Here is a 72,089-nt window from a genome sequence, read left to right as displayed (position 1 = left end):
GTGGTGCAGAGCACTCCATGCCTCTTTCCTGGCTTCATCCTCCAGCCAAGTGTTGGCCCTGTTATTGCTGAGGTACCTGAAAATTCTACCCACACTGCAACTAATCACATTCCAAAACAAAAGGACTGACTTTTAAGCCCTTTCCTCCACAAAAGGAAGCGTATCTTCTCTGAAATAGTTCTTTAGGGTCTACTCTAAGTTACTGGTTACTAAAGGAGAAACTATACTGAAAAATGACTTATTTGTTGGCCCTGCAGTTAGAAAATAGGGATTATTATTCCCATTTGTCATGGAAAGTCTTTCTTTATGACTCCTCTGTACATGGTCCCCCACCCCGCCCCCTTTCAATATACTTTATATTATGGAACATTTCAACAGTACAAAACAGAGAAAATAGTGTAATGGACAATTGCCAAGCCTCAACAATTATTAACATGTGGAAATCCTGTTTCCCTCCACCTAACTGGATTATTTTGAAATTAGTCCCAGATTTCATATCATTTCATCGATACATATTTTAGTATTGTGTCTCTAAAAGATAAGGACTCTTAAAAAAAAAACATAACCATAATGTCATTATCATACCTTAAAAAGTCTTAATATTATCAAATAGTCAGTGTTCAAACATTCCAAATTTCTCATTATTTATTAAGTTTTTTAAAATTAGTATTTTATGGTCCATACATTGCAGTTAATATATCTTCTTCATCTTTTTTAACTTACAGGGTACCCTGCCTTTTTTTCTTTTTCCTTTTATTTGTTGGAGAAACTGGATTATCTGTTCTGTAGTTTCCCACATTCTGCATTTTCCTGACTGCATCCCTGTGGCATCATTCAACATGTTTCCCCAAGCCCTGTATTTTCTGAAAGGTATTGGTTAGATCTTGATTAGTTCAGGTTCCATTTTTTGACAAGGATACTTCATAGCTGGTGCTGTGAACCTCCTACTGCATCACATCAGCATCACATGATGTCTGATTTTCTCCTCTTCTGTGATGCTAGGATTGATTAGTGAATTCAGGCATTTCCAGCCTGATCCATTCATTTAAAAGTACCCCATAAGCTTTTCCCCGATAGTTTTTAATAGCCATTGATGGGACCTCCCTGGTGGCGCAGTGGTTAAGACTCTGTGCTCCCAATGCAGGGGGCCTGGGTTCGATCCCTGGTCAGGGAACTAGATCCCACATGCATGCCACAACTAAGGAGCCCACGAGCTGCAATTAAGGAGCATGCCTGCTGCAACTAAGACCTGGTGCAACTAACTAACTAAATAAATAAATCTACATTTAAAAAAATAGCCATTGATGATCATTGTTTAGATCTATTATTTCATTAGGGATTAGAAAAGTATGGTATCCTAATTCTGCAATTCTTCCTTCATCTGCAAGCTGGAAAGCTTCTGAAACAAGAACTTTTCCTTAACAACAATTCAGCTATCCTGAGATACAGTTCATATAGAAAAGACAAGACAAATGCTCAATCCTTTCCCTTTTTAAACCAGTTTTTAGAGTGATGAGTTGGTTCCCTAGCAACCTGTAAAGGTGACCTATGAGGAGGTTTTTTTTTCTGGTATAATTATAAACTCATGGATTTTAATATATTTGATGAATTTCAATCCATTGGAGATGCTCAAATTATTCCATCTTTGAACATTGAGAGTCTCTTTACATTGGCTCCTGACTTGAGTCTTTGGTACATAACACAGTCATCTCTGAAAGCTTCCTTGCTTTCTAGTATGACAAAATGCTCATTTTTTGCCCTAGCTCTGGAATCAGTGATTATCCACAGAAGCCCTGGTTCCCTTTAGTGACCACAATTGAATTGAGGGACCACATTCTGGGTGCCAGGGGTATTTCTTGCTCCTGGCATTGCCATGTGAGTAGGCCTTTTCAGTGGCCAGAGCCAGACTGGCCCCACTTCTGCTTCATCTCCTCCTACTGCCCTCATTGACTTCACTCCGAGCACGCTCTCGTCCTTGCTCACTGTGCCACTAAAAGGAAGAGAGCAGGCAACTCCTGCTGAGGGTCACGTCATTGCCCTTGCTGTTCCCCATGCCTGTCATGCACTCCTCCAAACACCGCTGCTCACTCCTTGTATCCTTCAGGCCTTTATTCAAATGTTGCCTGCTCAGTGAGACCATCCTGAACACCTCATCCAACACAGAACACAGATCCCCTGCCCTCTCCAATATTCTTCACCCCTCTCCCCTGCTTGAGCTTTCTCCCAGCACAATACTATGTAACTTACTTGTTGCTATTTTGTCTGCCATCCATTTACTCACTAGAATGTACAGTCCAAAAGGGCAGAGACTTTTGTCTGTTTTGTTCAGAGCTGTATCCCTGGCATCTAGAACAGGGTCTGGCACAGAGTACCTGCTTATTAAATAGCTGTTGAAGAAGTGAATTGCAGGACTTCCTTGGTGGCGCAGTGGATAAAGAATCTGCCTGCCAATGCAGAAGGCACAGGTTCAAGCCCTGGTCCGGGAAGATCCCACATGCAACAGAGCAACTAAGCCCATGTGCCACAACTACTGAGCCCGTGTGCCACAACTAAGACCCAGTGTAACCAAATTAATTAACTAATTAATTTTAAAAAGAAAGAAAGAAATGAATTGCAGGACATCCCTGGTGGCACAGTGGTTAAAAATTCACCTACCGATTTAGGGGACACGAGTTCTATCCTTGGTCCGGGAAGATCCCACATGCCAAGGAGCAACTAAGCCCTAGTGCCACAACTACTGACCCTGTGCTTTAGAGCCTGCAAGCCACAACTACTGAGCCCACGTGCCACAACTACTGAAGCCTGCGTGCCTGGAGCCCGTGCTCCACAACAAGAGAAGCCACCACTTGCCACAACTAGAGAAAGCCTGCACGCAGCCATGAAAACCCAACGCAGCCAAAATAAATAAATAATAAATAAATAAATTTCTTAAAAAAATTTTTTTAAAAAACTGAAATTAATTGCAAGGAAATAAGGCTATTGTGACTGATCTTAGCCCATCCAGTCTTTCAGTTATTAGACACTTTTGGCAAACATTTGTAGCCTCCAAAAATGAGAGGTCTGTGGGGAATGTAAGCTCACCCTGCCCCATTATTTCACCAAGTCTGGAAACGGGACTAAATTCAGTCACACCCACAATTGTTAGCCTCATGGGCCATTGTAAGGACTGTGGTTTTTAAGCTGAGTAAGACAGGAGGTGTGAAAGACAGGAGTCAAGGACAACTCTCCAGGGTTGTGTTATTTGTCTGGGGGGTTTGGGGCCAAAACCAAAACTTTTAGAGTGGTGTTGCCATTTACCAAAATGGGGAAGAAAATGAGAGAAGCAGGTTTTGAGGGACAAATCCTGTTGGTTTTGACAGACCAGTGAGATACTGGAGCTGTCAATTGGGCAATTAGAAGGGTTTCCAGTTCAGAGGCGAGGTCCTGCCTGGGTAGATAAATTTGGGAGTCATCAGTGCAGAGATGGCACTTAAACCCTTGAGACAACAAGAGAGGAGATAGAATGGAGACAAAGTTTCAGGATTGATCCTTGGGTACTTTAAGGTCCGGGGGAAGAGGAGGAACCAGCAAAGGAGGCTGAGAAAGATTGTCCTGGAAGGCGGCCAGAAATTGTGGAGAACGTATTGTTCTGAAACTGTTCCAAGGAGGACGGAGTGAGCAACTGCCTCAAATGCTGCTGATGGGTCAAGTAAAATGACCACTGGATTAAAGATAGTAACTGGGGCTTCCCTGGTGGCGCAGTGGTTAAGAATCCGCCTGCCAACGTAGGGGACACAGGTTTGATCCCTGCTCCGGGAAGATCCTACATGCTGTGAAGCAACTAAGCCCGTGCACCACAACTACTGAGCCTGCACTCCAGAGCCCACGAGCCACAACTACTGAAGCCAGCGCACTTAGAGCCCATGCTCTGCAACACTAGAAGCCACAATGAGAAGACCGTGCACCGCAACGAAGAGTAGCCCCTGCTTGTTGCAACTAAAGAAAGCCCGCGCACAGCAACGACGACCCAACACAGCCAAAAAAATAAAAAATAAAAAAATAAAGATAGTAACTAATCATCCCTAGGGGATAAATCAAAACCAGCACACAAATACATACCCCACTCCCCACGCTGATTTATCTTAAAGTAAATCATAAACAATATGACAAGGTTTTTCCAGGTACATTTTATGGGATGGAGGGCAACAATATGGCCCAATCTTACCTAGACCGGAGTGGGGAGCACGCACCCTGGTGTTTCTGATCTTCAGGGTAACACTCAGGCCATCTCAGACATTGGAAAACCAGAGCATCCCTTTAGGCAGGGTTAGAGAGTGTCTTTCGTTCCTGGGAAACACCACTCCAGGGGAGATGCCCCCCTCACCTGGGTGTTAAGGGGAAGTAGGGCAGCTTCAGAGCGGACAGGTGAGGTCGAATGAGCTGCATTAAAAGTGGAGGCGTGGCAGTACCTGCGGGGGGTGGGGTGGGGGTGGGGAGGGGGCCCTAGCCACCCTACCTGGAATCTGCCTGCACCTAATATCCACTTCTCCCCACTTTCCCATCCTATTTCACGTCAGAACTAGCAGCCTTCCTATCAGCCTTTACCAGGGAGCCCTCCGCCTCACATCTTCATTCCACCCTACTTTTCCCCAACCTTTGACTGCCTCAGCCTCTCCACAGGGAACACAAAGGTCAATACCTTAAAGGAAATTCATGATAATTGAAAACAATGATGGGGACTTCCCTGGTGGTCCAGTGGTTAAGATGTTGAGCTTCCACAGCAGGGGGCGTGGGTTTAACCCCTGATGGGGGTGGGGAACTAAGGTCCCACAAGCCCTGCACAGCCAAAAAAATAGAAAATAAAAATAAATAAAATTGAAAACCATGATCACTTTGATACAGGATAAGATTGAGACAAATCTCTCCTTTAGTGGAACACATTTAATTCCCCACCTGGCCCTTTCCCTTGAGCATAAGTACCTATAGCCTCCAAAACTATAAGGAGGTAGGGAAGGGGGATGAGGGGACCCTGACACTTAGCCTAATGTTTCATGTCAAATACAAGGAGAGCATATTCCTTCACCAGAGCTATCTCCTTGAGCCTCTTATAATCAAAAAATTGATTATATGGTTTCTAATCAAACATTTTTGCCCTTAAGGTATCACCCACAAATCTACTGCAAGACAGCGCAATATATGAAGTCAGGTTTGGGAAGAGTCCCTGACCTCAGTTTCCTAGTCTGAAACCAAGCAGGACCCTGTTGGGCTCCCAGGTACAAATCCTATCTGTGCCTGAGTTCCGAAGGGCAGGTTCAAACAGTTGCTAATCAGGGAAGGGAGGGGATGCAGAAACAAGGGAGGAACAGTCAAGAAACAATAGTGCAGCCTTGGGGCAGAGTCCTGGTTCCTCCTCAAGGAACTTATATAACAATATCTTTGAGTTCACCTGCAGGAACTAAGGCCCCATCCCGGTGGAGGATGGTAACTTGGTGCTGAGCACAATTCCTGGAGCACAGCCCTGTTGCCTCACCACTAGCCAAGCATTAGAAAATCAAACAGGGACTTCCCTGGTGGTCCAGTGTTTAAGAATCCACCTTCCAATGCAGGGAATGCGGGTTTGATTACTGGTTGGGGAACTAAGATCCCACATGCTGCTGGGCAACTAAGCCCGCATGCTCTAGAGCCCGTGTTCAGCAACTACTGAGCCCATCTGCTCTAGAGCCTGTGCACCACAACTAGAGAGAAATCCATGTGCTGCAATGAAGATCCATCCCGTGTGCCACAACTGAGACCCAATGCAGCCAAATAAATAAATACAAAAAAAAGAAGAAGAAAGTCATACACCCTGCAGCTCTCACCCCAAACTCTGCCTATAAAAACTTTTCCCCCAAAACCATCAGGAGGTTCTGGGTTTTTGAGCATGAGCCACCTGTTCTCCTTGCTTGGCCCTGAAATAAACCTTTCTCTGCTCCAAACTCAGATGTTTTGGTTTATTTGGCCTCACTGTGCCCTGGGGACACAAACTTTGTTTGGTAACAAGTCGATCCATAAAATGCAATGATTTCCAGCCACAAAAACCTTTACACAAATCTACCTGAATGGATGTGGAGCCATCCCCTAGTCATATTAGGTGAAAAGCAGAGTATTTATTATGTTACCATTTGTGTAAAAGAAACAAAGAAAAAAAAAGAGGGCACAGAACTTTTCTGAATCTGTGACAGATTGGTATAAAGAGAGAAAGGAGACTTGTATTTCACTATATAGCTTTTTGTTGTTTTGCAATTATTAGAATGTACATAAATCATCTATTCAAAAACTAATTTAGGGCTTCCCTGGTGGTGCAGTGGTTGAGAGTCTGCCTGCCGATGCAGGGGACACGGGTTCGTGCCCCGGTCCGGGAAGATCCCACATGCTGCGGAGCGGCTGGGCCCGTGAGCCATGGCCGCTGAGCCTGCGCTCTGCAACGGGAGAGGCCACAACAGTGAGAGGCCCGCATACCGCAAAAAAAAAAAAAAAAAAAAAAACTAATTTAAAAAAGACTAAAAAAAGCACTTAGGAAATCAATACTATTCATGTGATTGATTGATCTTGGCCTTCCAAGGCGGACTTGTAGTTAAGAATTGAAGAAGGGAGTGCTTTTAGAGGGATACATTGATCTCCTAGGGAAAGGTTTTAAAGCTGGGGGCAGGCTTGGGATAAGGAGAGTGGAAAAGGTGTCAACACACACCCAGAGACAATTGCACTTGAAAGAACTTGTGAAGTACTTAAGCTCTAAGCCATTTTGTGATCTAAGCCTGGCCACAATGCTTGCCCTTGAACAGGTCTCAGTAATTAACGATCTTAAGGGAGGGGATGAACAAACAAGAAAATAATAGTGCAGGCTTGGGGCAGGGTCCTGGTTCTTCAAGGAATATACATAACAATAAATCTTTAAGTTCTAAAAGAATTAAGGCCCCCACTCAGGTGGAGGATGGAATGATGTTGACCCTTCCGAATCAGTCAACTAAAGCTTGGACTCTGTCAACCTTTGCCCCAATTCTATGCTGAATTCTCCTCTGCTCAAGCTCCCTCGTGAATATGCATGTACCCTTAGCTTAAAACTTCTGCAATTTTGCGGTTGGGGAAGCAGTGTTGGGAAAGTGTTCTCCTTCCTCGCTGCGAGTAATAAATCCTTCCCTCTCCTGCTCTTTGGCTGTGTCTATTGGCTCAACACCCACCAAGAGGTAAACCCAGTTTTCCGATAACAAAAGGGCCTCAGTGACAATCTGAGAGGTAAGTGCTAAGCTGTGGATTGATCAAGGGAAAGAGAGAAGGGTGTAGATTTGCAGAAAAAAAAAAAAAGGTCTGTTACAGCAGTTAAAGCAGATTTCCCCCATCCCTGGAACTCTCCACCACATTGCTCTACTTTATCTTCTTAGCATTTGTCAGTGTTTTGTTTCCACGTTACAGCCAATCCCCCTCCTCTAGAGTGCGATCTGCTACAGAGCCCGACCTCTGCCTTGTTTCCTACTAGGTCTCCCGCGCCTAGAGGTCTTCTCTTCCTTCCTTTCCTGCTTCTTTTTTTCAGGGGTGGGGGGGTTAGTATATTGATTGGATTTTAAGATTATGGTAACCTCATACATGTTTTAGAGATTTTTAGGGTTTTTTTCCCCCTATGGCCTGAAATAAGAATACCTGATCCCTGGGAATCTTCGGGAGAATTGGTTCCAGGACCCACCATGGTTACTGAAATCCGTGGTTGCTCAAGTCTCACGTCAGTCGTTTGAAATCCGCGGTTCCGCAGCCGCAGATTCAAGCAACCTTGAATCATGTAACACAGTATGAATTTATTTTTAAAAATCCACCTGTAACTGCACCTCACACTTAGTTGCAGTTCAAACCTGTGTTGTTCAAGGGTTAACTGTAGTTTAAACAACGCATCAATTATCTTTTTGTTAAAGCAGTGCTACTCAAAACGTGATCTGCAGGCACGAAAATGCAAATCAACTTTGTCACTAAATGTACAGTTTATAGTTCAGCCTATTTTTTTGTGTGCCAGACAAAATGATATTATTTATGAAGCCATTGCAACAGTTCTAGAAGAGTTAATGAGGAAGGCGGTACTGGAATGGTCATAATGGATGTTCTCCACTATGCTATTTACAATATATAAAAGTTTAAGGGACTTCCCTGATGGTCCAGTGGTTAAGACTCTGTGCTTCCACTGCACGGGGCACAGATTCATTCCCTGGTTGCGGGAAAGTAGATCCCGCATGCCGAGCTGTGGGTTCCAAAAACAAATAAAATAAAATAACCAAGACATTCAAATTATTGACATGGAACTGATTTTTAAATTATGATACATCCAACCAATAGAATATAATTCAATTATTATAAATAATGTATATCTATAATTGATATGGGAGGTCTTTCACATTTTTAAGTGAAAAAAGCAGATTGCAAAATAGTTTGTGTAGTATTTAATTTGGGGGAGAATAACCCTGCCTCATTTCGGCTCATGTACATTTACATGTGAAAATTTCCTTAAAGTATATATCCCAAAATACTAATAGTGCTTAATTCTGAGTGGCTAGATGAAAGTTCTTCTTAAAAACTACCTTTACCCCACAACCTATAACAAGATCAATACAAAGTACAAAACTACTGTATACACCAATCTCATCAGCTTAGAATATAACAAGGCCTTAACACATTTAATATTCAAATGAATATGCCTATATTCATTTGAAAATATATATCCCAATATACGAAACGTTGATTTTGCTCCATAGGTTCTCTTCTCTGATATTTCCTGGGACCCCCAGGTTGACTTACTCAATTCAAAGGGGTCATTTCAGGACACCATTAATAAAATCAGTTGTTTGTTTTTAGCAAGACTTTCTTGACGAGTAGTATGTTGATGTATGTTCTGGCATAAGCTCCTTATCTCTTTGCAGGACAGTAACAGTTTCATCACTGGCTACTTGCAGTAACACTGCATCAAATGGTAGATAGAACCCAGATCTACTGGCCCACTGCTTTTTCAAAGGTTAGATTGAAATCACTCCTCTAATCTCTTCCGCGAGTTTTGATTGGTGTAGATTTTCTTACTTTTTTGGGGATCAATTTTGGTAAGTTAAATTTTACTAGGAAGCCATTGATTTTTCTCTATATTTTCAAATATATTGCTGGAGTGTTACACAGATTTTCTTATAGTTCTCTATATCTCTTCCATATCACTTTTGATTCCTAATTGAGCAGATGGAAGAGCAGGCAGTAAAAGAGATTGAGAAGAAAGGGTCAAAAAGATTAGGGTTGAACCAGGAGAGTTGAATATTATGCTAGGCACTGCAGGTACAAAGATATGCCAAAAAAACCCACCCCACAACAAAAAACAAAACAAAAGATATGCCAAGCCTCATGCTGCTTCATATGTTGTCTCTTTCCATTATTCTGAATTACTTCATTACTAATTGCTATTTGGAGAAATAGCTACTGCTCTGCTGCTTCTGCTTATGGAAAATCTAGATAGAGGCTTGTCCAAGGGTTTTTTACTTTTTTTATTTTTAAATAAAAAAATTTTTAAAGAAAGAACACAAACAAGGAACTTCCCTTTGCATTCAAAGACTGACCTTAAGATTTATAAAGTCAGTACTTATATATTACTCACTAGTATTAATAATATTAAAGTTTATTTACTTTACTTACTTTGGACTTAAAGAACAATTCATCAGTTAATCAAGATATTACAATTACTCATAAAATAAATTGGTTCAATTTATATTTGTAAACATCTCGTCTTTTTTTTTTTAAGAATACATCTATCATTTTATTACAAAACCATTTTTTTGGCATTAGTTGGTAATAGCAAGATACTGTGAGTGGGGCAGAGCAGCTCTATTGTAACAACTGCATTCCCTGCTTTTGGAATGGAAATGTAAGTTACTCATATCCTTTACATACAAGTTACTTGCAATTATTAATGCTGCAAATCCTGACACATACCATTTAGGGAGGAGTTGATGCTAAGGGGTTAGAGTAAATATTGAAAGGCTTCAAAAGTTCCTTTATGGGACGTTCTGTTTCTCCTCCCTCCCCCTAATTACTCTGCTTAAAAAGAATCAAATTACTTAAAACTAGTCTGAATAGCAGAAGCTTGTCAGTCTTTTACCCACTGTTTCCATAACATATTCCTTGGCAAGTCTAGCCTGAAGTGATCTCTCTCCCCCCACTGAACTTTCAGAACTATAATCCCTATAATTTGTCAGTTGTATATTGTACTGGGACATCTCTTTCTTTTTGACTTGTTCTCCTTTCTTTTTAAAAAAATTTATTTATTATTTATTTTTGGCTCCATTGGGTCTTCGTTGCTGCACGCAGGCTTTCTCTAGCTGTGGTGAGCAGGGGATACTCTTCCTTGTGGTGCGTGGGCTTCTCATTGCGGTGGCTTCTCTTGTTGCGGAGCATGGGCTCTAGGCGCACAGGCTCCAGTAGTTGTGGCACATGGGCTCAGTAGGTGTGGCTTGCAGGCTCTAGAGCGCAGGCTCAGTAGTTGTGGCACATGGGCTTAGTTGCTCCGTGCCATGTGGGATCTTCCCGGACCAGGGCTCGAACCCACGTCCCCTGCATTGGCAGGTGGATTCTTAACCACTGTGCCAGCAGGGAAGTCCCTGTTTTAAAACTTTTAAAATAACCTTTATTTTTTAGGCAGTTTTAGATTTATAGAAAAACTACAAACATAGTGCAGACTTCCCACATAACTCCCATCTGGTTTGCCCTGTGATTAACATCTCACATAATATAGCACATTTGTTACATTTAATGAACCAATATTGGTATATTATTATTAACTAATGTCTATACTTTATTCATATTTCCTTAGTTTTTGCTTAATGTCCTTTTTCTGTTCCAAGATTCTGTCTAGAATACCACATTACATTTAGTCATCATGTCTCCTTAGGCTCCTCTTGGCTGTAACAGTTCCTTGGACTTTCCTGATTTTTTATGACATTGGAAAGTACTGAGAAATACTGGTCAGGTATTTTGTAGAATGGCCCTCTAATGGGATTTGTCTGATTTTTTTCTTGTAATTAGACTGGGGTTATGTGTTTGGGGGAATAAGATCACAGATGCAAAATGCTATTTTTATCACATCATATCAAGGGTACATACTATCTACATGATTTTTGACTACTGATGTTGTCCTTGGTCATCTGGCTGAGGTGCTGTTTGTCAGGTGTCTCCACAATAAAGTTACTCTCCCTATCACCCCTCCTTTCCATACTGTACTCTTTGGAAGAAAGTCCCTATGCATAGCCCACACTTAGGAGTGGGGAGTTATGTTCTGCATTGTTTTTTGTTTTTGATGTGGACCATTTTAAACTCTTTATTGAATTTGTTACAATATTGCTTCTGTTTTATGTTTTTTTGTTTGGCCACGAGGCATGTGGGATCTTAGCTCCCTGACCAGGCGTTGAACCCACACCCCCTGCATTGGAAGGCGAAGTCTTAACCACTGGACCACGAGGGAAGTCCGTGTTCCACATTCTTGAGGGTGGAGCATCTACATAGATTTTTTGGATTTCTACATGGGAAGTTTGTCTCCTCTCCCCCATTTATTTACTCAATCACGTGTCCTTCTATTTTTTATCAGATAACATGAAAGCAGTGTCCAGTTATTGGCCACATGCTTCTAGCCCTCTGCTGGAAGGTAGGCATCCTCAGTGGTCTGCATCGTCCTGACCCACAGAGCCAGCCCTGCGGTTGGAACAAGTAGGAGTCCTACACAAACTTCAGCAAAGGGTATCCCAAGAAAAAGGACACTTCAAAGGAAAGTGAGTTTCCAATATCTAAACTGGAGACTGATGATGAGAAAAATTAGGATGGTGATTTGAATCCATGTAACCCAATAAGCTAAGTATTGTATCATCATCATCATCCTTATTTTAACTTGGCATTCAGGAGAATAAGTCCTTTACCCAAAATCCCCCAAGCCTCTGCCTCCAAATCTTGTGCTCTTTTGCAATCTGTCCAAATTATATCCACTAATCATTGATTTTTTGTTGTTTTTCCTCCTTGGCAACTGTTAGCAGAATTATCTATTGCTTCTGCTTTTGGTCTGTCACTGCCTCTTCATGTGCCTTCCTGCTCCCTTCCTGTACTGTGGGGAGTTTCCTCATGCTTGGAAAGTCTACCTCTGAAGTTCCTTTTCCTTTTTCCTGGACATCTATAACATCTAGAAGAGCTGTACTGCAATAGAAAATTTTGCTATTGTCACTAGGAAAACATTTATAGAGTAACATTAATTTTCAGGCCCTCATCTTAACCCATCTTCACCTTTTCATTGATAGTACCTCCTTTTTTTTTTTGTGCTACATGGCCCTCTCACTGTTATGGCCTCTCCCGTTGCAGAGCACAGGCTCCGGACGCGCAGGCTCAGCGGCCATGGCTCACGGGCCTAGCCACTCCGCGGCATGTGGGATCTTCCCGGACTGGGGCACGACCCCGTGTCCCCTGCATCGGCAGGCGGACTCTCAACCACTGCGCCACCAGGGAAGCCCGATAGTACCTCCTAAATCTCCCTCAAACTCTATTTCTCAGTACTCTGGAGCCTCTTCATCTCTTATAAGCCATCCTCCATGGGACCATTATTATATGACATATTCACCAGGGTATAAACAGGCACTCTTACAAATTTGTTAACTCAGTAATATTTATTCCATAAGACCTTTTATGTATAAATAGTTGTGCTAGATAACTATTAGATAAAAACTTCAGTGTACCATTTTTTCTTATTAAACTTGCATAAACAGGAGTCAAGACCTTTTGGAAAAAAAAATACTGAAGGTAGAATTTTAGGTAGCAAACAATGAATCAGAAAAGATTCTAGAGGGTAACAACCTTCCCAGTTTCCCTGAAATTATACTCATCTCTTACTGAGCATGCCTGGATGAAGGGCTCTGGATGCTACACCTTGATGTGTCCGTTGTGCTCCTGTTGAGACAGTAGCCTAAGGTCAAGACCTGCTCATTAATATAAAGTCAATTAGTTGTTTAGTTTATAAACATTAATATTCAGCATTATGTTCTTGAGTTCACTCAGGTACACCACTTTAGGTTCTCACCCTAATTCTGCTTTTCATCACTGAGTGATTTGAGGCAAGTTACTCAAGCTCTCTGATCCTCATAAGCCACAGCTGCAAAATTGAGGGCTTGCTCTAGATAACAATAGCTCAGATCTATCAAGTGCTTACCATATGCTAAATACTGACCTAAGTGCTTTTCGTGAATTATTTCATTTTATCCCTGTGAGGTAGGTACTATTATTTCTTCCATTTTACGGATGAGGAAACTGAGGCCCAGAGAAACTATAACTTGCTGAAGTTTCCTATGAAAAACACAGAATCTAAGTCAAGGCCAAGAGCTAATGCTCTTGGGAGGTACAATTCCAGGGCAACGAGAGTCGAGAGTCGGGGGAAAGAGAAGTGAGGCAGGGAAAGTCAGGAAGCAACTGCCAGGCGATGTGTTACCACACTGGCTACTACTTTACCATGAGCCATGAAGCAATTCAACTTGTCTTGCAGCAGGAGCAGCTGCTTGGCCTCGTGGAATGACCTCCACACTGGCTGCATGGAAAAACCACAACACAAAGGGTCCAGTGGAAGGACAAGAGGAGAGCGTTTGCTGTCAGCTCTCCCCTGTCTTTCTCCTACTGACTCAAATTTGCCCCATGGGGAGTCAATAACCCCACACTTCCGGGGTGTCACCTGGCCTCTTTAGCAGTCACTGGGGAAGCTAGATCCCAGCTTTGTGGGTTGGTACTTTATCAAAGCCTGGAAATGGTGGGAGAAACCATAACTCTAGTTACATAGCAGGTGGTAGACTTGTGGGCCATGTATGGCAGCTGAGGCAAAACAAGAGGCTGAAGAGACAAGTGAGGCCGGGAGATGCATCTGATATACACAAACAGTATGAGATGGAGAGATGATCTCAATCCAGACACTTTGACTGTAGGACTAGAGCACCAGAGATCAGTATGCTACAGATCTCTGAGAGGACTTAAGTGTATTCATTTTTATGTTCAGGTATACATAGGTCGAATGCTTGTCCTCTCAGTGTTCAAGGTTCAAGTCTTAGATGACAATATCCCTCCCTTTTTTTTTTTTTTTTTTTTGGCTGCACCATGCAGCAGGGACCAGGAATTGAACCCATGCCCCCTGCAGTGGAAGCACGAAGTCTTAACCACTGGACCCTCCAGGGAAGTCTCTCCTCTCTCTTATTTTTCAAACAAAATCATAAGCATTTCTCAAATCCTATTTGGGTAACAATTTTTCTCCTTCTGATTCAATTACTCCCTCCTCTAAATTGTTTTGTGCCTTGTATATATTTCTATTATTGCATATTTGGTATTTATTGGTACATACCAGCATCATACCAGGCTGTGTGTTTACTGAGGGCAGGAATCTGTTGTGTTTTCAGATCCTATAGCCCAGGTCTGCCTAGACAGGGCATTCAATAAATGCCTGTAGAACTAACTGATACACAGTTTTACACTTGAGCAGCCCTTATATTTAAGTTTTTAAATTTGGAACTGTTTCAGATTTACAGAAATATTCTAAAGATAGTACAAAGAGCTCCCACATGACCTGTGTCTAGTGTCCTTTATTATTAATATCTAACATTAATATGGTACTTTTGGGGCTTCCCAAATTTTATGAATTTCATTCATAAAAATGAATACACAGGTGGCGCAGTGGTTAAGAATCCACCTGCCAATGCAGGGGACATGGGTTCGAGCCCTGGTCCGAAGATCCCACATGGCATGGAGCAACTAAGCCCATGTGCCACAACTACTGAGCCCACACGCCACAACTACTGAGCCTGCACTCTAGAGCCTGCAAGCCACACCTACTGAGCCCATGTGCCATAACTACTGAAGCCTGTGTGCCTAGAGGCTGTGCTCCACAACAAGAGAAGCCATTGCCATGAAAAGCCCGTGTACCGCAACGAAGAGTAGCCCTCGCTCGCTACAACTAGAGAAAGCCCGTGCACAGCAACGAAGACCCAACGCAGCCAAAAATAAATAAATAAAAATTTTAACAAATGGTACTTTTGTCACAATTAATGAACAAATATTGATACATTATCATTAACTGAAGTCCATACTGCATTCCGATTTTTCTTTGTTTTTACCTCATGTCCTTTTTTCTGTTCCAAGATCTGACATTACATGTAGCTGTTATCTCTCTAAGCTTCTCTTGTCTGTGACGGTTTCTCATACTTTCTTTGTACCGAATGACCTTGACTGTAAAGGAGTGCTGGTCAGCTGTTTTGTAGGATGACCCTCAATTGTGATTTGCCTGATGTTTTTTTTCTGATTAGACAGGAGTTATGGGTTTCGGGGAAGAAGACTGAGAGATAAAGTGCCATTCTCATCACACCATATCAAGGGTACAGACTATCACTGTGATTTATCACTGTTGATGTTGACCTTGATCACCTGGCTAAGGTGGTTTGTCAGGTTTCTCCACTCTAAAGGTACTCATCCCCCCACCCCCTACCTTCTCACACTGTACTCCTTGGAAGAAAGTCAGATGTGCAGCTCACTTTGAAGGAGTGGGAGTTATGTTCCACCTCCTGGAGGGCTGGGTGTCTACATAAATTGTTTGGAATTCTTTTGCATGGGAGATGTGTCTATCCACTCCCATGTAATTATTTATTCAATCATCTATAAGTACGGACTCCTGGATATTTATTTTATACTTTGGGTTATAATCCAGTACTACTTTATTTTGTTGATCGAGTGTTCCAAATTTGGCCATTGGGAGCTCTTTTATTTGACTCCTTTGTCCCTTTCACATACCTCCATCATTATGCAATTTGTTTTATTCTGTTGTGTTTAACACGTTACTTTCTAGCCCTAAAAGATGCTCCAGGCTCATCTTATATGTCTCTTGCCCTAGTCCTAGAATCAGCCATTTCTCTGGGGACCCCTTGTTCCTTTCATTGAAGAATGGTACTGTAAACCAAGATCTGGGCACTCAATGTGCTCACTGCTACTGCAGTGTTGTTGCTTCCAGGCCCCCTCAGTTGACAGAGCAAGGAAACATGGGGATATCCTAACTGGGAATATTGTTTTAATCTTAAAAAGCACGTTTTAGGAAATCAGAACAATTTAGACTTCTGGCTGGCTCTTCACTCTCAGTCTCTTTTGATGTCTATCCCCTGCCAGTTCTTTTGTGCCAGTCCAGACCAGTTTGTCCTCCCTCCCTTCCTTGCCTGCCCCTGCTCTACTCCCTGCTGCAGTGAGCTAACCTCTGAAGGCTGCATTTCCTAGGCTCCCACGTCCGCTGGCTTCTGGCTGGGTTCTGCCAGAAGTGGGCGGAGGGCAGCACCTCCAGCAGTAAAGGTATCTCCTCTATGGATCCTGCTCCTGCTGGACAGGCCCATTGTGGTGCTTCTGTCTTCTAGGCCCTGCTGACATCACCTCTGTCCTTTGTCCCTCCTACCTAGAGGTGTCAGTGACTTCAGGCTGTGGTCTGTCTCCCCACCCTGCACTGGTGGGCATCTCAACTTCTCTTATCACACATGCAACCATTTCTCTGAATAAATCTTTCTGTTTAAAATACACAGTGCTGGGACTTCTCTGGCAGTCCAGTGGTTAAGACTTCCACTGCAGGGGGGCATGGGTTTGATCCCTGGTCAGGTAACTAAGATCTCACATGCTATGTGGCATCGCCAAAATAAAAATAAAATAAAATACACAGTGCTTTCTAATTCACTAGTTGGACCCTGAGACAGATACGTGTGTAGTTTTTTATAAAGTGGCTCCAAGGAATGGGAGTGGGGTTTGGGAGGGAGAATGAGTCCAAAGCTGTACTACGAAGCCAGTCACTGCTGTTGGCAGCTGGGACTTGAATCCACTGGGGATGCCGAGTTGCTAGGGAAAATGGACTTCAGAATTTTAAGGCTGTCTCCAACTGCTCAAAGGTTGCCTAAAGGTGGGTAACTCCTAGTACCTCCAAGTTTTCACACATATCTGAATGGCTCAGTAGGTCCCCACAGGCAAGGGTGGTGGCACAGAAGTCCCCACCTCCACCCCAACAGAAATCTAGAGATTCCATAGGCAGCTGAGGGGAGGGGCTGGTGGGATACATGTGCCTGTTTCCTGCAGGAATGACTAAACTTTAAAAAAAAAAGGGTGGGCCAGGAGGATGTGAGGCAGGCACAGAGGCATCTGATACACTGATACTTTTTTTTTTAACATCTTCATTGGAGTATAATTGCTTTACAGTGTTGTTAGTTTCTGCTGTATAACAAAGTGAATCAGCTATCTATACATAGATCCCTATATCCCCTCCCTCTTGCGTCTTCCTCCCACCTTGCCTATCCCACCCATCTAGGTGGTCACAAGCATCGAGCTGATCTCCTGTGCTGTGCAGCTGCTTCCCACTAGCTATCTATTTTACATTTGGTAGTGTATATAGGTCAATGCTACTCTCTTACTTCATCCCAGCTTACCCTTCCCCCTCCCCCTGTCCTCAAGTCCATTCTCTAAGTCTGGATCTTTTTTTTTGGTTGTTTTTTGTTTAATGTAAAACTTTATTTTTTTTTTTATTTAGCATCTTTATTGGACTATAATTACTTTACAGTGTTGTGTTAGTTTCTGCTGTATAACAAAGAGAATCAACTATATGTATACATATATCACCATATCTCCACCCTCTTGCATCTCCCTCCCACCTTCTCAATCCCACCCTTCTAGGTGGTCACAAAGCACCGAGATGATCTCCCTGTGCTATGCAGCTGCTTCCCACTAGCTATTTTACATTTGGTAGTGTATATATGTCACTTTGTCCCAGCTTTCCCTTCCCCCTCCCCATGTCCTCAAGTCCATTCTCTACGTCTGGATCTTTATTCCTGTCCTGCCCCTAGGTTCATCAGAACCATTTTTGTTTAGATTTCATATATATGAGTTAGCATATGGTATTTGTTTTTCTCTTTCTGACTTCCTTCGCTCTGTATGACAGACTCTAGGTCCATCGACCTCACTACAAACAACTCAATTTTGTTTCTTTTTATGGCTGAGTAATATTCCATTGTATATATGTGCTACATTTTCTTTATCCATTTATCTGTTGATGGACACTTAGGTTGCTTCCATGTCCTGGCTATTGTAAATAGTGCTGCAATGAACATTGTGGTACATGACTCGTTTTGAATTATGGTTTTCTCAGGGTATATGCCCAGGAGTGGGATTGCTGGGTTGTATGGTAGTTCTACATTTTAACAGCCAATGCTCCTCATGCTCTGCTCTAGGCCCTCTTTTGCTCTAATTCTTCACTCTTCCTGAACAATCTCACACACACTATCTACACAGATGTAGAAGGATCAGAGTTTGATTTGTGCTTTAAAAATAATCTATTAGAACCACTGACTTACTTTACTTTTACCACTGCAAAATTCCCTTTGCAGATAAGAAAGATATTTTCAGATACTTCCCCTGTCTAATTAAGAAAATGGACAGTTTTCTGTTGAACTTACACTGGTTGAATTAATTGTAACTAGATCAGTAAGGACTACTCGCAGGTATTTATGATGAAGCTGGTGAGAAAATTCAACTTTCTGAGAAAATCATAGTGGTGATAATTTTAAGTAAACAAGCACATTCTTTACCACAAGGATTTTAACAAGTGCAATTTTCTCTAACAAATATGCACAGTTTCAAGATTACAAGTCAACAGTCCTTGGAGGAGAACTATTAAAATTAAACTCTGACTATGACATGAATGCTATTTTAAATAATCAGAAACCCAACTACATCATGGTTAGCTACAGAATGAATATATATTTAACTTAAATATTATGATAAGTAGTATTTGAATATTCACTAATGTTCTCCCTGTCACTCTGAACAGCGTAATCACTTTGCACTCTCTAAGCAAGTGTGTTCATTTTTTTTTTTCACTCATAGATTCTCATTAAGGGTCAGTGAAACTTGTGGCATAAGATTCAAAATTGGGGAGAAGATTCTGGGAAGATGGTGGAGTAGGAATCACCAGGAACCTGTCTCCCCTCTTAGACAACAATTGCACTGGCAGAATCCATGTGATGTAACTCTGGAATCTACTGAAGGTTTGCAACTTCCAAGGGAAGGCTTGGACAGTAATTGTCATCAATTGCAATTAGTTTTGGTCAATTTAAGCTCTTAGCACAGTAGCAGCTACCCATCTCCCACTGCTCAGCACCTTTGAAGGCAGCTGTGCACATGTTCTTGGAGCAACTTATACACAGCTTGGGGGAGCCAAGGCGGGCAAAAAGCACCCTGATCTCCAAATACTGGGGATCTGTGCTCTGATCACTGATTGCTGCTTCTCATCACAGAGATGCAGGTAAAGAAATGGGCTGTCACTGTTGCTGACCTCTCCCCACTGTTGTAAGCTCCCCCTACCCAGCTGAAGTGATTTCTGGGGAGTTAAAGGACTGGCACCATTTCTCACCCCCCTTCAGTATTCTTTTTCCCTTTTGGGAGACAGACATTAAAGACTAGGACATTGAAAAGCAACTACATATACAGGGAAAATTAGAAAGTGACTCCACATGCTCAGGGAAAGGTTCAGGCTCACCAAAGACCTAAAAATACCTCAAGTTTACACCTCAAGCTGATTCTTGGCACTGAGACACCCTACAACAATAAAAAATAAGCAAAAATAGTAACACAAAACAGCTAACCCTAAGGAAATGTAAAAATATTATTTCCAGAGTTACCACATTAGTAGATTCAAATGTCTAGTTTACGGAAAAAAAAAAAAAAAGCACACGGCATACAAAGAAATAGGAAAGTATAACTCTTAAAACAACAACAGAAACGGTCCCTGAAAAAACTTTATGGCACTAATGGGCAGATCTCCTAGACAAAGACTTTAAACAGCTGTATTTAAGATGCTCAAGGAACTAAAGGAAGATGTGGAGGAAGTTAGAAGATGATTTGTGAACAAAATGGAAATATTAGTAAAGAGAAAACCTATAAAACAGAAATTATGGAGCTGAAAAGTACAATAACTGAAATGGGAAATTCACTAGAGGGATACAAAGATAGATTTGAGCAGGTGGAAGAAAGAATCAGTGAACCTGAAAATAAGACAAGGGAAATTATTGAGATGAAGAACAGAAAGAAAAATGATAGAAGAAAAATGAACAGCGCCTAAAGGACCTGTGGCTTACCATGAAGCACACCAACATACACATCCTGGAAGTCCCAGAAAGAGAAGAGACAGACAAAGGGGCAAAGAGGATATCTGAAGAAATAATGGCGGAAAACTTCCCAAATTTGATGAATGATGAATATAAGCATGGAAGAAGCTCAATGAACTCAAATTAAGATGAATTCAAAGAAACCAACACACATTATATTCAAACTTTCAAAAGACAGAGATAAAAATTTGAAAACAGTGAGAGGAGCAACTTGTCACATACAGGGATCTTCATTAAGATTATGAGCAGATTTCTCATCAGAAAATTTGGAGGCTAGAACAGTGGGCCAACATATTCAAAGTGCTAAAATGGGGAAAAAAAGAAAAAAACACCCAAAACCTGTCAATCAACCAGGAATCCTATATCCAGCAAAACTATCCTTCAAAATAAGGGAGAAATTAAGACATTCCCAGATAAACAAAAAGCTGAGAGACTTTGTTACCAACAGATTTGCCCTACAAGAAATGCTCAAAGGGGTCCTGCAGGGTGAAATGAAAGGGCACTAGACAGTAACCTGAAGTCATATGAAGAAATAAAGACCTCAATACAGGTAAATACATGGATAGTTACACAAGCTAGTATTATTGTGATGACAGTTTGTAACTCTACTATTTGTATTCTATGTGATTTAAGAGACTGATTAATTTTTTTAATTTTATTTATTCATTTATATATTTTAAAATTTTGGCTGTGTTGGGTCTTCGTTGCTGTGTGCAGACTTTCTCTAGTTGTGGCAAGCGGGGGCTACTCTTTGTTGTGGTGCATGGGCTGCTCACTGTGGTGGCTTCTCTTGTTGCAGAGCACAGGCTCTAGGTACACAGGCTTCAGTAGTTGTGGCATGCAGCTCAGTAGTTGTGGCTCGCAGGTTCTAGAGCACAGGCTCAGTAGTTGTGGCTTAGTTGCTCCATGGCACATGGGATCTTCCTGGACCAGGGCTCGAAACCGTGTCCCCTGCATTGGCAGGAGGATTCTTAACCATTGCACCACCAGGGACCCTGAGACTGATGCATTTTAATGAAACAATTGTTAGTCTAAAAGCTAGTATTATTTTAACTTTGGTTTGTAACTCTACACTTTGTTTTCTATATAATTTAAGAGACTAAATCATTTAAAAGAAATATTAGTTTATGTTTTGGGGCACACAGTATATAAAGATGTAATTTTGTGACATCCACAACCAAAAGGGTTTGGGATGAAACTGTAAAGGAGCAGAGTTTTTTTTTAATGTTATTGAAGTTAAGCTGGCATAAATTCAAATTAGAGTGTTATGACTTTAGGATGTTAAATGTAATCTCCATGGTAACTACAAAGAATATTGCTGAAGAATATACACAAAAGAAACGAGAAAGGAATTTAAATGTTTCAGTAAAAAAACCAAAACCATCTAAATACAAAAGAAGACAGTAATGCAGGAAATGAGGGATAAAAAGCTATAATGCATATAGAAAACAAATAGCAAATAACAGAAGTCAGTCCTCTTTTATCAGTAATTACTGTAAATGTAAATGTATTAAACTCTCAAATCAAAAGATTCGATTTGCAGATTTGCAAAATGGATGAAAAATCATGATCCAGGGCTTCCCTGGTGGTGCAGTAGTTAAGAATCCGCCTGCCAATGCACGGGACACGGGTTTGAGCCCTGGTCCGGGAAGATCCCACATGCCATGGTGCAACTAAGCCCGTGCGCCACAACTACTAAGCCTGTGCTCTAGAGCCCGCAAGCCACACCCACTGAGCTCACATGTCACAACCACTGAAGCCCGCACACCTAGAGCCCATGCTCCGCAACAAGAGAAGCCACCGCAATGAGAAGCCCGTGCACCGCAATGAAGAGTAGACCCCGCTCGCCGCAACTAGAGAAAGCCCGCGTGCGGCAACAAAGACCCAACACAGCCAAAACTAAATAAATAAATTAAAAAAAAAAGGCAGGACTTCTCTGGTGGCGCAGTGGTTGAGAGTCTGCCTGCCAATGCAGGGGATGTGGGTTCATGCCCTGGTCCGGGAGGACCCCACATGCCGCGGAGCGGCTGGGCCCGTGAGCCATGGCCGCTGAGCCTGCGCATCCAGAGCCTGCGCATCCAGAGCCTGTGCTCTGCAACGGGAGGGGCCACAACAGTGAGAGGCCCGCATCCCGCCAAAAAAAAAAAAAAAAAAAAAGGCATGATCCAGCTATATGTTATCTACAAGAGACTCACTTTAGATCCAAAGACAGAAATACACTGAAGGTGACAAGATGGAAAAAGATATTCCACACAAATAACCAAAAGAAAGCAGGGGTGGCTATACTAATATCAGAAAAAATATACTTTAAATGTAAAAAGGTTAAAAGAGACAAAGAAGGACATTGCGTATTAATAAATCTTTCAATATATCAAGATAAAATATAAACATTTACATACTAATGACTGGCCATCAAAATATATGAAGCAAAAACTGATAGAAGTGAAGGGAGAAACAGACAGGTTCTATGACAATAGTTGAAGACTTCAGTACCTCACTCTCAATAATGGATAGAACAACTAGACAGAAGATAATTGAGGATATAGAAGAGTTAAAAAACAATAAGTGAAGTAGACCTAACAGACATACAATTCATCCAACAACAACAGAATACATATTCCTCTCAAGGGCACGTGGGACATTTTTCAGAATAGATCATATGTTAGACACCCACACATAGATTTTAAAAGACAAATATTATACAAAATGTCTTCTATGATCAGAATGGAGTACAGTTAAAAATCAATAGCAGGGCTTCCCTGGTGGCGCAGTGGTTGAGAGTCTGCCTGCCGATGCAGGAGACACGGGTTCGTGCCCCGGTCCGGGAAGATCCCACATGCCGTGAAGCGGCTGGGCCCGTGAGCCATGGCCACTGAGCCTGCGTGCCCAGAGCCTGTGCTCCACAACAGGAGAGGCCACAGCAGTGAGAGGCCCGCATACCACAAAAAAAAAAAAAAAAAAAAAAAAATCAATAGCAGGGAAGGAAAATTGGAAAATTCACAAATTTGTTGAAATTAAACAACATATTTTTAAACACTAATGGATCAATAAGAAATCACAAGGAAAATTATACTTAGAGACAAATGTAAATTAAACCACAATGTACCAAAACTTATGGGACACAGCTCCAGCAGTGATATGGGGGAAATTTATAATTATAAGAGCTTACATTAAAAACAAGAAGGCTCTCAAACCAACAACCTAACTTTAAAACTTAAGGGCCTAGAAAAAGAACAAACAACTCAATCATATGTTTAATAATGGATTAATATCCAGAGTATACAGAGAACTGAAATTCAACGATAACAACAAAAACCTGATTTTAAAATGGGCAAAGGACATGAATAGACATTTCTCTATAGAAGGCATACAAATGGCCAAGAAGTACATGAACAGATGCTCAACATCACTAGTCATTAGGGAAATGCAAATCAAAACTACCAGGTACCACTTCATACCCATTAGGATGGCTATAGTCAAGAAAAAATTGCTGGAGATGTGGAGTAATTGAAACACGTGTGCAACATTGATAGGAATTTAAAATGGTACTGCTGCTGTGGAAAACAGTTTGGAGTATCCTCACAAAATTTAAAGTAAATCCCTATGATCCAGCAATTTAATTTCTGAGTATATATCCAAAAGTACTGAAAGCAGGGTCTAATAGAGGTATTTGTACCCTCATGTTCATAGCAGCATTATTCACAGTAGCTAACACACAGAAGCAACCCCAGAGTCCATTGATGAATCAGTGTATAAGAAAAATGTGGTATATACATACAGTGGAATATTATTCAGTCTTAAAAAGGAAGGAAATTCTGTAAAATGCCACAACGTGCGTGAACCTTGAGGACACTATGCTAAGTGAAATAACAAATCAGAAAAATGCACACTGTAGGATTCCACTTACATGCACTACTTAGAGTTGTCAAAATCATAGAGACAGAAAGTAGAATGGTGGTTGCCAGGGGTTGGGGGGAGAGAGCAGTGAGGAATTGTTTAATGGGTAAGAGTTTCAGTTTTACAAGATAAAAAGAGTTCTGGAGATGGCTGCACAACAACGTGAATGTACTTATTAACACCACTGAACTGTACACTTTAAAATGGTTAAGATGGTACATTTATGTTACATGTGATTTTGCCACAATAAAAAAATTGGGAAAAAAATGAAAAGGAGAGAACAGGGGGAAAAAAAAAAAGAATCAACAGTGGTACCAACCCCAATTGAGTCAAAGCATTTGAAAAGGGTTGTTTTAGCCTTTTAAAGATTCCGTATCCAGCCTTGTCCCGCAATTCCAAATGCTGTCATTGAAGGACTGCCCCCGCTGGAGACTGAGGAGGGAAAAGGGTGATGCCTCACAGAAGGGCATGAGGGTGCCAGCTCTCGCCCAGGATCCCGACGGGCATAAACAGTGCTTGTTTGTTTGTAATCCTAGTTAATGGCCTACATTTATAAGTCAGGAGTTTTGCAAGCAAAATCAAATTTCTGGTTTCTTTAGATAACTGGAAACTCTTTCAACCCTGGGCCTGCAATCTCATGTGACAATGGCAGAAGCTGGCCAGTGGTGGTCCCTAAAACTGAACACATGCTCTCCTCTTGGACACAGCCCGTCTGTGGACACCTGGTCATTCATGTTCTGCTGGCTCCAGTAGTCACTGGAGATAAGGAGATGAGAGGGCATGTCCAAACACAGGGGCGGCCCCAAGAACAGACCAAAGGACCCAAGCACTCAGCACTCTCTCTCATACACACACCCTTGCATCCTAAACTCCAGCCATAATGAAATCCTTTAGTTCCTTTCACTTTTTCGCCTCCCAGCCTTTGCTCAAATTGTTTTCTTGCCTCAAATGCCCTCCCTCACCCTCTCCCATTCACTTGGCCAATTCCTACGCATCCTTCATGATGTCAGTTCCTTTAGGGAGCCTCCTGGGCCTCCAGTAACTGGGTTCAATTAGAAGACATACAGGTTCAGATGGATGCCAGCGAGGCCCCTAATAACTGTGATTTTTAAAAGGCAGATGTTTATTCTCTTTTCTGGGAGGGTCCTGTCTGGCGTGGCCCTCCCCAGTACCTTGGCTCTTCTCTCTAACTGCTCCACCATCCAGGGCTGACTTACCCATTGGGTGGCGCAGCAGGCAGTGCCCAAGTCCTGTGATATTTTTAGGGGTCCATGAAAATGTTTAATTTTAATTTGGTTTAGAATCAGAAGAAAGACATGAGTATTATAATAATGAATATATAAAAATGAATCCAGCCTGGATTACATGTGCCATTATATCGATGCAGTTGGAAAATATAACTTTTAATACTTTTTTATGGAGGAAGGGGTCCACAAAGGCAAAGATGTTTAAGGCTCCCCAAATTCATAGAGTGGCCCAGCCGCCATCCTGGGGGCAGTTATGATTGTCTGTATGTCTACTCTGTCTCAGCAGTGCGCTGAAGGGAAAGAAGGAAGGAGGGGATGTGACACTTCTCTTTAAAGGGCATAACCTGGGAGTTGCACATATTATTTTTGCAACCACTGTCCAAATCTCAATCCCATGGCCACAGCCAGCCATATAGGAGGCTGAAGATGCAGTCTTTATTTTAGGCTGCCCGGTGCCCAGATAAAAAGTCTCTTGTGAGACAGGAGAGATGCTAGTGGGAGAACCAGCTCCCTCTGCTGCAGTGACCTTTCTAAGTGTTTCCCTGGTCCTCATCCAGCACATGCTGCCCACTGCCACAGCTCCCCACTTGTAGCCACCTCACTTGTGTACATACCTTACCAGGCCTTTGGCATTGAGTTTCCCACCTCTGGGCTAAAGAGATTACAGTGTGTCCAAGGGCAGACAAGAAGGTCGGGATGAGCTCTCTGTTACAACTCCAGTACTCAGCATAGAGTCTGACTCACAGGTGACTGAAAAAGAGTTCGGATCGATGCTTCTTTCCTAACATTTAATTTTAAAACTTGGTAGCCATGCACATTTATAGCACTCATTCAGCCTCTGATGGCTCAAGAACCAACAGCCTAAGTTTTCTGCCCTTTCTTTGCACCATATTTCCTCTTAGCCTGATTTCTTTCGTTTTGATTCTAATTTTTGTTTTATGAGACCAGACATGAAGTCTTCTAATATTCAACATTAAAGTTTAAGTTATACCATACTAGATAGGTAATTTTCCACTTGGTTCGCAATATTACAATACTGACTCGTTTAAAAAAAACTTTTTATCAGGAAATCTTCAAACATATCCAAAAATTTAAAAATTTTAAAGGGAGAGAGAATAGAGTAGTGAATTCCCCTACACATCTATCATCTAGCTTCAACAATTATTAACTGACAGCCAATCTTCTTCAAACATACCTCCACCAACTTTTCCCTACTATCAGATTGCTTTTAAGTCAATCCAAGACAATATATCATTTTATCTAAAAATATTTCAGTATGCTTGCCTGTATCAGTTATTCATCACTGTTATAACAAGCCACCCCAAAACATAGTGGCCTATAACAACGATTTATTTGCTCACACTTCTGCAATTCAGGCTGGGCTCAGCTGGGTGATCCTTCTAATGGTCTCCCCTGTGATTCATGCAGCTGTAGTCATCTAGTGGCTTGAGTGGGGTGGGCAGGTCTAGGATGGCCTCCCTCACTGTCAGGGGTCTTGGTGCTGGCTTGTCAGTGGTGGCTCTCTCTCCATGTCATCTCTCATCATTCAAAAGTCTGGCTTCGTTCCGTGGCAGTGGCAGCATTTTTTTTTTTTTTTGCGGTACGCGGGCCTTTCACTGTTGTGGCCTCTCCTGTTGCGGAGCACAGGCTCCAGATGCGCAGGCTCAGCGGCCATGGCTCACAGGCCCAGCTGCTCTGCGGCATGTGGGATCTTCCCAGACCAGGGCATGAACCCCTGTCCCCTGCATCAGCAGGCGGACTCTCAACCACTGCGCCACCAGGGAAGCCCAATGGCAGCATTTTAGGAGTATGTAAGTGGAAACTATGAGACCACTGGAGGTCTGGGCTTCTGAACCCACATGGCATCACTTCCACTTCATTCCATCAGTCTAAACAAATCAAAACGTCAGCCCAGACACACGCGGTGGGAAAGTGGATGTCTTCCCTTGATGGGAGGAACTGCACTGTGGCCAGGTTTTTCAATCTACCACAGTGTCTCCAAGACAAAGCCTCTGGTTTTGTAACAACCACGATTACACTGTCAAATCTAAAAAATTATAACAATATAGTATAATCATTTATTATTGATTTGTAACTTCAGAATTATGAAACAAAAATGGTGTTAATACAAATATAATGGTGTTCTGGGATACTGTTTTTTTTTTTTTCTTGGTAGATATTATTAATGTGGATTTGAACCTGAAGAGAAAAACAGTGATGTAAATCTCCAAGATTTAAATTTTAATGTGTCTAACTGGCTCCTTGAAAAAGCAATGTAAAAAACAGTAAATGTTTCATGATTAGAAGAATAGGGAGCCTCTTCTGAGAAATTACGTATTTAGTTCACTGCAATTTGATTTCTAATTTGCTGAAAGATAATGCAAATGGACTATGTTTATTCATGTTGTAATTTCTGAGAGTTTAGAGAGACAAAGAGAAACTAACTGGGGCGGAATCCCCAGCCTCCTCAACAATAATCCTAAATGTGCCTTTGTGATAAGCCATGGCAGCTGCGGACCACAATGACTGCCAGGCTATAAGTGGCCCACAAATCCAGAATGCCAGGAAGTTGGCCAGGTGCGGGCTCTGTCCAGCAAACAGGGCTTCCTCCAATGTCATTTTTAATTGTAGAGTCACTCTATTAAGAGTTGAGGCCATAATTACATAACTGGTCTTATCAACAGCAAAAAGGATTCAAAACTAATTTACAAAAAAATAGAGAATTTACCACCCCCCCCCAAAAAAAAGGTCTAAGGTGACTATGAGCTCTTCAGAGGGCAAGAATTCTCAAGGAACTTGAGAGGCAGCACTGAATAGCAGGAGTCATAAGGTTTAAGAGCCCTGGCTTTTATAGTCAGAGGCGGCTTGGCTCCCTGTTACTGTATGGCCTTAAACAAGTTACTCAACCTCTCTGAACTTCAATTTCCTCATAGTATTGCTTTGAGAGTTATATGAGACGATGTGTACAAATTACTTAATGGCAAGCCTGGCACATTTAATCATGAGATACATAATGGCTATTATTAGGAAACATGTATCACTCATCTTTATATTCCTAAGATCCTGTCAAAGTGCTCAGGGCAATGTAGATGGTCAGTTAACTTGCTCAATTAACACTAATGAACTGACTGAATGTCATTGTGCTAAAGATGCACATTATTTCCTGATTGGCACCATTTCTTTCTTGGAAAATTTGCCCCTGCTCCTCCCTTAACCCATTGGGTCTCACTGCGGCTATTTGGCCAATATTGATTTGCCAACAGTGGACACCAGCATCAGACGTAGCCCATTAGTGGTACTGGGCCCTGGAGCTGCGATGTCCTGAAGACCCAGAGGTCCACGACTGTAGAGTCAAATACAGCTCACTGCCTGACTTTGTAAATAAAACTTTATTAGCACACGGCCACACCCATTCACTTAGGTATTGTCCATGGCTGCTTGTGCACTACAAAGGCAGAGTCAAGTTGAAGAGTTGCAACGGAAAGCACAGGACCTGCAAAGCCTAATTATTTACTACCTGGCCCTTTATAGAAAAAAGTTGGCCCCATGATGTAGACCAACAACGATGTTTTGCCATTTGTATGTTAAAAGGTAAGCAGAGGGGCTTCCCTGGTGGCGCAGTGGTTGAGAGTCCGCCTGCCGATGCAGAGGACGCGGGTTTGTGACCCGGTCCAGGAAGATCCCACATGCCGCGGAGCGGCTGGGCCCGTGAGCCACTGCCGCTGAGCCTGCGCGTCCAGAGCCTGTGCTCCGCAGCGGGAGAGGCCACAACAGTGAGAGGCCCGTGTACTGCAAAAAAAAAAAAGGTAAGCAGAAAAGGTCATCTGCAGAGAGAAGTGGGAGAATGGTACGGACAACAGAGCATTTGGCCACAGAAAGCAAGAGAGCAGAGACAGGAGTGGCAGAGACAAGAGAGGCTTGAGGAGGACTGGAGGGTCCACTTCCAAGGGGGCTGCTCTCGAGGTTGGCAAGTAGTGGACGGGAGGCCTTGGCTCCTCCCCAAGTGGACCTCTCCTGGGAACTCCTGAGTGTCCTCGGGAGATGGCAGCTGGCTTCCCCTGGGGCAAGTGACCTAAGACAGTGTCTTTTATGATCTAACTTCAGAAGCCACACACACACTGTTGTTTCCACAATCCTGTTGGTTACTCACAGGTCAGGCCTGTTCAGTGTAGGAGGCCTGTGCACCAGGGCAGGAATACAGGGAGGGGAGAATGAATCACTGGAGGCCATCTGCTGACCTTCCATCTGCTGAGGCCCCTCTGAATTCCCCACTGGGATTCAGTGAGACTCTGCTTATCTTATAAGAACTGTCTCCCTCTTTTTCACTTGACATGACAAGTACATTTCTATATCCTTGCAATAAATGAAGCCTAAGAAAGCAATGAAGAATGAAAAAGACATATTATTTGTCCCATCACCTCTTATCAAATGAAGGGGTCTCTGAGGTCTTGGCCTTCCAGGGCCCTTCTTGGTAAGCTCTGTCTCTTCCTGGTATGCGGCACTCCAGCCTAGACCTTATTTATGCAACAAGAGTGACTGTCAGGCCCTGGGGAGACGGCCACAGACAAAACAGAAAAAGACCCTGCTCCCTGGAGCTTACATTCCAGTGTGGGGAGACCAACACTAAAGAAATAGAGAACATACCAGGTGGAGATAAGGGTTATAAAAATAATTAAAGAGTGTGTGTGTGTGTGTGTGTGTGTGTGTCTGTGTGTGTGATTTTATAAAGGGTGGTCAGAGAAGGCCTCTCCACTGAAGCGACATTCGAGCAAAGACCTAAAGAGAGGGAGTGAACCATGAGAATACTGGAGGAAAGGGGACCTGGGAAGCCAAAAAGTGGGCAGTAGGAGTGGGATGTGGGATCAGGGAAGAGTCTTTTAAGCTGGAACTAGAACACGTCCAGTAGCCAAGGAGCATCTCATGATTCAGGGATGGAGGAGAGAGAGGGACGGTATCTGGAGGCTAATGAAGGGCAACGGCCTCCAGCAGAGCTGGGACCCTTCTCTCATTGTAACGGGAGTGAAGATGGGATGTGGAAGCAGGCTGAAGATGTGATGGGAAGATGAATTCAGTATGACTGCTTCTGGGATTCTCAATGAAGTGTAAGGCTGAGTGATGGGCCACAGGGATTCAGAAGGTTTGAGGAGAAAGAGAAAGATGATGAATGAATTTCTGGTGATCCAAGAAAGCAAACCACTAGGACAGCGCTTCTGAACATTTAATGCGGAAATTAATTACCTGGGGACTTTGTTAAAATGCAGATCCTGATTCAGTAGGTCTGGGTGGGGCCTGAGCTTCTGCATGTGCAAAAACTCCCTGGTGATGTCTGTGCTGTTGGTCTAGGACTACCGCTTAAGTAGGAAGGGAAATATATAGGATTTGTGGGCAGTATGTAGGGACTTTTATGGTCTGTGGCCATGAATTAAAGTGAGAACACTCACCCCAGCTGGTGTTCTTTTTTGGGTGATTGGGTATAGGAATAGAGTAGGGGACAGCTGAGAGTTAGTGGTATTTATAAGGAAGTGCTTTTAAAAATATGTCATTTAACCTAAGCTATGATGGATGATGAAAAAATGATAAGGCCAATGAATCATGGGCATTGATGAGGTCAGAGAATTGCTGGGATGCAAGCGTTAGAACCAATAAGCCAGAAGGAGAGAAAGAGGTGGTCAGAAGTGAGGGGCTTCACAACCTAAGTGTCCATTGACAGATGAATGGATAAAGAAGATGTGGCACATATATACTATGGAATACTACTCAGCCATAAAAATAAATGAAATTGAGTTATTTGTAGTGAGGTGCATGGACGTAGAGTCTGTCATACAGAGTGAAGGAAGTCAGAAAGAGACAAACAAATACCGTATGCTAACACAGATATATGGAATCTAAAAAAAAAAAAAATGGTTCTGATGAACCTAGGGGCAGGACAGGAATAAAGACCAGGCATACAGAATGGACTTGAGGATATGGGGAGGGGGAAGGGTAAACTGGGACGAAGTGAGAGAGTGGCATGGACATATATACACTACCAAATGTAAAATAGATAGCTAGTGGGAAGCAGCCGCATAGCACAGGGAGATCAGCTCGGTGCTTTGTGACCACCAAGAGGGGTGGGATAGAGAGGGTAGAAGGGAAACGCAAGAGGGAGGGGATATGGAGATATATGTATACGTATAGCTGATTCACTTTGTTATACAGCAGAAACTAACACAACATTGTAAAGCAATTATACTCCAATAAAGATGTTAAAAAAAAAAAAAGAAATGAGGGGCTTCAAATTGGGACTTAGAAGTGACGACAAGGTCAAGCATATGACCCCCAAGATGGAAAGCTACAAATCACTCAAGGTGAGGTCAGGAACATAGAGGCCAAAGTGTTAGATAGATCATTCCCCACATAGTGACAGAAGTGGTTGGTGAAAATGAAGATAGTGAGCTCAGTACTCAAGTCCTTAAGGAACAAGGAGGCTGTAGATGAAGGCAATTGGAGGGTGGCATGAACTTTGAAGGAGCTTTGTGCCAGCACAAAGGGATACAAGACAGACACAGTTCCCTTTCTAAGTGCAATGAGAAGCCATGAAGGGTTTTAGACAAGTGCTATAGACCAAATGTTTGTGTTCCCCCTAGATTCATATGTGGAAATCCTAACACTTAATGTGACAGTATCGGGAGGTGGGGCCCTTGGAAGGTGATGAGGTTCCACCCTCATTAATGGGATTAGTGCCCTTATAAAAGAGCTCCCTCACCCTTTCCACCATGTGAGGACAAGAGAAAACACAGCCATCTGTGAACAACGGAGTGGGCCCTACTAGACACAGAATCTGCTGCCACCTTGATCGTGAATTTCTCAGCCTTGAGAATTGTGAGAAATAAATTTCTGTTGTTTATACACGACCCAGTCTATGGTATTTTGTTATAGTAGCCTGAACAGACTAAGACAGCAAGGAAGTGATATGATCCAACCGAGATTTTGCAAAGATCTCTTGGACTGCTATGAAGAGAAAGGACTGGAGGGAAGTTCAGTGGCATCTGGAGGCTATTACAGTTATTTGATTGTCAAAGTGTGGACTCCAGCAGTATCAGAAATGCTCGTTCTCAGGCCCCATCCCAGACCCACTGAATCAGAAACTCTGGGGGTGGGGCCCTGCAATCTGAGTTTTAACAAAGGCTCTCCCAGGGATTAGACGCAAGTTGAAGTCAGACAAAAGAAAGTGGTTTGGATTAGAGCAGTGGAGAGAGAGAGAGCATGGAGCTATATTTCACTGGAGGAAGGGCCAGGACAGAGTATGGGATGTGTGGTTGAGGAGCAGGTCTCTAGGAGAAAGAAAAGGACAGATGCAGTGCTGTGCACTGGAAAGGGGAGGATGGAGGAGAAGCCAACTTGCTGGGCAAGATCAAAAGTTCACTTCTATCCATGGTATGGGGCAAATATGTTCTGGAGAAGTTGCTGGGAAGTAAAGCTGTGGGTAAAAACCACACTAGTTCCCAGCAGGAAGTTGGCGATGTGCTCCTGCAGGAAAGCTGCACTGGCCACTGTGGGACACAATGTGATGTGTCATCTGTGGCTCTCTAACAGTCTGGCCAAGTGTCAACATTTCACACTTGTAGTTGGGGGCATGGTGGAAAGAGCACTGAGTTTGGAATCCAGAAGAGTCAAGCCCCTGGGCTCAAGTCACTTCCTAGCAAGTCACCTCACTTCTGTGAGCTCCAACCTCCACATCCCTGCAATGGACATACTATATCTGTCCTGTCTAAAGGGTCACTCTCACAGTCAAATAAGAATGCATTGATAATTCTAAATCATTTTACAAATGTAAGGGAAGCAGTATTCTACTCTCATCATTATTACGAGATTCTAGTCTCAGAACAGGTCTCTGTTCAGTAGCTGCCCCCTTGCTGGGATACAATGACAAAGGAAAGATGACCAATCCCTCCAAATACATTTTCCTTCCTGGTTATGACCTGCAATCTACTGTACAAGGTCATTCCTTTGACTGGACTTTGTGCCCTGGCAAAATACAGGTACCTCAGTGGAGGAAACACTCTTTACAAAAAAGATTTACCACATACCACATGCTTGTGTTTTACACCCATCACTTCCTGTGCCCAGTAGGAATTCTGTGCACTGGACATTACTATCCTCGTTTTACAGACAAGGACGCTGGGCCTGGAGACCAGGCGACTCACCCACATGGACAGAGCTTCTGATGGGCGGAGCCAGCCCCTGCCTCTTGTGCTGCCTCCTTCTGGACACTTTGCTCTTCCTGCTCCTGCAGCTTTGGATGGATGGGTGAGGACCCTGGGCACCAGGCTGGGGAAGGGTGCTCGGCCACGCACGGGGAGAAGGAAAGGGTGCTGAGGCCTGAAGATTTGATTCATCAGCACTACCCAAGGCACCGGAATTGTTCTGTAGACTTTCTGCTCTTCTATTATGACTTTCATCCACTAGCACCTTTCAAGTGTCTTTGTTCTCCATGACACCCAGTCACATTTACTTAGATATTGGTGATGGCACATTTGAACAAGGGCTAGGGAGGGCCTCAGAGGCAGGCGGGCCTCCCTGAGGCCACTAACCTATAGAACAAATGCACAGCAAGGGGTGGGGGACAGGAAGGCTGTCTCGGCCCTGGAGTCTTTTTTCCAGGGATCTCAATACAGTTCACCTTGCACACAGCATTATGCTTGTGAACTTTAGTGTGTGCAGGAGAGATGTTAAAGTTGTTTCAAAGCTGTAGCAGTTGATGACACCAGCTTGCAACACTTCTTGCAGAGCATGGGCTCTAGGCACGCGGGCTTCAGTAGTTGTGGCAAATGGGCTCAGTTGTTGTGGCTCGCGGGCTCTAGAGCACAGGTTCAGTAGTTGTGGCACATGGCCTTAGTTGCTCCGCGGCATGTGGGATCTTCCAGGACCCGGGTTCGAATCCGTGTCCCCTGCATTGGCAGGTGGATTCTTAACCACTGCGCCACCAGGGAAGACTCAACACCAGCTTGTGACATGAGAGACCAGCAGAGTCAGAAAGGAGCCCGTGTTCCTTGTTTTACAAACACAGAAGGCAAGGGCCTTGTCCACAGGCTCAATCTGGGGTTAGTGAGTGCAATAGAGAGGACCAGAATTCCAGCCTCCAGCTGCTCCTGTAATCAATCCTATACTCTTAAAAAGAACTGCTACAAGACCAAACAACAAAACATCCAGAAAGAATTGGCATCTTTTTCATGAGTATGTCCTGCATTAAAGAGTGTTTTCTGAATATGCATTTGGTGCCAGTTCTCCCGTCAGCGCTGCCCTGCTGGATCACAACCGCAGATACCTAGCAAGGTACACTCCTCCATAGTTTGCATGTTGTGGGCCCTGAACTATTGGCAGAATGGATGGGTGGGTGGGTGGATGGATGACTGCAGGAAGGAGCTGGAGAATATCACCTGGACAGCCGCAGAGTACAAATTCAGTGATACAAAACATCAAATTAACAGTAGTTATTTTCTGTGGCACAGGAGACCATGCCCTGGAGGAAAAACTCTGCCGTTGGCCAGCAGTGTAGACATCAGCAGTCAATTACATGTAGTTACTACTGTTGTTTTTTAATGTGTCCTGACTCCTTCAATGGAGAGGCAATAAAAAAAAACACTTGCTCCTACACTGTCCTATATACTCCTTTGAAGTGACTGTGAAAATCAACCATCCTGAGGGATAGAGAACAGGAGAAAAGAAGGAAAAGGAATTAACCCTCAACACCTTCACCTTCAGAATTAGGGCGGTAAAAAACAAATAAATAATAATAAAAAATCACCAGTGGATGCAAAGAGAGACAGACATACCTAGGGCTGCAGAAGCAACAGCAGGTTCTGAGGAGAAAAGGCAAGTATTAATAAAAGCTGTTTTGGCCCTCTTGTCCCTGGGGTCTTCTGCTGGGCCCATGACTAGGCCTGCAAGTCACTTGGCCCCGGCTGGAGAGCTGGACACTTGGGGCTTCTGGCCACAAAAGTGTTGTGCTGCTTTTGGAGTCAGGCAGAGCTGGGTTCTATTCCACTAGCTGTGTGCTCTTGGCCACTTACTTGACCTCTCTGAGCCTTTAACTTACTCATTTGTGAGAAAAGAACAGGACTGTCCAGAGTAAGTGATGTAGCACACTGGGCATCAGGGCACGCTCAGCGAAGCCCTGGAAAGTGAGCGTTTCCGCTTTCCCGAGTTACTGCGAGCAAACTGCCATGGGGAAGATGGGGGACAGCTGGAGGCGCGCCCTCTGCCGGGCCTCAGATCCACTCTCCGCGTTCCCTCCGCCCGAGGGGCGAGTCCAGGCCCGAGCTCTGAAGACAGCACGCCTCCTAGAGGCCGTCCTCTGGAGCAAGGATTGCTTGCTACACAGGGTTGAAGACGAAGCTTAGGGTCTCCCTAGGCCAAGGCACAGGGTGGAAAGGAGTTGCCCAGAGCCGGCAAAGCCTTTCACTGTTTTCTGAGGGCCTAGGGTGGATCCTGTCGGTAGCAGGCTGCATCCCCAGGCTGCCGAGCTGACCATGGTCGGGTAAGCTGAAAGAGCTACTTGGTTTATTCAAGCAGGAAAGACTCAGACTCAGCTAGCATTTACTGAGCACTTACTGTGTTCCAATGTGGGTGCTGGGTGCTCTTCATTTACCTTATCTCGTTTAAACTTCTCAGCAGCCCTGCAAGGGAGGGTTTATCCTCTGTTTTCCTGATAAGGTAACTGAAGCACCCTAAGAGAAGTTATTTGCATAGTTGAAGCATGGCTACATGGGAATTTGTATTATTTTGAGGGGGCTGCTATAATAAAGTACCCAAAACTGGGTGGCTTAAACAACATAAATTTATTGTCTCACAGTTCTGGAGGCTAGAAGTCTGAAATAAGGTGGTGTTGGTTCCTCCGAGAGGACTGTGAGGGAGGGATCTTTTCCAGGCCTTTCTCTTTGGCTTGTAGATGGCTGTCTTCACTCTCTGTATGCATGTCTGTCTCCAAATTTCCTCGTTTTTAAGGACACCAGTCATACTGGCCCACCTTAGTGAACTCCTTTCAACTTGATTACCGCTGTAAAGATCCTATCTCCAGATAAAGTCATATTCTAGGGAACTGGGGGTTAGAATTTCAACATAGGAATTATGGGGGACACAATTCAACCCATAATGGGATTTAACCCAGGACTCCTGATTCTAAACCTGGCGCCTGCCTGTATAGTCAAGCAGTAGCTCTCAAACGTGGGTGTATATTGGGTTTACTTGGAGAAATTTTAAAATATTGATGCCTGGGTTCCAGCCTCACAGATTATGATTTAATTGACACTGTGTATGTCTGGACATTAGGATTTTAAGAAGCTCCCCAGGTGGTTCTAGGAGCAGCCAAAGTTAGAACCACTGGCTTAGAACACCTTTCCATCACCATCTCTAGGTTCCACCTCAGAGGAAGGCAGCACCTCTCTCCTTGCTTTGCTGCCAGGGAAAGGAGGCCAAATTTGTCTTTAATGTTCTAGCCTTGGTCCCACTTCTGTTCCCCCTTTTTAATTTTTGAAGAACATTTGCTCTTCACATCTGTCAGAATCCGGACCTAGCACAGTGCCTGACCTGCAGGAGGCCTTAATAGATGTCTGAAGAAGTAGGAGAGGGAAAAGAATCACAGAAGAAGAAATGTGAAGGGATGGAATTGGGAAATTCTTGAAAAACTGGACAAAGGAGATTTCCTGATACTCACTGAAAGAGAATGTTAGCACAAATCTTGCCCCTTGATGGGTAATCTGCCAGGGACCGGCCTCCCAGTGATACGCAACAAATTAGATTCACAACTTTAGATTCAATAATTGTGCTTGGAATGAGGACTAATCCAATGAGGACTACTTTGGGTTTGTTTCCCCTTCCCCTCCAAACCCCCAGGGCTGGCAAATTACAGTCCAAGAGAGTCTCCTTCTAATGCTGAAGATCCCTGAAAGATAAAGAGTAAAGTCCTGACTTCAGTGTTTTGTGGTGGGGAATGAGTGACCCTGGTTTTCTTGTGCCCAGGCTTCTTTCCCCATCTTGGGCCTAATCCACCCCACCCTCTGGGCTAACTGGGGCTGCCTGGGAATAACCTAATTAGGAGTGGCCTTCCTCTCTATGCATTACCAGACAGAGAAGCCTCTACCTCCAGGGGAAAATGAATTTACACATCCAAGTAACATGAGATTTGAGAAGCACAACTATTTGAAGTGAAAAATAACATATTAGATTACAGAATCCAAGTATACATATGAAAACAAATGACTCTAATTTAATTTTGGCCCAATAAACATATAAAGAGATAAAAGAATATATGGCAAGATAAACAAAAACAAGAAAACAAACTGATAAGAAATCTTAGATGTGAAAAATATAATAGCTGAAAAGAACGCATCAGATGGATAAATAACAGAATGGATAGGGCTGCAGAACAAATTAGCAACTTGGGAGACCAGGTGAAGGAAATCTTCCAGAGGAAGGAGGAAAGGACAAAGACAAAAAATATTTTTTAAAATCTAGGTTATTTGGAAGATAGAAGTAGGAGTACTACCATGTGGCTAATAAGACTCCTAGAAAGAGAGGAAAAATAAAAATGAAGAGGAAGAAATGTGTGAGGAGAAATTGAGATAATTTCTGTAATTATAAAAGATGAAAGATTGAAAGGGTTATAGAGGAGTAATAATGAAAAAATCCATACCAGGAAATTTTATAGTAAAATTAAGAATTTCAAAGAAGCAGAAAAATTCTAAAATACTGTAAAGGGAAAGAGAAGATCACAAAAAGAGGACAGAAGTCAGGTTGACATCAAATTTTTCAACAGCAACAAGTGATTCAAGAAGATAGTGGAGTGGTATTTTCAAAATATTGAGGGAACAGAAATCAGAAACAGCCTCTTTCCTATGTCCAGTCTGCCACTCAAAAGCAAGGGCATGATTAAAAAATATTCTCAGGCATAGAAGTCTCCAGAAAATTTATCACACAAAGACTACATTGGAAACTGTTTTGGACCAAGGGCTTAAATAAGGGGAGAGAAAATCTAGCAGATATTGCAAGAGATATGTGAAGTAAAGTTGATCAAGTCCACTGGTAAAATTTGTTTGACTTAAAAGAATAGCTATGACTAAAGAAAAAAGAACACATATTCCCAATAAGCTGGCATTAAAGTATAGGTAATAACATGATGTAGATTTGGGGAGTAGAGATGAAGAGATATGAGGGTACAATAAAGCTCTCATTCAGGGAATATACACCTATTAAAGAAATGGTTAACAGTAAGTATAGAAAAAGTAGGCCAGACTGAAATAAAATATTAAGATCACAGAAACAGGTCCAAATATATAAATAATTACAGCAAATATACATGAACTAAATTAATCAGTTTAAGAAAAAGACTGACAATTTGGATTTTTTTAAAAATCCAAGCATGGGGACTTCCCTGGTGGTGCAGTGGTTAAGGATCCGTCTGCTAATGCAGGGGACACGGGTTTGAGCCCTGATCCAGGAAGATCCCACATGCCACGGAGCAACTAAGCCCATGCACTGCAACTACCGAGCCTGTGCTCTAGAGCCTGTGAGCCACAACTACTGTGCCCATGTGCCACAACTACTGAGCCTGCACTCTAGACCCGTGCTCTGCAACAAGAGAAGCCACCGCAATGAGAAGCCCACGCACCACAATGAAGAATAGCCCCCACTAGCCGCAACTAGAGAAAACCCACGCGCAGCAATGAAGACGCAACGCAGCCAAAAATAAATAAAATAAAAAATAAATTTATAAAAAAAAATCCAAGTATGTGCTGCTAACACGAGACAAACCTAAAGCATAAGGAAAATGCAAAGGCTGTACATAAATGAATGCAAAATGATACATCAGGAAAATACTAATCAAAATAAAGTTGGTTTATCTACAGTAGTATTAGATAAAATGGATCTAAAGCCAACAGCAAAAAGATGCATAGCATCTATGTATGTAATAAACAAAGGGATGCCAAATTCATGAAACAAAAATGATGGAAGAACAGACAGAAATGGGTAAATTCACCACTGTAATGGGAGATTTCAACAACCTCCTCTTGATTATTGGTAGATTGAACAGACAACCCCCCAAAATATATTTTAAATTCATTGTAGAAAATTAGAGATAGACACAGTTGTTGGCATAGGGAAAGATATTGTAAAGAAGACACAAAAAATATTGACCATAAAAGACTGATAAATATTACTATATAAAATTAAGAACTTTTGTTCATCAAAGTTACCTTAGAGAAAGTGAAAAGTTATATATATAAGATATTCAAAATACATAAAACTGGCAAAGGATTGGTATGAATATGCAAAGAACTCCTACAGATCAGTAAAAGAAAACAAAAAAAGCATAAGTAGCCCAACAGGAAAAAAAAAAAAAAAGAAGAAATATAAGGGCAATAAATATATGGAGAAATGTTTACCATAATTATTAGTTTGGAAGTATAAACCCAGACTGCAATGACATACCATTTTACACTCATTACGTTGGTAAAAATTTAAATAGTCTGATAATACCAAGTTTTTTCAATGCTCGTGGGAGTGTACATTTTTTAACTACTTTGGGAAATGGTTTGGCATTTTCTTCTAAATTTGGACACTTACATACTGTTATAGGTTGAATTGCGTCCCCCAAAAAGTATGTTGAAGTTCTGACTCCTGAAACCTTATTTGGACTTTGCAGATGTAATTCACTAAGATGACATCATACGTGAGTAGGGTGGACCTTAAATCCAAAATGACTGATGTCTTTATAAGAGAAGAGACAGAGAAACACACAGAGAAGGCCATGTGAAGACAGAGACAGAGATTGGACATATTTTTGTATTTCTACCATCCAGAACTAGAAAAGGATAAATTTCTGTTGTTCTAAGTGACATAATTTGTCAAGGTCTTAATTTTTGCTTTAGATGGTGAGTTCATGGGTGCTTATCTATATTTACATCTATATTTATATCTATACCAATATAATCATATCTACTGGAAGAGGCCACCTAAGGACCATTGAGGAAAGTATGTCATAAATAGGATTATGATTAATCCTAATCCATAACTGTATACCTGAGGCTATCTACTTCCCAAAATAGTTGGGCTTGTCCAGATTGGCTCATGTTTCTACAAACTGGTCCTTCTAACTCACTTTGATTTTCCCAAAGGTCTGGAAGTTGGAACACTTTTTCCAGGCTAACGACGACTAGCAGTATGGTTAATCAAACATGCAGGTCTGGCTTGCTAGTGTGCCAATTAAGTTAGAAAGCTCCATTGATTAAAATAAAGGAATCCAGGGACTGAAAGTTCATTGAGTTCAAGTGCAATCAACACAGTAGATGAGAAAAGGAAAAAAGGAAGGGCGTAAGTTGATGGGACCCTCTTAGATATATAGAGATACCAAGTAGCTTTGGCAGGAAGTGGCAGCCAAAAACCACAAAACCACAACCTTGAGAAAATAAGTATTAATCAGAGGGTACAGCAGGGATAAGAACCAAAACCCAGGTGGAAAAGAACAGGAAAATGGAATCTTCACTGCCCATGGATCAGAATGTAATGTTTCAGGTATGTTCTTCTCAGCAAATATTCCTGCCATTTGCTTTTGAAATGATGGAGCTGGTTTAAAAACAATATATGTCAGGCACCTCAAGAACCCTACATTCTGTAGGCAAAAGTGAAGACAGAGTTAACAGAGCACAAATCTGTTTCATCTGACTGTATGAGTTTTACGTTTCTCCTTTAAAGGCCTGGCTACTGTGTGATTCAGAAGCAGTATGACACAGGGATCTGGGAGGCTTCAGGGATACCCACACCCAGAGAGAAGTCTGCCAGTCAAGGAGCACTGAATTGTCATGGTGTAAATTTGCAAAACTTGACAGCTTTAGTGATATGGCATTGGTCTTGAAATTCAGTGCACGGTAATTTTATTTTATGGTAAGGAAAAGGATATGAAAAAAGAGAAGGTAGTATGTTTTTCAAATTTCTTCCTTCTTCTACCCTATAAATAAAAGGGCAAAGATATTACTGAGCAAATGTTCTTTACAAAAATTTGATGTATTCTCATGCTTAGAAATTTTGCTATAGGGAAAGTCACTGCTACTGTTTACATGAGACATTCCTACTCTGAAATCTAAACGCTGAAGTATTTACTATGCTTAGATAAATCACATATATTTCCTTGTGAGTATAGCCTGTTCAGGTTTATACATACCACTGTGTAATTCCCCAAGCACTGTTCCCAGTTTAAAGCGTGATGTTGGATTCATTTGTGGAAACTGATGTGAAAGGTATTTGCTCTTTAAAATACTTGCTAACTGGCCAGTTAAAAGCATGCCTTTGAATCTGAAGCTGAATTTGGCTTTGGTCAGTAGAGGCTCCAGGAAAACTGATAAAATAGGAGAAAGAGAAATCAGCTTCTTTTTTAACTTTTTTTTTTTGGCTGTGCCATGCAGCTTGTGGGATCCTCGTTCCCCCACCAGGGAGCGAACCCGTGCCCCCTGCAGTGGAAGCGCAGAGTCCCAACCACTGGACCGCCAGGGAATTCTCTCAGCTTCTTTTTCTAGAATGTGAATGGAGAGATCCAAGACTGAGGATGAGAATTTTGTCATAATGATAGCAAAATTTTAAAAAGAAGAGACACACATGAATGCAGCTCAGGAATCCAGAAACTCTCCTGGTTTCTGGCCCTCCTGAGGCTTTGATTCAAGAAATATACTAATATCTTTCTGTAATCTTCTGCCATGCTCTAAAAGATCTGCAAAATCTAAAAAGCCCGTATTATTAGGAAAAAAGTATTCAATTGTGAACAGAGCCCAGAAGATGGTAAAAAATATTTCTTTACTGTTCTCATCACATCATTGTTCATTCCTGACCCCCAAGCTATGCTCCATGACAAGGCCCAGAGCACATCTCCTTCACTAAAGCATTGAGAATTGCATTCATGAGTGGAGCCCCTGCAAGCTCTCTCAAAGGAGAGCTCTGTAGTTGCTTTCCTTGGTAAGACAGGTAAAAGGTACTACCACTGATACGGTCTTTCCAATTCTAATGGGGATAATGGATCTCAGAGTGGCAGAGGTAGTGGCAGCACTTAATCACCAAAGACAAATTGGATGCATCTACTGTGAGGGGTAATCAGAATGCCTTGGCCTGCAGAGATCTTTGATGGTGGTTAATTTATCATGCTATTCCTAGGAATAAAATAGGTAGACAGTCTATTAGAGTATTGCTTGATCTATATGAGAGGGGAAAACTTCAGGTCTGGTAGCCAAACACCTGACTTGAGTCACCACCGTGGACAGTCAGGGCATCTTATCCAGTTTCCAAATGTAAGTCAATTCACAGACCCAAAGCTCCTTGATTAAAGAGGAGGCAGGTGACCCTTGGGGAAGAATCCTGCTGTCTCCAGAACATAACCGGAACAGATGGTCCAGAATCAAGGGGTGAAAAGTAGGAGCGGCTCTTCTTACTGTTATACCCAATAACTCACTCACAGGTAATTTTCGCTTCTCATCCTGATGAGAGCTCTGCTGGCTGGGAGGTCTTCGTCCCCAAAGAGAAAATCTTTCCACCAGTGGAAATAACAGTGGTTCTATTAGATTGGATGGTGAGGCTTCCACCTGGCCATTTTGGGCTCCTCATGCCATTGAACCAACAGGCAGAAAAAGGGTTACTCTAATGACTAAAGTGATTGACCTTAATTACTGAAGGGAAAGTGAGTTGCTGCTACACAATGGGGACAAGGAGGACTACATCTGGAACACGGGGGATTTTCTGGGGTGTCTTTAGGATTTCCATGACCAACGTTAAGGGTTAATGGAAACCACAGAAACAAACAAACAGAAAAACAAGATAATTGACTACTGGATTCTTCCGGGAATGAAGGTTTGGGTTATTCACGTAGAAACCCCACCAACTGAGCATCTGACTGAAGGAAATATAGAATGATTCTAGTCTACTTGTTACTGTGACATATTTTCACTGTAATGCTAGAAAAAACAAGTCTATGTCAATTTCCTTCTGTTCCTGCTGGTGGAGCATACATGTTATGGAGCCATAAGCATGGTCATGTGCTTCCTTCTAGGTGAAGACTGCCTTACTCATCTTTCCATCTAGCCCAGCCTTGTGCTTGGCACATAGTAGATGCTGAAAAATATTTGTTGAATGAATAAGTTCAGTCTTCCCAAAAGAATCAAAAAGAAAATTTACTGTAACATGTTGAGATTTCAAGAGCTTATTTGGGTTCTACCACCATTTCTGAGAAGAGTTATGGATAATATATAAGTTATGCCAGTAAGTATGCCAATCTTATTTTCCAAAATCCTTAACAAACATGCAGGAACTGTTTTATAACTAGTGTGACAATTGCTTACAGGAAGATATATGTATGCTTCTAAAATGTGGGAACATTGTTCTTGTGATGAGTTTAAACATTTTCCCTGTAATTTAACTTCTATTATTATATTTGCTTTAAAGTATCCTTCAAAAAAAATTTTTTTTTTTTGGCCACGTCACGCTGCTTGCGGGATCTTCGTTCTGCAACCAGGGATTGAATCCGGGCCCCGGCAGTGAAAGCACCGGATTCTAACCACTGGACCACCAAGGAATTCCCCAAACATTGTTTTAAAAAGATGGGCTTCATTGTTTGAATCTTCATAAAGCCTGAATCTGTGAAGTCCAGCAAATACCGAGCCTTTTCTAAAAATGAGTTTAATGGGAGGAACAAGGTCTAGGAAAAAATTCAGGAATGCCAACAGAAGACACGTTGTAGTAAAATTCATTAGTTGTTTTTTTTTTTTTTAATTAACCGCACACGGCACACGGGGTCCTGTTTCCCCAACCAGGGATCGAACCCTCGCCCCCTGCAGTGGAAGCATGGAGTCCTAACCACTGGACTGCCAGGGAAGCCCCTTCTTTAGTTTAAAGTATTGTAAATTTCTAAGCCTCAGTGTACATAGTCCAATCTAACTACAACAATGTAACATAAGGCCAAAAAACATGTTTTCTCATTAATTGTCTTTGAGGCCACACCCTCATGTCTGCACAAGACCCAGGAATGACAGTCAGTGAATCATTAACTGCTGTTTATTTATGCTAATGGAGAGCTGTCACACAGACAACCCCGAAAGGCAGATATTTATTTCATCATTTTTGGCACCTTTATAAGAACCAGCCACTGAATAAGGGTAATCAAATGTGAATCTCTCTAATGGTCTATCCTGGCCTTTGTTCAGTCTTGGACAGTTGTATTAGTATGTGTTTTGTAGGACTGCTAAACTATCTTTCATGTTCTCAGTGTTAAAGCAGATATACTCCTAAATTCCTAGCTTCTAACAAAAACCCTTTAGAAACCTTTCCTTTAGAAATTGTTAACGGATTTGTCTAATCACATGGCAGTGTAGAATGAACTTTATACAGTGCCTGAAGGAGTAAGTGCTTATATTTATTTAATGAATATTCAATTACCTGGATTTTACTGTATCACCTTGCCAAAGACACCTAACCTCTCTTGGGTCGCTTTCCCCATGGGGGGAGTGAGGATTTGGACAAATGGTCTCCAACATGCCTTCTCGTTTAACAATTCAGTTTCAAAACATCTCCCTATACCACCTCGCAATCCTGCTTCTTACACAGCATGAAGATAATATGGAGCTTTTTGCCTCTAAATATTCTTTTCCTTAAGTTTCAAGGGTTGCTGCCTTAATTTTTAGTGTTTTGGAATTTGACAGCAAGTCCAAGTTCACCGCACCCATCCACACTCACCATGATTTTATAGATTGGGGTAACGTTCCTCCTCAGCCTTGACTTCCAGACCAAAAGGCTGTTGTGTCTCGTGTGCCTTCTCTGGGTCACTCGTGCTCTTCATCCTTGAGCTTCTTCAACTCACCTTTTCACCAGAAACGCAATAAGTGAACCAAACATAGGTCAGGAAGGACAAGTTTTGTGTCTTGTTTCTTATCATGGTTGATAAGATTCTCTGCTTAATTTTCAAAACCCTTTCTGATAATAGCATTTTACATATGCTTTTGATTGTGACCACACACTGGACTGGCACTTCAGAGATCTCTGTATGACCTTAAATAAGACCTAGGAGACCATCATACAATTTATCCCCAAATATACAATCTCACAGTTTCTTGTTCATCACTGGTAAGTCACTTCTGTCTACTCACAAAACTGTGTGAAACCTCTTATTTACCGTGTTGAACTAGCACTACATTCCTCAATAAACTATAGTATCATCTCCCCTTTTCAGAATTACCACAAAAATTTTTTTTGCAATATATCATTTTATATTTTATTTATTTTTCCTTAGTTCTTTGCTGTACTTTTTTATTTTTTTGACATCTTTATTGGAGTAGAGTTGCTTTACAATGTTGTATTAGTTTCTGCTGTATAACAAAGTGAATCAGTTATATGTATACATATATCCCCATATCTCTTCCCTCTTGAGTCTCCCTCCCACCCTCCCTATCCCACCCCTCTAGGTGGTCACAATGCACCGAGCTGATCTCCCTGTGCTAGGCAGCTGCTTCCCACTAGCTATCTATTTTACATTTGGTAGTGTATATATGTCCATGCCACTCTCTCACTTTGTCACAGCTTACCCTTCCTCCTCCCCATATCCTCAAGTCCATTCTCTAGTAGGTCTGTGTCTTTATTCCCTACTTGCCCTTAGGTTCTTCATGACCCTTTTTTTTTCTTTTTCTTAGATTCCATATATATGTGTTAGCATATGGTATTTGTTTTTCTCTTTCTGAGTTACTTCACTCTGTATGACAGACTCTAGGTCCATCCACCTCACTACAAATAACTCAATTTCTTTTTATGGCTGGGTAATATTCCATTGTATATATGTGCCACATTTTCTTTATCCATTCATCTGTCGATGGACACCTAGGTTGCTTCCATGTCCTGGCTATTGTAAATAGTGCTGCAATGAACACTGCGGTACTTGACTCTTTTTGAATTATGGTTTTCTCAGGGAACATGCCCAGTAGTGGGATTGCTGGGTCATATGATAGTTCTACTTGTAGTTTTTTAAGGACGCTCCATACTGTTCTCCATAGTGGCTGTATCAATTTACATTCCCACCAACAGTGCAAGAGGGTTTCCTTTTCTCCACACCCCCTCCAACATTTATTGTTTTTAGATTTGTTGATGATGGCCATTCTGACACATGTGAGGTGATACCTCATTGTAGTTTTGATTTGCATTTCTCTAATGATTAGTGATGTTGAGCATCCTTTCATGTGTGTGTTGGCAGTCTGTATATCTTCTTTGGAGAAATGTCTATTTAGGTCTTCTGCCCATTTTTGGATTGGGCTGTTTTTTTGATACTGAGCTGCATGAGCTGCTTGTACATTTTGGAGATTAATCCTTTGTCAGTTGCTTCGTTTGCAAATATTTTCTCCCATTCTGAGGGTTGTCTTTTCATCTTATGGTTTCCTTTGCTGTGCAAAAGCTTTTAAGTTTCATTAGGTCTCATTTGTTTATTTTTGTTTTTATTTCCATTTCTCCAGGAGGTGGGTCAAAAAAGATCTTGCTGTGATTTATGTCATAGACTGTTCTTCCTATGTTTTCCTCTAAGAGTTTTATAGTGTCTGGCCTTACATTTAGGTCTTTAATCCATTTTGAGTTTATTTATGTGTATAGTGTTAGGGAGTGTTCTAATTTCATTCTTTTACATGTAGCTGTCCAGTTTTCCCAGCACCACTTATTGAAGAGGCTGTCTTTTCTCCATCGTATACTCTTGCCTCCATCAAAGATAAGGTGACCATATGTGGGTGGGTTTATCTCTGGGCCTTCTTTTTTTTAAAGAAATTTATTTTATTTTTGGCTGCGTTGGGTCTTTGTTGCTGCGTGGGCTTTCTCTAGTTGTGGCAAGCAGGGGCTACTCTTCATTGTGGTGCGTGGGCTTCTCATTGCAGTGGCTTCTCTTGCTGCAGAGCACGGGCTCTAGGAGCACGGGCTTCAGTAGCTGTGGCTCTTGGGCCCTAGAGCGCAGGTTCAGTAGTTGTGGTGCGTGGGCTTATTTGCTCCACAGCACGTGGGATCTTCCTGGACCAGGGCTCGAAACCGTGTCTCCTGCATTGGCAGGAGGATTCTTAACCACTGCGCCACCAGGGAAGCCCTCTCTGGGCTTTCTATCCTGTTCCATTGTTAACACAAATTTTAATGTGACAAATCCTTGTATAAATCCCTGGAGATCCGGCATCTCCTATTTCCTTGTTTCCAAGTTAATTTATTTGGAGACTCGGCAATTGTCTGAATGAATCGGAATCACAGAGTTTTAGAAAACATCTAGTTTGGTCTCTAACCCAGTGGGAACCATATTTATGAGATCTCTGGGACAGTCATCTAGACTGTGTATTGATTATATTTTCTCGTTTTCTGTATTTTTTTTTTTTTTTTTTTTTTTTTGCAGTACGTGGGCCTCTCACTGCTGTGGCCTCTCCCATTGCAGAGCACAGCCTCCGGACACGCAGGCTCAGAAGCCATGGCTCACGGGCCTAGACGCTCTGTGGCATGTGGGATCTTCCCGGACCGGACACGAACCTGTGTCCCCTGCATCGGCAGGCAGACTCTCAACCACTGCACCACTAGGGAAGCCCTATTTTCTGTATTCTTGATGCTTTACTGAGGCCTTATTGTCAGAGGAGGGACTGCTTCACCACGGTTAGCTAATTCCTAAAGAAGGCAAACCACTCACCCCAAGGAGCCTGACTTTCATTTGCAAACCAACCAATCCAGAGCCCCCCACCTTCCTTACCTGGCTCTTACTTTCCATGTCAACCAATATTTCCCTGTCCTACTCACCCCAGAGCCAGGTACCAGACAATTTGGGACAGCCCCTGTACCCCAGAGCCTGCTGAAACTATTCAAACTAGCCAATCCTGAGTATGCTTACCCTGCCTTGCACATGGAACCACAATAAGGGCTCATGCCCATGCCTTCCCCTTGCTCCTTCTGCCTCCTGACCAACCCTGATACTTACCTGTGAGTCCCTGTGTGGCAAGGTGTGCCCTCTCCTCTTGGGAACTGTAACACTATCTTTTTCAATGGCAGTAGCTTCCTGCTCACCATACCTGAATAAGAACAAAACCTACATTTTAAAAACCACTGTTAAAACAATTCCAGGGACCAGAAGTTCATTTCTTTGCAAGGCAGCAATTTCAGTAGTGAACTAAGTAGGAAAGTTCTTTTCCATCTTAAACTAAAATCTGCTTCCCTGGACCTTCTAATAATTCTTCCTCCGGGGCAACAGAGAATAAGTCTACCCATTTTTTTTCAAGTGATGAACCATCAGATATCTGAAACACATCTATGACTCTCTTTCCTGAAATACATTTGTGAGAATCACACACATGAATCTACAGATTTTTTTTTTTTGGCTTTATTTCTAGTCAACTTCTTCAAATGATTAGCACTTCACAAGTCATACCAGCTTCAATAGCCCAGTGGGTTGAATACATTCTTCCAACATTCCCAGTGTCAAGGACCATTCATTCATTCGTGCATGGATTAATTAAGCAGCTTCTCAGCAGCCTGGTAGCCTTTGCTGGTTTATCACTGCCCTTGATTTCAAGTGCAGTGTCTGCTGGAACTGGTCTACTCCACATGTGGCTTCATTAGCACTTACTTGCCTGGGTCTGGGGACCCAGTTTGTAGTGGTACCAGGCATGGCATAGACTAAAATTTCTGAATCCTTTAAGATGAATTGCCATGAAACACTTCTTATCCTGTACTTAAGTACTCATGTTGTGATTCTACTGCAGCCTTTTAGATTTCTAAGTGTGAATGTAAAATTCCCCCATTCCCTAGTATACAGGGCTTCCTCCAGAGTCACGTGCTTTCCTCTTGTTTAAAATTCTTTTCCCCAAAACAGTAGGTTTATTGTAAAAAAATTATCAGATAAATTTGCAATGAAAGAGCTAGATCCCTGTAATCTTATTCCCAAGATACGGTATTTTTGATGTATATATTACATCGTATTTTTCCTATACATAAGGCTCTAGTTTTCTGGGTTTTGTTTTTTATCGGTTGTTCTATGCTTGCGGGACCAGGGATTGAACCCCAGCCCCGGCAGTGAAAGCACTGGGTCCTACCCACTGGACCATGAATCAGATTATACACACAAATTTTCACAACTTTTTTTTCATTTATCAATATATCTTGGGTATTGTAGAGCCATACTTATGAATAATTACTATTAACAGAGTTCCTTGAGGCCAGGGACTATTGTGTTTAAGTATTTATGAAACACAGCACATAAGTGATTCAATTTTTGAATGACTACATTGTAATGATTCCTACGGAACTACAGATTACACATTTCAGCCAATACTGGGACAATTTTTCCTTTAAATTTCTATAGAAGTCTTGGGTGGTGTGTGATTCATTTATATTGCTAATTATATCTAACGTTGTGTTTATACTCATTATTTCAATAATTTGGTCTCAGTTTTTTTAAAAGAGCAAGTTGAAAGGGAGTCTCATATCCTATTGCACGAGTTTAATTGATTCTATTGTTTCCACTCATTCACGTTCAGTCCAGTTAGCTCCCAAAAGTATTTCCCTGCCAGGTTGCATAAACAATGCAAATTAATGTAAGTGGTAGTTGATTATATTCCATTTATGAGTACTATGTACAGGGAAACTCCACAGTTTTGATTATAAATTTTCCACTCACAATATCTAGCGTTTTTACATTATGTAAAAGAAATTATTGATTTAATGTAATTTATCAAGATTACTCTTAAGATTTCACTTCCATTTCCAGCTATGTTTTTGCTGGTCCATATCTAGACTTACATTAAGAAGTAAACATACAGGGACTTCCCTGGCAGTCCAGTGGTTAAGATTCCTCGCTTCCAATGCAAGGGGCATGGGTTCCATCCCTGGTCGGGGAACTAACATCCGACATGGCGTGTGGTGCAACCAAAAAAGTATTAAAAAATAAACAAACAACTGTTTGGTTAAAAAAGAAAAAGTAAACATACAGTAAAAAAAAAAAGAGATGTGAGCAACACTGTCATACATGTGTCTGTTTTTGTTAATGATTTTTAAAAGCCTTAAATTATATTTTGTACCATTCTTAAATTATAATACTTTGTAATCCAAGTTGAAAATATATTCAAATAATCTTAACTGATGAGCCAAAAGCAGTTAAAAGCCAAATTCTCTTTTTCTGGTTTTTAATAATGTAAACTTATTATTTATGAGATTTTCATTGTTTCACATATCTAACATTGCAAGTCCCTTGCTATGTTTAAATCACTGAAATAATAATATGGATAATAAATCACTGATTTTCAATGTAAGTATAAAAAGCTACACCAGTGGGCTTCCCTGGTGGCGCAGTGGTTGAGAGTCTGCCTGCCAATGCAGGGGACACGGGTTTGTGCCCCGGTCCGGGAAGATCCCACATGTCGCGGAGCGGCTGGGCCTGTGAGCCATGGCCGCTGAGCCTGCGTGTCCGGAGCCTATGCTCCGCAACGAGAGAGGCCACAACAGTGAGAGGCCTGTGTACCGCAAAAAAAAAAAAAAAAAAAAGAAGCTACACCAGTGTGAACAAATGGATTTTTGCAATAAACAGAATCAAGACAGTGGACAGTCTCTTCAGCCAGGAACAAATGCAGGTTCTTGTGTGTTAAAATACAAGAATGTTTTATGTCCCATCCATGTCTATATTTATTAGCTATCATTGAATACTTAGGCTATAGGTATATATCATACTAATGGTCTACTGGCTTCAAGAAAGGCTTTATTTTTAAATTTCTCCTAGCTCAACATAGTTTCTTAAATAGACTTTAGTTTTTTAGAATGGTTTAGATTTACAGAAAAATTGAGACAATAGTGCAGAGTTCCTATATATCCCCTCTCCCAGTTTCTCCTGTTATTAACATCTTACATTATTATGGTTCATCTGCTATAATTAATAAACATATTGATACATTATTATTAACTAAAGTCCATGGTTTATTCAGATTTCCTTAGTTTTTACCTAATGTCCTTTTTCTGTTCCTGGTTCGCACATTACATTGACTTGTCGTGTTCCCTTAGGCTCCCCGGGATGTGACAGTGTCTCTGACTTTCCTTGTTTTTGATGACCTAGACAGTTTGGAGTACTGCTCAAGTATTTTGTAGGACGCCCCCCTACTGGAATTTGTCTGATGATTTTCCTCAAGATTAGACTGAGGTTATAGGTAATTTTCCTAAGAGAAATTAGATACCTAGAAATTAAAAACACATCTAGACTTCATCAAACTGTTGCCATGGACATAACTCATGTACCATTTTTAGTATTGTACCTATTCTGTATGATTAGAGGTAGCAAACATAGTCTTGAGAAAAGAATATGATGATTAAAAAATAAGTTTGGCTTTTAAAAAATAAATAGGAGGTAGATAACATTATAAAGAGAGCAAACAGTAGTCATATTAATTCTCTTTCCAAAATAAGCATATTTTTATGAATTAAAACTACTAGGCCAGAAAGTCAGATAAAAATGCATAAACAATATAAAGTTAGTTCAATTCTATATATCTACAGAGGTAAATTTGGGATTTATGTAAGTAGATGTTACTCAGGTATACCTATGTTTTCAAAACATTGTCACGTTTGTGTCTATCAAATGGAACAATAAATAAATATTGTGCAGGATTCTTTTGTCTATGGGGCAAAAATAAGTCTTAAATCCTTAGAAAATTTAGAGTAGGCAATCATTCTCAAAGAATTCTCTCCTGAGCAGTGGTTTCTCAATCTTTCGCATGGATCAGAATCACCTGAAGGGCTTGTTCAAACACAGATTCCTGGGTGCTATCCCCAGCAGTTTCTGATTCAGTGGGTCGGGGGTGGGGCCTGAGTGTCCATTTCTAACAAGTTCTCAAGTGAGGCCGAGGCTGACGGTCTGAAGCCCACACTATGAAAACCACTGAGCAGAGTCAACAAAGAAGCTACGTTCATTAATTGCCTACGATGACAAAGGTGTTTTACGTATGTAATATTATTTAACTAGTTACAGAATCTCATCAAGGGTATGATTATCCCTTTTATAAATGGGGAACCTGAGCTCAGAAAGACTGAGGAACTTGCCTGAAGAGATAATGGGATCAGGTGGCAAAACTACAATTCAGATCTCCTTCAATTCTAAAGCCGTTTTTCTAGCAAAACTACAATTCAGATCTCCTTCAATTCTAAAGCCCTGTTTTTCTAGTACAACATACTGCTCCGCATTGGTAAAGGAGTGAAACGCATGCATCCTTTGCATGCCCATCTGGAAAGGAGACTGTACCAGATATAGAAAGTGATTTGTTCAGCTTAGTAGGGTGTTATCTAAAGGTCAGGGATTCTTCCTGAAAACTAGGCAATGGCTCAGGGTCGTGGAGAGAATTCACTTATCTCCAAACTTCTGAAATAATCAAGGGTGAAGTGAATTACTGTATAATTAACAAAACAGGAAGAACATGTATTTAATATACTACTGAATAGTCCTTAATTACTAATATTTTATTATTCCTTATGGAAAAATGCACATTTAAATAAAAGTCCTTAAAAGAATAATCTCATTTCCACTTAAGTTGAAAGCATGATACTACTCTGCTGTGTACGCTACATCACCAATCAACCAATACTTACTCAGGTTTTGAAGTAACACAGCATGATGGTCTTCAACAAAATACTCTGACAGCTACTACAACACTTATCTCCTTTCACAAAGAAAATCAAAAGTAATGACATACAAACAAAATAAGCAATTTAAATTTTAAGAAAAGTGGTACATTTTATAGTAAATAAATCGCCAAAAATGAAGTTGCCAATAACATAAACTTGTCACTTTGTTATACTCTATATAAAAAAGACACTGAGACACAAAATTATTGGACTGCAGACTTAAAATAGTTAATGAGGTCTACACTTCAGAATGACAAATACCTCCACCCAACTCTGTATCTCTATCAAAACAAATATTTTATGTTAAGATTCCCTTTTAAATATCTATATACGTATTTCCATTTAATACTGTTAATCAAACCCACAGTCACATTTATTTAAATAAGAATTAAATAAACTGCCCCAAATGTTGATTTCATTATCACAAAACCTAAGTATTTTAAATCACAACTTCAGGATGGTATATTGTACACGTTGGTTCCTTAGACAACATTAATGAGCATATTTTTAAGGATATATTGTCATCTGTAGGTCAGGTAAAGCTTTATTAAATGGTAAACACTTTTAACAGTGCAGAAATACAAGTTTCAAAAACAAATACATTCAGAAGATCTGCTGTTCAAATAATATCTTTTCAAAACCAGGTGGAGGAGTATGATAAAATTCACTGAACTGGCAATCCAAAATTGCACTGTCATCAACTAGAGATAGAAAAAAAAGAAAATAAATTAGAAGCAAACACCTTAATTTGAATGAATACATAAATTATAAACTGTTTTCATAATGCCATAATATTAATAGGCAGGAAGAATAAACGCATCTGCTATCCAGGTTACAAAACATGATCCTATTGGGTAAAAACCACAATGAAGAATAAAATCTATCAAGAACACTGAAAGGAAATACATCAAAATATTACTAATAATTATTTCTAGATGATGTAAATATCGGTAATTTGAGTTTTTCCTTACTTACCTACCCGTATCTTCTCAATTTTACACATTAAGATAAATTACTTCTTAAAAAATATTTTATTAAAAAAATTATAGATTCACAAAGAGTAGCAAAAATAATACAGAAAGTCCTGTGTACCCTTCACTCAGCTTCCCCTAGTGGTAACATCTTACACACCTACAGTACAATATCCAAACCAGAAAACTAACACTGATACTAACACTGTTCATTAGACTACAGGCCTTATTTAGCTTCTACATATCTTTACCAGCGTTTACTCAAGAGAAATGAATGCATATATCCACATAAAGCCTTGTGCATGAATGTTCACAGCACCTGTATTTGTAATGGCCAAAAACTGGAAACAGCTAAATATCCATTAACAGGTGAAGGGAAAACACAACTGTGATATATCCACACAATGAACAATACTACTTGGTAATAAAAATCAATGAATTGTTGATACATGCTACAACATGGATAAATCTTAAAATAATTATGCTAAGTAAAAGAAGCCAGACAAAAAAAGAATACAAATTGTATGATTCTATTTATATAATACTCTAAAAATGCAAGATAATCTGTTGTGACAGAAAGCAGATAGTGGCTGCATGGGGTGGGTGGGGAGAGGTGAGTAGAAAGCATTAAAAGGGGGCAGGAGGAAACTTAGGGGTGATGAATATGTTCATTATCTTGACTATAGTGATGATATGGGTGTTCACTTTATAGCTACTTGTTAAACTGCACATATATGTTTAATACACATTAGTATTTTATACTTAATAATAAATGCAGAAAAAAGTTAAGTACTGGATTTGACATTCATGAAGTCACTAGTGATTTTAACAAGGGTGGCTTCAGTGAAGTGGTGGTAAAGGCACCCACACCGGTTGAAGAACAGGTGAACGATACAGTATAAACAGTGACGGAAGCTATTCTATAAGAAATGCAGCCATATAGAGAAGGGTAAACAGAGGACTGGTGAGGGTACGAGTTTAAGGGAGGGTATTTTGGAATGAGAATGATTCAGAATGTTCAACAGACATTGAAGAGAGAGGTTGATGACATGAGACAGAGACGAAATAATGACAGTAAAGTCCCAGAGTCGGGGAGTTTGAAATCTAGACCAGAGACTGAGTTTTCTGAACATGAAGGGCACCACTTCCTCTAAGATGGGATGGGAAGAAGGCAAGACTGGAGTAGATCCAGAAAAGCTTCAGGAGGATGGAGAGGAAAGCTGGAGTTTACCACTGATGGTCTGTTTCTCTATAAACTGGAAGGGAAGGTCAATCTATGGAGAATGAATAGGGAATTCAAGAACTACAATGAAAGTCTGGAATGTGCAGAGATGTAACAACACTTTTCTTTAGTGTTATGCAGTGTTGTCTCTCCATAGGTTGAATGCAAGAACTGACAAAATGAATGACTGGATGGATCTAGGATTAGGGATGGGATAGAAGACAAAGGGTAAGGGAATTTGAATTTTAGTTTTATCTTTGATAGTATCTGGCTAAAATATTTGATTTAATTGGACTGATTTATCAATTTCAATTTATAAAATACATTACTATATATAATTTATTACCTTTAACTTTATTACATTAAAAATAATGCCAAATCAAAGAAACAGTTTAGAATAAAAATCTCATTTGCTATATTCATTTATAACTCAGTCATTCTACTGATATTTATTTCATTTCTCAGACTAAACTATTTTGAATATTAAGCTACATTCCCATGTATTTAAGTAAATACATTTCTTTTAGGCTTACCCAATATTGCAAATACACTAACCTATATCAAGCTTAAAAATACACCTTTACAGGCAAAGACATGCAAAGATATAGAAGGCAAAAATCACTGAAAAGTAATAATTTAGGAAAAAAGAAGATAAATGAAAACCTTAAAATAAAGCATAAACTATGACTGTTATTATCAAATTATTAAATATTTTTGTTACTGTATATTTTTCTGCCATTCCTAACAAACACTGCTACTTTTCCAGTAAGTTACTACAAAAAAGTTAACAATTAGTTTTTATTATGGCTCAAATCCTTAGATTAATTGATTAAAGTAATTAAATGAGAAAATGTTTTTAGAGCAACTAAAACCACAGGCAGAAAAATCATATACCTGTTGATTTAAAGTTGATAACATAAAAAATGAACAATAGAGTGATAAAGGCACAGTGCTTATGTATATTTTTTATAAAGAGAGACACCTTATTTTTTAGAGATACAAATAAAATAGTTAAGAATAAAATGGTATAATGTCTGGCATTTGCCTCAAAATACTGCAAGGAGGGGGAGATGAAGAACAGGAGGACTGCAGGGAGGGGATGAAACGTGACTGGCTACTAGTTGATAATTGTTTGAAGTTGAGTGATGGGTACATGAAAGTTCATTATTCTATTCTCTTCTATACATGTTTGAAATTTTCTGTAATAAAATTAAAGTAACTAACTGGTACAGAGTCATCTCTAAGTAACCCAATTCTTGGAGGGATACACTTGTACAGAAACTATAGTACTTACACATACATGGCTATCAAAAGCAAAACAATCAATATGAAACCATTCTAAGTCAATATTTCTCTCAGAAGAGTTTTAACATTTAGGTAATTTTATAAAGGTAACCAATGCTCAATCTACATGAAATTCCCATCCCTATTTCCCAAATATTCTTTACAATTACATTTCCTGGCCATCTAACCCTCTCTAACAAATGGCAGAAATATCTTTTTGTAAATTCCATAAAGCTTTTTGGAACTTTCTAGAATATAAGACTATATGATATAAAAGGGAATATGGTTATTGCATATTTAAGTATAATCATTGTATTTAGCAAGTTTACTTTTTAAATATATGGGGAATAAAAACTTTCCTTCGTCCTGTCAAGTGGGATTGTGATAACCTACTGAGTACACTACAGAGGTCCTTATTAACTTGTCCAGCCTTCCGAATGACAGTTATAAAGTTAATGAAAATGCTAAGCAAAAGTTAACATATATCTAATAATGTTTAGCAATATTTTAGCTTACCATAAACAACTGGATACACTGTCCCTCGTATACCTGATGCTGGACAATGCATGTTTTTTCCATTCAAATATACATTTAATTCTACATGGTCATATGTAATACCCTAGGAAGCAAAGTAAATATTAAAAAGGGTAAAAATATACATGTTCCATAAAAACCTGAACAGCCAGAAAGCACTGATTGGGGAGCATGGAAACACAAAAAACTAAGCAAAAGGTCACAACAGCTTGTATTAAGGTTTACAATTAGGTAGAATTCACTTGAACTGAGCTAAAAAAAATTAGTGGTGATTATGTGGGGGGAAAAAGGTAAAATCCCAAGAGTCCACATTAAAGGTAAAACTAAATCTTAGTATTATATTCAGATAATCTGGATTTTATATTTTGAATATTAAGATGATATAAGTACTATATACTGTAAACGAAGAGACCTTTTAAACTCATATAGAAAACACTGCTCTTTATATACAGAATTTGATCTCAAGGGGGGAAAACAGTGAAGTTTTCACCATTAGGGATTATTATCTGTCACTGCTTTCAATTGTGATGAATTGTCTTTATACAACTTATTTCCAAAAAGAAATAATATATTTCTGTATCTCTTTACCTTGGCTTCAAATATGTCAAGTGTATTACCAAGGTAAAGTGGGTATTTACAACTGCATATAATTGGTAATTAGTATCAAGTTGAAAAATAGAAAAACAACAGCTCAAAAGACTTTAAAAAGACAATAGAATAAAAATATATTACTTTGTACCTTATTAATGGTACACAAATCACAATTAATAACAATTATTATTATTAAAATGCTGGAAAACAAATAATCTGTATTATGTACCAAACACTATTCTAGGCACTTCATATTTACTCATTTAATCCTCGTAAGATAGGTATTTTTATTATCCCCATTTTACAGATGAGGTAGCTAAAGCACAGAGAGGTCAAATTTACCTGAGTTTGCACAGTTAGGAAGTGGCAGAGCTGGGATTTAACCTCATGCAGTATGGCTTCGGAAAACTTATTCTTAATTGTCACGCAATTCAAAACTTCAAAACTTTTAAGAACTTTTATACTTTTAAAACTCTCTTTAAGACTTTGTACAATATTTACTAATTGATGACAAAAAGAGAGCTTTACTTTGAAGAATTAAGAATAGACAGTGGAGACCTTTCAATAGAAACCATCACAGACCAAGAAGCAACCACTTCAAGGATTTCTGACTGTGGATAAATTATATGAACCTACAAGCTTTTAAAGGTAGAAAAACATCTTACAGATGATCTAGTCTTAACTCCCTCACTTTCCAGTTAAGATAGCAAAGGCCCAGATGAGTCAATGTGTTAAGTGCTGTAAAAGATTCTCAAATCTTAGCAAGGCCAGGGTTAGACTAAACACAGAAAGATAAATGCTGCTTTTGTTTCACTTCAGTTTACATACTTAAATAATAAAGCTAAGTGATGGCTAGGATTAGCTTTTTTAATGAAGTCGTCTGTTTTCATTTAGAAAACATGATTACAAAAATAAATAAATAACATGATTCCATAAAAAGCAGTGTGTTACTCCCTTTACAGGATTACTGGGAATCTAGCAGTTCAGATCAGCAGGCTGTAGTCTGGGCACCCTTCCCCACCTGCTGGCAGCATCACCTACTGCAAGCAAGCAAATTTTCAACCCCGCCCTCCAGCACCAATACCCAGCACCCGAGAGAGAAGCAAGGAAGGAGGTGAGAACCCCTGCCCTCCAGCAGCAGAGTTTAAGTTCAAGTATTTTCTAACTTAATCTGTCCTTTTTTTTTTTTTTTTTTTTGGCTGTGCCACGTGCATGAGGGATTTTAGTTCCCCGACCAGGGATCGAACCCATGGCCCCTGCAGTGGAAGTGCTGAGTCCTAACCACTGGACCGCCAGGGAATTCCCTTAATCTGTCCTTTTATATGCTCTAGAAACTAGGTTTGATTCTCTCATAATGATACCGAGAAATGTGATGTGTTCTAAGGATTTATCAATAATTATTTGCAGGTTGGGTGAAGCGACTCTGAAATTAGACTGCCTGAGATCACTCCAAATAAGAAGTTATTACTTAACTTCTAATCTGTAAAATGGTAATAATAGTACCACCTATTTCACAGGGTCATTAAGAGGATTAAACAATTTAATCCCTGCCAGGCACTTAAAGCCATTCTGGCCCATAACAGATGCTAGAGAAGTGTTTGCTATTATTATTATTGTTACACAGAATGTTTATGAAACTTCTCTGAAATTAAACTGAAAACAGCAATTTTAAAATGTAATCTGCACTTTTTTAAACTATATATAAAAGGAAAAAATAAGCATAAGCTGTTTCAGGAATGCCTCCCTGGTGCTGTAGTAGGCCCTGTTGGTACTATATGATTACTGTATAAATACAATCATTTGGTTAGATGTTGAAAGCTTGTTTTTCTTGATTCTCCTGAGAGAATGGTATATGACTGAAATTCTACACATTAGAATGTTTTTCCTGTCTTATAATTCATTCCTCTTTTCCTATGCTATTGTCAGTAATTTAGTGAAATTTGTTCTCAAATGTTTAAACTAGGAAGATAAAGTTAATAGAGTAGGATAATGTTTTACTTTTCAGGATTCTGCTTATATTTCATCTTTTTGAGTCCTCCTTTTATCAGAATGGGCATAAAAACTCAAACTCTAATTTATTTATTTATTTTAATTTTTGGCTGCATTGGGTCTTCATTGTTCTGTGTGGGCTTTCTCTAGTTGTGGCGAGCGGGGGCTACTCTTCGTTGCAGTGTGTGGGCTTCTCACTGCAGTGGCTTCTCTTGTTGTGGAGCACGGGCTCTAGGCGCACAGGCTTCAGTAGCTGCAGCACGTGAGCTCAGCAGTTGTGGCTCGCGGGCTCTGGAGAGCAGGCTCAGTAGTTGTGGTGCACGGGCTCAGTTGCTCTGCAGCATGCCGGATCTTCCTGGACCAGGGATCGAACCCGTGTCCCCTGCATTGCCAGGCAGATTCTCAACCACTGCGCCATCACGGAAGTCCCTCAAAGTCTAATTTAATAATGCTGACAGACTAAAAATGACATTCTTAAATCTGTCAATTTGAGGTATCAGTCACCTCAGGGAATGAGACAGGAAGGCAAGAATAACATACAGTAGAAGTTCAGTACATCAACAAAGAAAAACATTTGTTACTGATTAACCTATCTTATGTTTGAATTTCATTTTTTAGTATAAACAGGTTGATGGCACCAACCTGACTTCAAGATTCTCTTCCACGAAATAACCATTTGAATAAGGGTGTTCTACATTATGGGTAACTGGCAATGACCTACAAACACAGAACCAACTATTCGAAAGGAAAAGCAGATTTTAAAAATGGTTTATGCCTTTAGTTTCCTTTAGTTAATTTAGGAAAAACATACTTTCAATAATTTACCTATTTGAAGACTCTTCTTCACTATTTTTTTTTTTTTTTTTTTCAGTACACGGGCCTCTCACTGTTGTGGCCTCTCCCGATGCGGAGCACAGGCTCCAGACACGCAGGCTCAGCAGCCATGGCTCACGGGCCCAGCCGCTCTGTGGCATGTGGGAACTTCCCTGACCGGGGTACGAACCCGTGTCCCCTGCATCGGCAGGCGGACTCTCAACCACTGCGCCACCAGGGAAGCCCCACATTTTTTAAATTGCATAAAAGATCAGACCATAATTAAAAATCATTTCCACATCTTCCTTCACTCTCTTCAAAATATTGTATACTTCTTTAATTCAATAACCTGGATTTACCTTGTCTGTTTTATCTTATTATTAGAAACTCTCTCTAATTATTTACAGATTCTTTTCAACTTGGTATGAGAGCCAGGAACCGAAGGCTCTGCGTAAGGAGACCCAAGAACTCTGTTCTCAGTCAATAGCTAATGGCCTGAACTCAGTGTATAAGGTTCTTGGACAACACTGTTTGAGAGGAAGTATGTGGAAAAAGGCAGAAAGGGATCTCTGGATTACATTTTCAATAGGGTGGCTTTGGTACAGACTTAAATATATCTAGTTGGGAATAAAAACAGAGAAGTCAATAATATGTAACTCCTTCTATTCCCTGCTTTCCAAAAAAAGTTTTCTACAATCAAGCCTTAGAATATTGAGTCAGTTTTTTGAAGAGTTCTGAAAGTGAAGGAAGTTTAGTAAGGTTATGTTTAACGAGGACCAATGCTCCTGATAAAATGCTGTACTTCTTTAACAAAAGTTCATAACAAATTAAGCAATAAATGTCAAATTTTTCTCTAAGAGATCTCCAGCTGCAAAAATACCTAATATTTTCCAATATAAGGGTTAGCAAACTTTTAAAATTGTGGGCCAAGATTTCTTTTATGTGAGAGAAGCAGGAAATGATCAGCAGCCAACCTGTCATCAACTCTCCCTTAAATGGAAATAAGGGTTCATGCGTATTTTCCTGGCCAGTGGCAGCTCTAGAAAGGAGAAGGCAGTTAGGTAAGGCAGCAGCATCTACATCAAGTGCTCTCTTTGGAAAATGTACTACCTCATTAGATCCAATTCTGGTGCTTTGGAATTCAAACCACAAACTCAGAGGCAAAAGTAGAAATACTAAAAGCAGTTCAAGTTTAATAATTTACGGTGGAAAACAACTCCACAAGAAAACTCACCACCACGTCTCCCTCCTGTGGAAGGCTGTTTGCTGGCAGCCTATTTTTCTCTTCGTTGTTGTGATATAGGGCTCCATCATTTCTCATCACCAGACTATGCACATCTCGGCCAAGAGGGATCTGATTCAAGTTAACTTTCTGAGTTGCAACACCAATACCCCAGATTCCTAAAAATATAATAATTTAAATGCTCCCCAAATCTGCAGTATACAAATATGAAAGGAGTTGTTTTTAAAGAAAGTGGCGTATTATCACTAAACTATTTTTTTGTTAATCTTTAAAAAAATTCTTTTAAAAGTAGTTTGCAAACTACACCATGTTCTCTTGCAGATGCAGTACAGCCTGGGAGATAAGCGAGTGGGCCCTGGAGTTGTACTACCTAGGTTTAAATTCTGACTTTGCTATGTCATCTTGGGCAAGTTACTTAACCTCCCCCTGCTTCCTCACCTGTGAACTATGGATTCTAACAGTACTATCCTCTTAAAGTTATCAGAAGATACAGCAAGATCATCCAAGTGAAGCACTTGCAACAGTGTAAGTATTAAAAAAAATGGGTAAGTAAAGCACAGAGGAAGTATTTTTAAAAGATACTAGCTATTGTCATTATTATTATTATTATTCTCTAAAAATATTATTAAAAAGCTACACGATGAATTTAAATGGCGTGGGGTTCTATTTCAAGCACCACCTCCGAGAAGCAGGAATTTACTGTCTTTACTTTTTGCATCTATAATATGTGACAAATAATATATGACCTGGTAAGTATCATGGAGAGGAGAAAAATAATGATAAAGTGTAAAATCATTTTCTTATCCAATACCTTAAGTTCATGAGTTTAAAACCTTTTGGTCTAAATTGACTTTTAAAGCAAGTAGCTCTCTTCTTAATCTAACAGAATACCTACAACTCCCGGTTACATCTCAAAGGGTTTCCTTCTCAGTTTTTATCAAAATCAGTTAGGAGAAATTCTATAGATCAAAGAATGTTTGAAGACCATGTTGTCAATCAATCAGTTTTCCTGGATTGAGTGAGACCATCAGAAAGCTGCATGTCTGGACTTCACTGTCTTGGCCTCCTAAATAATTTGATTATATAATTTATCCTCCAAGGTGGGACAAGAGTGACAGCAGGTGATAATACTAATTTCATGGGACAACAGTTCTAGACAGGGTTACAGAGTCCCCTTACTCCTAAAGAACTGTGCACACTGTGATACACTTGGGCACAACTGCCTGAAGCTTTCATTGAGGGAACAATGCTACAAACTCCAATAATGCACTTATTCTAGAGATATTATTGAGGATAGCACCCTTTATAGAAAATCCACATAAAAATTTGTATTACATTTCAGGCTCAAGGAACTATCTGCTTCTCTTGAGAAAAGGTATGTTATACTTGAGAAGATTACAGTAACCAGAGACATTATGCAGCCAGTGAGTTAACTTACAAAAGAATGGAATGGAGGACAGATTCAAACTTATTTCACACTTAAGAAAAATCAGTATTTAAAATGAATTTAAAAAACAAGCCCCAGAGGAATATTTTATGTCATTCAAGTAAGAGTAAGAGCAGAATTAATTTACTCCACTCTAGATTTCCAATTCTGTACGTATATTACTCAGGCCATGTTTCACTAGACATTTCTTTATAATAAAGCCTTAAAAAAATTTCCCCATATTCAACACTGCCACAAGTTAACTGATTAATAACTATCATAATACTCATGTAGAATTGCTATACAACTCAAGAAACTTCAGAATTTAAAAAGAACTTTTTTTAATTTTTAATTGAAGTATAGTTGATTTACAATATTGTGTTAGTTTCAGGTGTACAGATTCATAAATTTTTAAAGAGACTTTAGACTACTATCAGAATTCTAAATCTGCCAATTGCTTCAGAAGACACTGAATCAGGGAATCTTAACAAGAGTTAAGAGAAAACCTCAGGATCATAAGTTTAACTTTATCCTAAGATAAAACAGCAAGAGTCTACACCTTATATGCTTGACCAAATGAAATGGTTCATCTAGCTGCCACTAATAATTAACCATATTAATAATAATGCTTGTGCCTTAAACTGAACCAGTATGTCGTGTCTTTTAAACACTTTCATATATATAGCTCATGTGAGGCAGGAAGGGCAGCTCCTGTAATCCATTTTATAGATGAGAAAACTGAACCTAATATAACGAAATTGACTAATTAAACCAGGATCACACAATAAGATGTGGAAGAAAATGGTCTTCTAAGTAAGCATTTGGTGTTTTTTTAATTACCTCATTAATCTTTTTCATATATTGAAAATTACTCCTCATATTTAGAATAATTAGGACTTTTAATAGTCAAGTACCATTATACCAACCTGTGGACTGGATTTTGAATTCAAAGTAGCTTTTGTTTTGATGTAAAGGTGCACTGGCTAAACAACCTCCTGTTCCACATATTCTTCTTCCATTTTTTACAATGACAACATCCGTTCCTAAACAAAAGAATATAGACACTGTGTAAAGTTTTATATTCTCTTAACCAACAATCAAGGTTAATTTGTTTCACTTTTAACTCTTGGTCTCCAAAAAACAGGGAGACTATATATACTTTGAAATATAAAAATACTGATAAATTATTTAAAATATTTAATTTACTTTTTTCCTGGGAGAACATTAATATTAATTTGTGGCTAGAAATCTTGTTTAATTAGGCAGTTTCAAATAAATAGTAATTCTGAATTATACTGAATATTTGAAACACTTTTAAGGTAGAAGTAGACTTTTTTTTTTTTGGCTGCGCCACGTGGCTTGCGGGATCTCAGTTCCCCAAATCCCGGACCACGGCAGTGAAAGCCCAGAATCCTAACCACTAGGCCACCAGGGAACTCCCAGAAGCAGACTTTCTTAAATTTTAGCCAATGAATCAATTTGATGATTTCATAAATATCTTGATTTAAATAAAAACATAAACACTTAAAAGAAACTGGCAAATTAGTACCATTTTCAGTTCAATCTAAACAAATCAATCTGCTAAAAACTGACTGAATGTCTACTAGGTACAAGGTCCTATGCTAGTGCTTTGGTCAAGTAAGAATTGAAGATGAATGGAACACGGAAAGGAACATACATCTATGTTCTTGAAATAGCTGACACGGGGCTTCCCTGGTGGCGCAGTGGTTGAGAATCTGCCTGGCAATGCAGGGGACACGGGTTCGATCCCTGGTCCGGGAAGATCCCACATGCCACGGAGCAACTAAGCCTGTGCACCACAACTACAGAGCGTGCACTCTAGAGCCCAAAAGCCACAACTACTGAAGCCCACGTGCCACAACTACTGAAGCCCACGCACCAAGAGTCCGTGCTCCGCAACAAGAGAAGCCACCACAATGAGAAACCCGCACACCACAACGAAGAGCAGCCCCCGCTCACTGCAACTAGAGAAAGCCCACACGCAACAACGACGTCCCAACTGAGCCAAAAGAGAAAAAAAAATGGGGCTTCTCTGGTGGCGCAGTGGTTAAGAACCCGCCTGCCAATACATAGGACACGGGTTCGAGCCCTGGTCCGGGAAGATCCCACATGCTGAGGAGCGGCTAAGCCCATGAGCCACAACTACTGAGCCTGCGCTCTAGAATCCGCGAGCCACAGCTACTGAGTCTGCGTGCCTAGAGCCCGTGCTCCACAACAAGAGAAGCCACTGCAATGAGAAGCCCGCGCACCACAACGAAGAGTAGCCCCCGTTCGCCACAACTAAAGAAAGCCCGGGCCCAGCAATGAAGACCCAACGCAGCCAAAAATAAATTTAAAAAAAAAAAAAAGAAATTGCTGTCATGGAAAAATGCTAATTTTAGGATTTTAAAAATGTTTGTAAGATAGCTGTTGTCAATCATATTGCAAATATGTAAACAAGATTTTAACATCATTAAATGCATTGTATTTTCATGGAAAATTTTAGTTCAAGTAACATTTGATAGATGAGAGTGAGAAAAATCTCTTGATAATGTGACTCCAATACCAATTCTTTTCCAAATATTGATTTAGGAAAGCTTATCAGAGAACATGAAGAAAGTTAACAAAATTCTAATACGTAAGAAATATCCCGTAACATCGAGGCATGTGATTCCCAAGATCCGTAACCAGTATGATTTTTCTGGTAGTAAGTGTACAAGCCAAGCAGATCTGGCTGTGAGAACTGTAGGGAACTCCTCCAGAGGGGGTTAAATAAAACTAGAACATAGTAACAAAAGGTATTAACAGAGAGGCAGGTCTCTCATTAACTCACTGTTGAATTCATACTTAAAAAATTATTTGGGACAAATACATAAGAGAAATACCAAATTTTCAGATTTTATCACAATTCTAAACTGGTTGATTTAAGAAAGACACTCTTATTTAAGGTAAAACTAAGATCCTATTATATGATTATTAAAAACTTATTAGCATCCTTTTTTTTTTTCTAATTACAAATGTTAAACCGCAAATTCTGGGAAAGTGTCTTTATACATAATTTACATCTGGCTGCCCCATATACCTCAGCAGTTTCAACTGGAGAACATCCAGGGCCCAGCTCCTCCTTGATGGCAAAGATCATGGAGTGCTTGGCATCCAGCAGACGCTCGACAAATAACTGATACAGAATTGAATGAATATGCTCTAAGTACTGTGAAGTGGACATGTAGTATCTGTTTTCCCTTTCCCAACAGACTTTGCTCTGGAGATCAAAACAGTTCCAAGGAAGCTGACTCAATCTCTGGTTTCAGGGGTACAGCTTTGACCTAGGTTAAGTTAATCAGTGCATTCCACATTTCCTGGCCACACTGACTGAGTGAAAAACGGTTATATGACCTAAGCCACTACCATCAGAGATAGTCTCAGGACTTTTGCAGAGAGAATGAAGGGATAAAGATTCTCTCATTCTTGCTGGATCTGAATGAGGAAGCCTACAGCCCAGGGAGAGGCTGCAAGTTATCATGGATGCCAGCCTTCAGGAATAAGCAGCAGAAGACAGAGGAAAGAGATGAAAAGAAGCTCAGTCCTTAGCAGCACTGAGTCTTCCTGAAGATAGTGCTGCTTTTGTACTTTTTCAATTTACATGAACCAATAAATTTCCTTCATTGTTTCAACTGTTTTGAGTTGCAGGTTTTACAGCTTGTAACTGAAAGCATCCTAAGTGAAAAACATTTCAAAGAACTATGCAAATAAATGTTTTTTTTTTTCATACCCAGCAATACTTTTTGGTTCTCATACATATCTCTGAGTTGGAACCACAGAACCAACTCTGAATATGCTATTATTCTCTTACTTCAATCTCATTTCTTATCTCCAAGGTATTCTGCTAGGTACTGAGATGTTTTATACAGAAAGATGGATATATTCACAGAATGTTTTAGAGTGTTTGTGAATCACTGGGGAATTATCTTAAGCTTATTCCATTTCTCTTTTTTAAGTACAAAGATATCCTACATTTGGATCTATGTGATTTGTACAGTTTCATTAATTATCAAGATTGCTTAGAAAGCCAAGGCAAATTTGAGTTTAGCCAGAACACATATAAACATAGCCAAAGTGTATTTTTTAAAAAACATTAGACATTTCCAAATGAATGGCATCCCTTTCAAAGTAGCTACCTTGGAAGACATTCATTTCTAAAAAGTCAATTCACAATTAAATATGGAGGTTGTGGCAAAAATGAAGATATTTATAAAAACTACTCCACAGAAAATCCCAAGAGGAATTCCAAATCGTTTTTAAGTGATGCAGCATCACCAAAATAAGTGACAACTTTGAAAGAGACAACATTCATTTGCATATGACATGTACAGACTATTTTCTTAACAAAAAAACGGCAATCACATTCTTTAGGTGACCTAATACAGCCTTTCACATACCCAAATACATGCATACTCACTCAGTGTGCTTCTCATATTTCAACTTAAGATCAACTGATGCTTGAAACCTGTTCCTAACTTGATGAGCCTCTCCTCTTATATTATTTGCTTTCTAAAATCATGCTTCTTCTGTGATTGAAGAATTTGAATTTACTGGAAGACAGGTTAAGAAAAGTTTCCACGCAGATGGTAATGGGGGATGACATTACTCTACTGAAAGATGCTGGGCAGCTCTGGAAAAAGGAGAACATAGTGGAATGAGTACAAGTGACCGGTTCTTCGTGGAAGAAGAGACTAGAGAAAAGGAATACTTTAAAGAGCAGATTGTAGTAATTCAGGAGTTTGGCAGTAGAGATAGAAAGAGCTAAAGCTGACCATCTGCTCCAGGATCTACGCGTGGTTTTCCTTTACTGTGTTCCTAGCATCTAAAACAATGCCTACCGTATAACGTCAGCCAATAAATATCAGTTGGGTGAACGAATAAATGAAATGGAAACATTTTCTGAGGGAAATTATAGAATTTGAACATCTGTCTATAAATGATGATGAATAAGAAATAGATATACATACATATATATTTATGTATCAGGGGTCTATATTATACTTGGGATATCTAAGAATTAAAATACCCACATACAAAGTGGTAAACAATGATCACATCTGTGATTTAGTACATGCTACAGACATAAAATGAGCAGAGTATTTCCAGAGTTATAAAGAATCTGGGCGGGAGAGGGTTTTGCTATAAATATTAAGAATTCCCTTTGTTATTTCAATGCACTGTCCTTTAGCCAAAGAGAGATGTGGGGAAAACTGAAAGTGCAGATGTATACTTTGAAGAGAATAATCCGCAAAAAAACCAGTACTCTGAAGTAATTATAGTGGGAAATCTCTCCTTCTAGAACCATATTCCAGAAGCATGGAACTACATGGGACAAGTCTAAGAACAGAAATAATAAGGTGGTAAAAGAGGCTACAGAGGGGAGGAGAAGAACATTAGGAGAGGAGCTGTAAGCTCATTTGATAGTGGAAGGAAAAAACATAGATGCAAAGAAGCAAAGCGCTGTTTTATTTCTGCAATAGCCTGACCTGCTGGGAAGAGGCCGGTCAGAAGAAATTACACCTCTAAGCGTGACTAACGGGGGTCGGACAGTGGGAGGTTTTCGTTGAAATGACAGGCTCTGACCTGAGCGGTGGCTTCAGGCTTCTGCAACTTGCCTTGTTTTGACTTTAGGAGATGAGAGGAAAATCATTTCCAATAAAACAACCGATAAATGATGGGCTAAGAGAAAGCTGTCAGGGCAGAGGAAGGAGCCGAGGACAGCTGAAGCTTTCCGAAAATGTGTGGGACTGGACTGGAGCTAGGCAGTGGAGCACTGTAGGAGGAGAACAGAGTCCTCCCCACTCCCCTCGAAGGTGACGTCTTACACGAGTCCCAGGAGGCGGCAGCCGGGAGGACACTGCGGTGGAAACGGGTAGGTCCACACACCCATCTTCCCAAGACAGGAGCTCACAGGGCTGCGCAGCTCTGAACGCAGAGCCGGGCCGAGGTGGGGTCGGCCGGAGTCTGGAGGAGACCCGCGAGGCCAAACCGGGTCCAGGGCAGCGTCACAGGGTGAGGGACAGGGCGCGGAGCCCGGCGGGGCCCGGCAGCGTGCGGTCCTCGTAACTCCAGGCTGACCCCGACCAGCCGCGCCCGACTCGGGGTGGGCCGTTGGGTCTGGGGAAGGGAGAGCCCTTACCCATGTGCTGCGTGTCCAGCTGCACGGCCGGCATCTCCTTCAGAGGGATGTGGCCCGTCCCGCCATCTCTGCAGCACCGCAGACAGCAGAACACCGAGGCGGCCATAGCTCAGGGACCTCCGACGCCGCCGCCACCGCCTACCGCGCCTAGACCGCGGCGACACCCGCCCCCACCCCCCTGCTCCGCCTCCCGCCCCCTCCCGAGCGCCGGAGGGCGTCTGGGTGGAGCACGGAGGCCGGTACCGCGACGCCGCAGGCCGGGAGGGCGCAGCGCAGGCTGAGGCGAAGCCAGCTAGGGCGGAAGATACGGAGGACCGGCTGGAGGGGCGGGGCCGAGCCGGGGGGCGGGGCTAGTGGCGAGGCGAGGCGGAGCGGGTGCCGGACGGGCGGGGGACGGCGTGCGCCTGCGCGCGGGAGACTTTTCCTTTCGGGCCGCCCAGTCTGTGTGCTGATATTGACGGCCGCGCGAGCTTGTCTGGTCTCTACAGAAGCTCAGGGGTCTTCGGGTGCTGTATTCTTAAAACTGTGTCCCCCACTTCGACGTTATCTTTAGGGATGAGTTGACAGAGGCAAATCTGGCTGGGGGAGTGGGAGCTGATTTAGAAGAGCCCCACGGTTTCCCCCGCGCGCCCAGGAGTGAGAGAAAAATTTGCCTCCTGGGAGAGCCTCCGCCACACACCCCCATCACGCCCCCCGTACCGTGGCGGGTTTCTGAAGAGTTTTCTCGAGTCCTAAACAGACGCACAGGGCCCGGAAGTAATGGCTGTTAGTGACTGCACCGTGGATATGCACCCGGCGCTCTAAATTGTCGGTCCTGCTGCATTTTAGGTGCAGAGATGGGCGTTCCGTGACCTTTGGTGCCGCGCGGCCGCGGGAGCCCAGGAAGCCACCCCGGGAGGGGACCTCTGGGGCGGGGCGGGAGGGCGATTCTTGGCCGGCGTCTAATAGGCTCACCCTGTTCGTGGACAGTGGATTCGGATTCTCATGAGTGTGATGGGAACTCGGAGGCAGTGGGAAGGCTGCGGGGCCTCCAAGGGAAGTACTCAGTTCCTACCGCGTGTTCTTTCTTGCGTCCACGTAGGATCCTCCCGTGGCGAGCGCCTGTTATCTCCGTGCTTACTTAGATCATCCGCCCCTGATCCATTTTTGCATCTTATGATATCATTTGGCGTCTGGAGATGGTCTGGGACAACCTCTAGAATTAACCTGGCTCAAACCTTTGTTCCCAAATAAGGTTTCCATCCTGAAGTCTTCCCCAGGGTTCAAGTCTTGTGAAACTGGATGCGAAATGCCCCCTTAGTATGTAATGGGTTCCTCTACACAACTTTTTAGTGACCTGAGTACAAATATCCTTTATGGAGAATTTTTCTCCTCAGAATAGGAGAATTTTTTCTGGGTCCTGGGTCTCTGATGTTTATACAAATGGTGTTTTCATTACAATACTTAAGAAAACCTCCAAGTTTTGTACTTTGAGACTTAGTTATCATAGGATTGGTAACCAAGGTGATTACTGAACCCCTCACTGCCTATAAAGTACTTTCTTGGTAATCACTTTATACATGAAATTTTATTTTACTGAAAACCTTGACCAATATTCTGAGAAGTGTTAACGTTCTAGTTTTTTCCATTGGGAAGGAGTGGGGAGTTGAATAGAATGCTGCAGAAACAAAAATTTTCTGCCTGTGTGTGAGGTAGGCACTCTCACATCCGTATCTAATTGAATTCTTGAAAGGTTTGAGAGTGAATATTGTCTCTACTTACAGATGAAGAAATAGGCTTGGAGGGATTAAATAATTTGTGTAGCCTCAGATGACTAGGAAATAAACAAGGTAGGATTCAAAACCCATCAGTCTGACTCCTAAGCCTGTATTTGCTCCACCAGATCATGCTGCCTCAAACTCTGGAGTTCTAACTCTTGCAATTAATGCTACAATCCTCTTAAATGTGCTCTCAGTTCAAAATGCAGATGTGTGCTTTATTTTTGTATGTTTCATTAATCTCTAAACTGGCCATAAACTTCCATAACTCATGTGTTTAGACAATAAAATAAAATCAGTTGTTATAAGGTAAAATATTCAGAAATATTATTAAAAGTAGTTAGTACATGTATTAAATATATAATAAACATTCAGGCCATTCAAGTTAGTCACATCTTCAATGAAAAGCCAGAGTCTTGGGCTTCCCTGGTGGCGCAGTGGTTGAGAGTCCGCCTGCCGATTCAGGGGACACGGGTTCGTGCCCCAGTCCGGGAGGATCCCACATGCCGCAGAGTGGCTGGGCCTGTGAGCCATGGCCGCTGAGCCTGCACGTCCGGAGCCTATGCTCCACAACGGGAGAGGCCACAACAGTGAGAGGCCCGCGTACCGCAAAAAAAAAAAAAGAAATAAAAAAGCCAGAGTCTTAGATGGCTGTGAATTGGCCATTACTGTAGAGACAAAATTGCCCTAGTCTTTCCTGTCTAGAAAAGTAATTTGCTGGGGCACTGCCCAGTGAACTTTGCCCCCATTATAGCAACTCAAGTGTACTCAGCAGTATGAAGCAAGCAAAACTGGTTAACTCCTGAGACAGACTTCCCTGTCTTGGCAGATGAATGCCATCCATGAGCTCACAGACCTTATTCCTTCTTATATCTGAGATTCTATTATCCTTTCATTATTATTTTCAAAGAAATTAGCCTTTCTTTTTGAACAGCACAATGTTAGAGCTATTTTGACAGTCTTTCACAGCTATCACTTTAAATAACCATCACAAATAAACCCTACAAAAAGTTTCCTAATAGTTAGTTAGAAGGTCGTTTATCTATGTCAAAAGCAATAACAGA

General features: G+C 40.9%; 1 protein-coding gene across 2 annotated transcripts; it reads right to left on the bottom strand.

Moving 5' to 3' along the window:
• Positions 1 to 52,790: 52,790 nt before the first annotated feature.
• On the bottom strand, positions 52,791 to 69,584 carry SPRYD7 (SPRY domain containing 7). 2 transcript variants are annotated; one of them, XM_065896135.1, is made up of 5 exons: positions 69,269 to 69,584; positions 64,014 to 64,130; positions 61,653 to 61,819; positions 57,008 to 57,110; positions 52,791 to 53,715 (listed from the first exon to the last, which is right to left on the bottom strand). In XM_065896135.1, exons 1-5 carry the CDS (start codon positions 69,372 to 69,374, stop codon positions 53,618 to 53,620), a joined length of 591 nt encoding a protein of 196 aa, XP_065752207.1. In that variant the 5' UTR covers positions 69,375 to 69,584; the 3' UTR covers positions 52,791 to 53,617. The 2 variants fall into 2 exon arrangements, with proteins under 2 accessions (XP_065752207.1, XP_065752208.1); XM_065896136.1 differs by lacking the exon at positions 64,014 to 64,130 and having other exon boundaries at positions 53,536 to 53,715; positions 69,269 to 69,374.
• Between the last annotated feature and the right edge of the window lie 2,505 nt (positions 69,585 to 72,089).

The sequence above is a fragment of the Phocoena phocoena genome, chromosome 18, assembly GCF_963924675.1.
Source record: "Phocoena phocoena chromosome 18, mPhoPho1.1, whole genome shotgun sequence".
In the NCBI taxonomy this organism is placed as follows: Eukaryota; Metazoa; Chordata; class Mammalia; order Artiodactyla; family Phocoenidae; genus Phocoena; species Phocoena phocoena.
Note: the sequence above shows the minus strand (reverse complement) of the source record. Positions and strands in the feature narration are given on the sequence as shown.

Bases quoted from the DNA above. Each gene is read 5' to 3' on its own strand.
- SPRYD7 (XM_065896135.1), bottom strand. From the start codon at position 69,374: ATGGCCGCCTCGGTGTTCTGCTGTCTGCGGTGCTGCAGAGATGGCGGG. The intron at 61,820-64,013 runs GTTGGTATAATG...TTATATTTTTAG, and splicing joins ATTCAAAATCCAGTCCACAG to GAATCTGGGGTATTGGTGTT. The intron at 53,716-57,007 runs GTAAGCTAAAAT...TTCTATCTCTAG, and splicing joins AGTGTATCCAGTTGTTTATG to TTGATGACAGTGCAATTTTG.